Source organism: Corticium candelabrum, chromosome 6 (assembly GCF_963422355.1).
Source record: "Corticium candelabrum chromosome 6, ooCorCand1.1, whole genome shotgun sequence".
Taxonomy (NCBI): Eukaryota; Metazoa; Porifera; class Homoscleromorpha; order Homosclerophorida; family Plakinidae; genus Corticium; species Corticium candelabrum.
The window spans coordinates 2,185,165-2,255,553 of record NC_085090.1 but is presented as its reverse complement, the minus strand read 5'-3'; the positions used below and the strand labels follow the sequence as shown (position 1 = coordinate 2,255,553).

Genomic DNA, 70,389 nt, shown 5'->3' with positions numbered 1-70,389 from the left:
ATAACTTTCTATCTATCTAGCAAGTGGTGCTTAGAATAATGCTAATTCCATCGTTAGCTTGGTGTTTTTTTAAAAATCATCGTCTATCTATTTTTGTCAATCTATATACTTAATACTTACCATAGTAGTAGCTATAGTCACTTTAACTACCCGAGCATTAGGCGTGTTCATTGCACTTGTGTATAATGATAAAATGTACGTATAATCAAAACATATTATATCGTTTGTCACGTGACAAAGTGGTCCACATCAAACTTACGAATACAGAACAACAGTGTCAAAGTTCAAACTTTGAAACATACTTGTTCTACAATTTCTGACCAATGAGATACAAAATGTAATGTGATGCCTCAAAGCTAAGGATACTGCTATTGCTAAGCGAATACCATTATAACAACATAGAAATGGGTCAAGTAGCAAACCTATGGTTCAATGTCAACTTCACGAAACAGGATGAACAAGAGTGACATCAGCTATTCCATCCATCTTGCCTTTTACCATTCGTTTAGGAGAACATCTTTTGTACTCGTCTGTCAAACAAATACGACTAATGATATGACGGGCGTGTGCTGCTGTTGGTCGTGTGCTGCTGTTGGTCGTGTGGCAGGATCATCTCTCATCAAGTGTTTACATAAGAAGCGGACATTTATCTCACAGATAAGTAAGACTTGATCCATCCTTTGTTTACAATCTGGAAGAACAGCAGTGAAGAGCTTACATATGGTCACTCCTATGCTGTACATGTCTGTTTTCTTGCTTTTTGGTAAAGCTGGAACATCAAATCTCTCAGGAGGTGTGTATTGTGGACTGAGCAGACCAACTGAAAGTGAAGCATCTTGAAAACGAGCAGCTCCTAGATCACCCAGTTTCGCTCTCATCGTTGCTGTTACTAAGATGTTCCTTGGACAGATGTCACCGTGCAGAATCTCTTTAGGTTGCTATGATGACACAACAAAGTAATGCAAAACAACAATTAAACAAAAAAGAACTTAGTGATGATTCGTAGTTCTGTTTATACGAGTAATGACGATGGCATGTCTGTGTAATTTCTTTCGTCTATTGATCTATTCCTATTTTCTAAATGCATTCCTATCTTTTATTAACAAAATGATTAGCACCAACAGATGTCTCTTTCTTCCTACTTATCTAACAGTCTGTCTCTAAGGCCACCTAGCCTGCATGGTTGTATGTATGTGCGTACATATGTTTACAGCATGTATGTATGTATGTATTGGTATGTACTTTGTTGCTTCGGCCTTCTCTCTTTGACGGTGCTGCTCTTTTCTTTCAAATGCTTGAAACAAGATAAATACTTGCGTGTGTACAAATGTGTGTGTGTGTGTGTGTGCGTGTGTGTGTGTGTGTGTGTGTGTGTGTGTGTGTGTGTGTGTGTGAGCGCCTGTTATTCAATACATATACAGTCATTAAATACCGTTACAATTATCAATGCTGAAATATAATGTTGAAACTCCACAACAGTCTATCCGTTTCTTTGTCTGTCGTGTGTCTATCAGTATGTTGATGTTTAGCTTTGTTTGACCACCACAAATTTTTCTTTTTGATGAAATTAACATCTGTAAAATATCATGTAAGCTCATGCTCTTCTTATTTATGGTTCTCACCATCGAGTGAATGTAATCGAGTCCACACAAAGAATCATGTGTCATGTCAACTTTTTATCGTAAAGTGAGAGGTGCAACACCTTGACATGCATCAATCACAGCAGACATGGAGCCGCTCTGTAATTCCATGATAATCCATGCCTTCTTCTCTTCTAACTCCAGAGTGACACCACAAACAGCAGCAATGTTTGAATGATGTATCTTCCATGCTAGAGATGCTTCTTGTTGCACAAGTTGAATGTTGCGTTGAACAGCAGCCAGATGATCATACAACAGCTTCACAGCAACAGGACAGCCGCGCCAATATCCAACACACACAGCTAAATCACACTAAGCTTTAAAAAATTACCCTACCAGATAAATAGGGCAGTAAAGGAATGTCAGTATTGTGCATCTCACCTCCATATGATCCACGTCCAAGTTCTGTGTTAGTCAATTGAATGTCATGTGAAGGAACATTGAGAACTTCGTTTTGTTGTCTTTGTTTGTATCGTTCAATTGCTGCAGCTGCAGCTGCCAGCAGCTCTTTAATGTTGGCCTTTTCTATTTGCTTTTCATTTAATAGTTGCTGAAGATTTGCTCTCTCTTATCTTAGTTGCTCAATTTGTGTTCGAGCTTCATCGAGATCTTTCTGAACTTTGTGTTTGTCTTCTTGTTCTTGTTATAACCTTTGCAAGATTTCTCCTTTCTCTCTTCTCTTTTTAGCAATAGCATGCTCTTTTTGCAGTTGCTCATCTCTAAATGATCGTCGTAGATCTGAGTTTTGTTGTGTCACTTTAGCAATTTTCTGATCTTGTTCTTGTGCTCTTCTCTGTAATTCTTCTTTTTCTCTTCTCTCTTCTCTAACTGCGTTTTCTTTTTGCTGTCTCTCGTCTCTCAATGCCGTCTGTAGGTTTGCATTTTGTTGTCTCACTTCAGAAATCTCTCTATCATTTGCTGAACCTTCTTTTCTCAGTTCTATCTGTTGAATAAGCTTCTCTACTAACCGTTCATCTTCTTTTCCAGCCAGTTGCCTTCGAGGTTGTTGTGTAGGTGTAGTGGTCTGTGTAAAACAACAGAAATTATTACAATTTAATGTATACAGCAAACTATGTTCTTTTAGGCAGTTACACTGTAAGAAATCACACAAAATGACACCCACGCAACAATAGAAAATCAACCAAACACCAATGCTAGTCAGCTGACCCTCATTCTTTGTGTCACTGTTGTTGAGAGACGAACGTTTGCTGCTGTTGCTGTAGAATTTGTACGACCTGCAAACGAAAAAGCAAAATGTCAAATTATTTACACTTTGATTTTTTTCAATTAAATTTCTGTTTATTGCTACAAATTACCAAATGTACTAATAGTACAATAAATATGAAATTAACGTTTTACCATAGATAACCTGTCATAGAACTTAAATAACATGAATACGTGCAAGGTACACACTAACACACAGGCACAAATTTGTTAATTGTGAAATGTAAAATCAATATTTTTATTAGAACAATTGCCAAGGGATATTTCAAAACACTGCTTTTCAGTACGGTTATAAAACTTAATAATTATTCACAATTAGTAACTTCACTGATATTTGCTGATCATCAATGCCAAGTGACATGTTGTTACTAGCTACACCAGGCTACACAAAGTCTAGAGATGAGCACTCAAATCAAATTGTACTCTTCTTCAGAAACTGAAGACACGTAAGAGAATGCATTTAGTGCATGATTATGCAGAGCAACTGCTAAAAACTCTCACCAGTACAGATTTATACAAGTTGATATATGTTTGTTGCGGAGAAAAATAACACATGCGACAGTATTTGTAGCATTGTGTTTGCTGCAAAGATTAATGAACTGTTGATGCAGACTTCTTGTGCGGTACACGTATATTTTAGATCTCTATTACTGTTAGCCTATCTTCTCAACGTTTACTGCGACGATAATCTACGTACAACACACATTAGATGTATTCAGGTACTTAGACGGCTTGTATACAAATGTTTGCATACGTGAATCAAACATATTACATTCAAATAATTGCATGTGCAGGAACACTACTGTACTATGCCTTACAATCAAGTTGCAGGCATCGTTGACACACTTTGCTTACGACAGCTGTCATTATTCATATTAAATCAAACAATGTTCCCTTTCACTTTTAGAGGCCTTCTATACACATCCATTCTTTAACAGAATACGAACAACTTTGGAGTGATTGTTGTAAGCAGCACGATGCAATGCTGTCCTTCCAGACTACAAACAGATAATTATGACAAGAAACATAACATCTATCAGAACAAGCACAATATCGATCTTATAATGAGGCATATAAGGAATACGCCAAAACCGAAAAGAGAAAACAAACAACAAATAAGCAAACGAACAAATCAATTAATAGATAAACAGACCGACAGACAAACAGTTGTTTTGAACTATCAAATGGTCATAAATATTGTTAAGTGAATTTGCAATTTAATAAATTAAAAGACAAGCAGGCACACAGAAAGACCAACAGACAAACAAGGTTGCAGAGAGATAGGCAAACAAGCGGACAAGTTTCGGGTAAGTGGGCAAGCTGGTAGCTAGGCGGAAAGTCAGATTCATGGGCAAGCAGACAAACAAGCAGGTGGGCAGGCAGGTGGGCGGGCAAGCAAGCAGACACACAACAAGTCTGGCAGGGAGGCAGATAAATAGACTGAGAGACAGCCAAACAGATACACAGACAGACAAAACAAACAGACAGACACACAAATCGACAAACACAAACAAATGACAAACATATAAATGGACAGACAGACAGACAGATCCTGAAGGATATCATCTGATTACTTGTAAGACAGGTGGGGGACCAGTTTGGTCTCATAATTCAATAGTCTCTGCTTGGTCCGAGTGTTTGAAACGCGTGTCTCTTCCCCATACCGTTGAGCCAAGAGACTGTTACAGCAGCTCTCAGTCCAGACCCGATATTGCTGTTTATAATGCAACCGACTTTAACGTTGAGCTCGACATTTCCTTAGCCCACCCATGGAGCACCGACATAATTTCAGTCGCAGCTACAACTGATGGATCTGCTGCTTCAAAAAGGGAGGGAAAGAAGAGAGAGAAGTACAGCAGAGAGACTCACACTAGTGGGGGTTCTCCATGCCTAATTCCACTGGTGTTTGAGCATTATGGCCGCTGGGGAAATGCAGGAGAAAAGTTTCTCCATCAAATCTCTCTGCGATCACGAGATGATGACGGCAAGGTGAACTCCAGTGAGTTCAAGACTTATTGGAGACGATTAATGTCCATTACTTTACAGCGGTGTAACAGTATGGTTTTGGCGAAGAAGATTGACAGAATAGTGTGTAGAAATGACTCCGTAGCTGGTTTTTACAGTTACCAGAGTGTACGTTAAGCTTTCATTTCATGACCCTTTGGGTCATTTTTCTTGGACTCATAGATAGTGATTTAGCGTTGACTGTAATAGCGTTGATGTTTACCAATAGATGTTTTTTGACAGACAGACAGACAGACAGACAGACAGACAGACAAAAACACAGAAAAAGAGGCAGACAGGCAGAAAGACAGTCAGACAAGCAAACCAAGCCACAAACAGATAGACATATGGACAAACTAAGAGACACATACACCAACATTGCAAACAGACATACACACAAACAGATTGACAAGGCAGAAATACGCAGACAGGCAAGCACACAAACCGACAAACAGTGCTAGGCGAGTCAATTTCTAAATACAGAAAGACAAACACAAACAGACACAGTACAACAAACAGATAGACAGACAAAGAGGCAAACAGTCATGCAGACAAAGTTAAAACAAACAAACAAGCAAAAAGAGACAAATGACAAACAAACAGAGTGAGACAGACATGACGTTGGGGCAAAAGAAAACTAATACTTACATCACCTCTCTCTCTCTCTAAGGTCTACAGACGAATGTACAAATGGCAACAGCTCACAGTTTAAAACATACTGGAGACACCGTCTGCCTGATCGACTAGAGAAATGCAACTCGATATCGAATGATGAAAGTAGCTTGGACATTACTGAACAATTGTAGATGTTTGCAGTAGCTATCATGTGCTCTAAATTGTGATTTATCAAATATATGACAAACAGAGAGGAAGAGAGACAGGGAGACAGAGACAGAGACAGAGACAAAGACAGTCAGACAGAGGGAGAGACAGATAGACAGACAGGCTGACATATAAATATAATACTTTGTTCAAAGCAACCAAAATATATAACATTCCTACAAATTATTTGTACCATACCATTTTAACATTAATACATATATTATTAGAACATAAAATTTTCTACATCATATCAACACATACAACAGCAAATACAAAAACTCACCACATCCTTCAGATTAACGTCAGTGTTAGCTGATAGCATAACAATTAGTGACTCATCTCCACGACCTGCTGCATACATTAAAGCTGTCCCACCCTGCAACAACACAATTGTGTATAATCATCTGTATTTAATGTAATATCTGTTCTATCACTAATCTCATCAACTCATTGAAATACCATTCTATTTATTCATGTCTGTGTTCGTTTGTTCATTCATTTCCTCTCAACACTTACACTACGAGTACATTTGTTCACGTGTGATCCTTTTTCTAGTAATATGTGTGCAATACTATCAAAGCCTTTATAACAAGCTACCACCAGTACAGGACGTCCCTACGATAGAGAGAGTTGTTATCAACAAGAATAAAGCGAGTCACTCAGTCAATAACATACGAAAACATCACAAGCATCAAATGAGACTCCTGACTCCAGGAGTTTTGAAACCTCATCAACATTGTTGCTCTCCACAGCTAGTGACAATCTCCTATCCATGTCTGCCGTGTCATTCTGACATCACATCAACACATTAGTCAGAACTAATCTTTACAACTTCACTCCCAAACAAGAAACCGGTCAGCACGACAATTCACACAAGAAACTTAGGGTAAAGTCGCCTAACCGTGGGCACCGCCTAAAGGTGGACAGCTGAAGTTTCACTTCTTACCACGGAACAGATTGGTCATCAACTGCGACGCGGTTTGTTTTAGTAGCAAGCACTGCGTCGTACCTTTTCGGGACAGGACGCTCTTCCAGTTGACGCCGCGTTTTCTCACTTTTTCCCGTATGTTTAGACAGTAGCCTCGACTATCCTGCCAATGCAAAATCATAACAATCGTGCAGTGTTACATATTCAACGCAAGCAATCACCGTTGTACGTTGTTTGCACAGCCTATGCCTTACTCTACTGTACCATGCAGATTTCTTTATTCACCTCCACGAGCAACGGCTAGAATCGAGCAACTTGTAATCAAAAGTGGGCGGGTCTGGGAAGGTGCACTCTAAACCTCGACATACATCCATACAGAGAAAGATACGCCACTTTTTGCACATCTCTTTGCAGCACAGGACTCAGATCCAACACAAGGACAGAACATAAGAGACAGACGATTGCTGCCATCTCATGCAGGTGAAATTCTCACTGCAGATGGATTTATAGAAAAAGGGAAAGTTAAAAACGTACAGAAAATGGCAAGAAAGGAAAGCTACAACGTTAAGAAACTCGCCTCCTATCAGGGAAGTCCAAGACAACGTTTGCAATGGGAGTGGCTGGTTCAAGAAGCGACGAGAATGACTCCTTTTGTAGCAGTTACGGTCAATCGTACTACCAAGACTTAAAGAAAGATAAAGAAGGATGGATAGGCAGCGGCAATCCCGGCTGTAGCCATTGCTTCCACTTCGGGTGCGCCATGCTCGATGAGATGCCAGAACCTAGCAAATTCTGGAGCTGTCCAGACTGCATAGGCGTCTAGGAGACGCGAAAAGCTTGTTGCAAGCGTAGCTTCCAGTTCCGGTCCTGTTTACCGTAATAGATCGTTGGCTTAGTGCGAAAACGTCGCTGTCCACCATTAACGATAGTAGCGTTAATATCAACCTCTTTAGGACGTCACGTTCTAGTTGAATAATATCTCAACGAATAGCTAGAGACTGGAGAGTGAGCCTGCGTGATCACCAAGGGCCAAGGGTAATTTCGTTTCTAAATGAGGTTGTCGTAAGACTTCTGATCGGAGCTATTCTAATTAGTTCGAAGGGTGTCCACGGTTTGGCGACTTTACCCTACACTTCATCACCATAACTATTACATTAGTACTCCATTTCACTTACCAATAAATGCTCTACTGCGAGCGATAGCTGTCTGAGCTCAAACTCGTAGATCGGTAATGCAGTAGTGTTTCGTCTTACGTGTGGAGTAGTTTACATGACCAGAAACGAGTAACCCTTTCTTTCCGGTTATGTAAACCTGCGTAGAGAAGATGACCTACTAGTGTCGAGGCTTGTAAATCGGGGAACAGCGTGTTTTTGTGCGTACGGTTACTTTTAGTTTCTAGTTTGAGTCACGTGAGTTAGGTAAGTCACGTGCACAGCTCAATTCGATATTTTCGATTTGTCGGGTACACAACGCCTATTCTTCTTCGTAAAGGGCTCACTGAAATTATTGTCATAAACAGCAGACAACTGATGATCGTCTTTTCATGATGATGAAACTCATCGTGTTAGTAATTGAGATCAGATGATCAAACTCTGACGGTGACAAGCCGCCTACACCTATATTGCGTACCGCGATCTAAAGAATTTGGTAATTTTGATGCATTCCTGATAGCTAAACATGTAATGCAGTAGCGATTACATCACGTGAGATCGTAACTCCGCCCACCGATATGTTACCCTTTTCTCAAACTCGATAAACACACCTCAAACGAAAGCACGCTTTCCAATGAAGTTATGGCCATGTTTCTAAGTGACAATCTTCTCTAGAGCATAATTAATTAAGCATTGTAGAAAATATGCTGAACTCATCTGACATATGATATTCATTTACATTGAAATACACTAGATGTAAATAAAGATATTCTTGATATGAAAACAAATTAATGTTAACCAAGAGCGTGTAAATAACTGATGTCACGTGAAAAGTGTACAAGCCAATACTACAAATGCAGTAGGAACCGGGGGTGCAGCCTCCTCGCTCTCTGTTTAGAAATTGACATTTGCTGTGTTACTGACTCTTGCAAATCTCTTTACAGTTTGGCATGCGAGCCAGTTTTGCTTACTCATGATGACATCCTACGGTACAGCCACACACACACACACTCCCCGCTCGTGAACATCTTCCTACGCCACTGGCAGAATAACAATATCAGAGTTCCTACTGTTCACAGATGTCTCTGCAATAAGAGAGCAAAATGCAAATGCATTTATGCCTGTTGGTATTAGTATCGCTAAGTAAATATATTTAATATATATTTCTTTCCAAGGTATTTTAGTGCTTCTAATCCAGGTCTCACAACAGAAATGTGCGTGGTCCTATAATAACATTTTAATTATAGCACCCAAATAAGGTACAATTCCAATTAGGGGCAGACATAAACTACACACACGCACAAACTACATACATACCACTATCATCCATTCGCTACAGTACATACAAAGAATAAAAGAAAGACAATTACATATTATCACTAAGTATACCCATTTCTATGTATTATACACAACTTCTTTAATTAACTAATTAACTTTATTAAACCGTTTATATGATAAATACAATAGCGTCAGAATTTCAACGTCTTCTTTCACTAACTTCCACAATTGCGATGACTTCCTAGTACCCAATTTCACATCTACAACTAAGTCCGTATTTGCTGTAAACAGCTTTATGGATAAAAAATATTGTTGCCTCATCATCAACTTAATAGCTTGGTCAAATCAATAACCAACTGTACCTCTTACAGACTCGGTATATCCTATTCCCGGCCCTTTTCTAATCACCCGTCTCCAAGAAGAATCCACTAACTTGCAAATTTTTTTGAATTTTAAGTTCCACAAATGACTTGATCCCCATAACTATGAACAGGCAGTAGTTGGCTCATCATCACATGTCTCCAGATTTCTTCCTCTCTACTCAAGGCGCCTATTCTTCCTATAGCTGCATTCGCAGCACCGCAGAATTTCCAATAGGCGCTATGACAGACGTAGTAACATTCTTCTGTCTTCACTAAATAGACATCCCAAATGTATGATTGGTAAGTCACAGGTACACTAATATTACACAACTGCAGATGAGGGTCAGTAGTAATCAATTCGGGTAATCGTTGAGACAGAACACTTATGAACATTGAACATACGACCAAAATAGCCTGTAATCCATTCACAGTATGACTGAGTTATAAATGATGACTGAGCTATAAATACAGTTATCCGTAAGATTGTCTAGTTGATGTTCTAGTAATTTTGCTGCACATGGAGGCACTAAAATTAAAAAACATTAGACTGTCAAGTGGTTACACAAAAAGGGAAGAAAACATGGAAACTAAAGAAAGATCAAACGTAGGTGCGGTGCCGTGCTGAGATGTCGGAACTGGGACGAGTGAGCGTACTTGGTAGCACAGTTGACGGAGATCTAAACTGGTGTCAGAGACTGTGTCAGCAAAGCCGGGGATAAAGTCTCCAGGCACTGTAAGAGCGGAGCCATACACCATTTCCGCTGACGAACATCCCAAGTCTTCTTTAGGCGCTGTTCTAATTCCCAGAAGTACCCAAGGTAGCTCCTGCACCCAGTTGGGGCCAGTGAGGCGTGCTTGCACGGCAGACTTCAAGTGGCGATGAAAACTTTCTACCAGGCAGTTCGAATGAGGGTGGTAGGCTGTTGTATGGTGAGGTTGTGTACCTAGCAACCGAGAAATAGATGTCCAAAGTTGTGAGGTGAACTGTGGCCCTCTGTCAGATGATATGTCAAGTGGTACGCCAAAACGAGCAATCCAGTGGGAGACTACAGTTTGAGCGCAATTGGCGGAGTTGGTATTATTCAGAGGAATAGCTTCAGACCAACGAGAGAAACTATCGATACCAGTAAGGAGGTGAATAAAACCATTGGAAGGTGGAAGTGGTCCTACGAGGTCCACATGGATGTGGTCGAACAGACGATGTAGGACACTGAACTTCTCCAGAGGGGTCCTTATGTGTGCTTGGACCTTGGAAGAATGGCAAGCAATGCACTGCTTGGCCCAGGTTCCTATCTGCTTTTGCAAGCCATTCCACACAAGTTTGTTGGATAAAGAGTCTTCTCGTAGTGCGCACAGAAGGGTGTGACAGACCGTGGATCAGGTCAAAAACTTGGCGTCTCCAACTGGCAGATACAATCGGTCTAGGACGGCCGGTTGACATATCACACAGCAGTGTAACACCCTGGGTTCCAAAAGAAATATCCTCTACTTGTAGACTCGACAACGTTGCTGTGCGATAGGCTTGCACTTCAGCATCTTGTTGTTGGGCTGTTGCCATGGCACTGTTCTCAATTCCCAGTTGTACGTCCGCAATTGTGGCTCTCGACAACGTGTATGCTACAAGATTGTCTTTCCCTTGCACTTTCCCTTGCACAAGTCGGATGTCAGTCGTGAATTTGGAAATATATGAAAGTAGACGTTGCTGGCGGTTTGACCATGGGTCTGACACTTTTGACATACAGAAAGTGAGAGGTTTGTGATCGGTGTAGACAATAAATTGTCGACTCTCTAGGAAGTAGCGGAAATGCCGTATTTCCAATTATAGAGCGAGCAGTTCACGATCAAAAGCGCTGTACTTCTTTTCAGGTGGTCTTAGTTTCTTGCTGAAGAAAGCTGGGGGTATCCAGGCACCATCCACAAACTGTTGCAGAACAGCCCCTACCGCCAGGTCTGAAGCGTCCGCAGGGCGACAGCCGACGAGACGAAGTATTTCTACGTCTTTACGGCCCTAGACCAGGAGACAGCAACGAGGTTTCTAGATCTCATTCGCCGCCCCTCCCAATGAGGACAAATACAAAGCACCGAAGAACCGACTAATTGACACATTCGGCTTAAGCAAACACGAGAGGGTTTCTGGTTTGCTCCACTTTCGCCTACTAGGCGACTCAAAACCCTCTGCGCTAATGGACGAGATGCTAGCGCTCCTCAGCGACCACACTCCGTGTCTACTCTTTGAGCAACTTTTCCTAAAGCGGCTGCCCGATGACATTCGCATCCAGCTGGTGGATGGAAAGATTGAAGACTACCGAGCACTAGCAAGACGGGTCGATGACCTCTGGTCAAGCCGCGATATGGAACCACTTACAGTAAGCGCCGTACAGCGTAGACCACTTGCCACAAGACAGCAGACAATTTCCGGGACTTCCCGTTTCGACACCCCGGATTCTAACCGTTTGTGTTATTACCATCTCACCTTCGGCGAGGCAGCTCGACAATGCAAGCAACCATGCAACTGGTCGGGAAACGGCAAGGCCGTCGCTAGTGGCCGAGGCGGCCGGCCATAATCGTGGCCTCCTCTTCCTGCGTGACTCAGTTTCCAAGAGGCAGTTTCTTATCGACACTGGAGCAGAAGTCAGTGTTCTTCCTGCTACTGGATTGAACACGCGTACGAGGCAACCAGGATCACCGCTACTGGCAGCCAACGATAGCTCAATGAGGACGTATGAAACGTGCAAACCCTCTTTTCATTTTGCTTCAAGCAAATATCAGTGGTCCTTTATAGTCGCTGATGTGACTCGTCCTCTGCTAGGAGCTGATTTCTTGCGCTCCAACTCTCTACTAGTTGATATGAATGGAAAACGTCTTGTGGATGCAGCAACTTTCCACTCTGCTCCACTTATGCAGACCTCGACCCAAACTCCTGCGCCTCACCTTGATGCAATTTCAACTTCTACCGACCAGTATGACATATTGCTGGCGGACTTTCCAGCCATCACGTCAAGATCACCAATGTAGCAGCAGGCTAACTCCTTGACACAACGAGTCATGAGGTTCGCAACACACTATTTAATTAGTGAGGTGTAGAAACTATACGGCTTCCGTCCGCTACAATACTTTCAGACCAAATCGAAACTTGATCAAATACACCACTGTTGACTCTTTAGCATTGAGACCATTTCTTCCTGTTCTAGTACAGTGATCGAAGTCGTGGACTCTCCTCACTCACCATGTCACTCATTTCAAAGTTCTCTTTTATCCTCGATCACCTTCACTCTTACCATTGCCTAGCCTGCAACAAGATAATGAAGATGCTGGAAACCTCCAAAGACCTCCAAATCAGGCAACAATCAAAGAGTACCTGTATCAACACCGTATACCCATTTTGTCAACGCAGTGTCCTTTGCAGGATGATAAAATAGCAATTGATCTGCAGCAGGTGATCCACCTCGTACTTTTTGGTTTTATCATGTGCATTTGTCAATAGCATTGCATTGAATCAGAGCAATTAATTGTGTTCTTATCTGTCATATGCCTAAAATAGCTATTGTGAACCCAGCCTTCATCTTGTTCTTTGCTTGCTATCTTGTGTTTGTGTTCATTGCTATGTTTTTATCCTGTTGGTCAATTAAGATAGTGAGATGAATATATCATATTTCAGCCAATGTCTAGTTCAGATCACACTAGCGAAGGGCGTGTGGGTGCTGCTCAAGAGAGAAGACTAAACGAGGTATTTTAGTACTGCTATCCCATTCAACAGAGTGTATATTATATATTACATTAAATTAACTTGACAGACAAGGAGGATACGAATGGAGCAAGACAGAGAATTTGAACAATGCTTGCTTGCTGATCAGGAGAAGGTACCTGGACAATAGCTTCTTTCTGATATACTGCTACACAGCTAAATACGTGTTGAAAGTCTTACTTTACTTTAAGGAAAGAGCAGCACAACAAGAGGAACTAGAAAGAATTGTACGTGGTTGCCAGTAACTGCTGTGAGCTGCTGCAATTATTAATTGTAAGATTTCTAATTACAGCGACTACAACACGTGCGCCAAGCCCTAAGAGAAATGATCCCTGCTGAACCCACTGAATCGTATAGTGGCATAGATGTGAACCTGTTATTTCCTGACTCTTCAAGGGCTCAAAGGAGATTTTACACAGCGATGCTCCTCTTCAGGTAAAATATATAAGATAATGATAGGTATTAGTGGTAATTGCAGTTAGATTGATACACTCATTACAACCAAGCCCATATATCTCTTGCATATAGGATATTCTCATATGGGCTTGCTGCAACAATGCATTGGAAGATCCCACGAAAGTTGTTCTGCGAGATCGTTCTCATCGACCGCCAAGAGAAACTAACCTACAGAATCTTGCCCTGGATCTTGCCACAGTCTTTTCTGGCAGAGGAGATGTAAATCTTATTGTATCAAATTCAGTAAGTGATGTTCTGTAGACCGTTACATCTAAGTATTTATTTGTGCTGTTATAAAATTGTAAACCAAACTTAGGAAATTGATATATACTCGTGTATGTATGTATGTATTTTAACCAGCATCCAACCATTCATTCTGTACAGAATCAGGCATCCACTTGCTTGCCAGTCAATACAAATGAAACTGTCAGGGAAGAACCAGGTAAAAATCATATTCAATTAATGTGTTTCGTCCCCTCTACCAGGGGCGTAGGAACGGGTCGGGCCGGTCGGGCCATGGACCGACCACTTTTGGAAATATGGACTTCAGCAAGCGAACGATTGCCGTAAACTTCCGGTTTAGGTATAGGCGATTAAATATATTATTTATTGATATATGTACTTCTAACAGGACCATTTATTGATAACATGTACTTCTATCTCCGTATATGCTCCTGACTCTATTGTATCCATGTTGCCTCGATGTCCAGAGTCGTCTGTCACGAGACATCTACTGAGCATGCCCAGGTAGCAAAATGGCAAGGCAGACGTCCGCGTCCGGCTTTGATAACAACGACTTTGTCATTGCAACACATCCGCATCAGCCGTCTGCAGCAACGTTCAGGTTTCCAAAGCGATCGTACGGAACGAAACTGAGAAGCTTCCAACCTTCTTGGTTTGAGAAATGGCCATTTCTCCACTACAATGAAACGAATGACGCCGTCTATTGTCACACCTGCTTGTCAGCCCATTTCATGAAGAAGGTCAACATTCCAACGGCTGACGACTCATTTGTAAGTTGTGTACATGTACAAGTTGTTTTCCAGTAGTCTCATACCAGACTCCCTCGCGATCAGATTTGCATGAAGTCATGCTTCGCTTAACCAGGTTGTTAGTGATAGGGTATGAGATTATATGCTACATTTCAGTAATTTTTGCAAATTTTTGTACCTTTTTTGGTGACGTAAACTCTGACAGTCTACACATCACATACACACAATTATTGTTGCCACATATCATGAGTTTACGCTTGGACATCCATTGTTTTCACTAGTTTTTCTACTGCAGATTAGGAGAGGATTTACAAATTGGAAAAATGCTACAGTATCTTTCAAGAATCATGAGAAATCAGCTTGTCATCGGGCTGCCACCGAAATTATAATTACCCTTCCTAGTACGACCAAGGATATTGGTAATCTGCTCTCTAAGGAGCATGCTACCTCTAAGAGGAGAAATAGAGCTGCCTTCTATCATATATTGTCTTCAATACGATATTTGGCTAGACAAGGATTAGCAATACGAGGCCATGGAGACGACAGTGATGGAAACTTTATCCAGTTGCTTAGAATGAAAGCAAAAGACGATGACAATTTGTCTTCATGGATGACAAGGAAAGACAATTCTTATACGAGCCCCGACATTCAAAATGAAATAGTAGAGTTGATGTCGTCACATGTGTTGAGGGTTATTGCAAATGATCTTCGCAAATCTCCATTTCTCAGTATAATGATTGACGAAACAAGAGATTGTGCCAACACAGAACGAGTTACTGTAGTTGTGAGAATGGTTACCTATGAGTTTGATATTCATGAGCAATTTCTGAGAATGTATGGTGTACCATCCGTAGATGCTCAGACTTTGACAACTGCAATAAAGGATGTTTTTGAGAAATTTAATTTCAGTTTTAATAAATTACGCGGGCAATGCTACGATGGAGCCAGTGCGATGAGTGGAGCAAAAAGTGGGGTAGCCAGGAGAATACTTGAAATTGAGCCAAGGGCACTGTTTACACACTGCTATGGGCATTCATTGAACTTAGCTGCCTGCGATACAATGAAGCAGATTAAACTCCTGAAAGATGCATTAGGTGAATCTTTTGAAATAACAAAGTTGTTGAAGTATTCACCTCGTCGTGAGGGGATTTTTCTAAGATTGAAAGAAAACTTGCCAGGAAGTACAGTCACCGGAATTAGAGTCCTTTGTCCTACAAGATGGACAGTTAGAGCTGACTCACTTGCAAGCATTTTGGAGAACTTTCAAGCCTTGCAAGAAACCTGGCAGGAATCAATTAAAGTTGCACATGACACTGAAACCAAAGCAAGAATTGGTGGAGTGGAAGCGCAAATGAACACATTTGATTATCTATTTGGCACCATGCTAGGTCACATGGTTTTGAGACATACCGACAATCTCAGCAGAGCATTGCAGGATAAAGGTTTGTCTGCTGCAGAAGGACAGCAAGTTGCTAGAATGAGTCTAGAGACATTGAAGTCTTTGCGTACAGATCAGTCGTATGAGTTGTTTTGGCTGAATGTCAACAAGAAGGCGGAGGAATTGGAAATTGGAAAACCCATGTTGCCTCGTCGGAGAAAGAGGCCTAGAAGATTTGAGGAAGGCGAAGATGGGTACCATCATGAAACAGTCCGTTCTTACTACTTGCAATACTACAATGAGACTCTCGATGTCGTAATCAACTGCATCCAGGAACGATTCGATCAACCTGGCTATGGAATGTATAGCTCTTTAGAGTCGCTCTTAATCACTGCTGCATTGCAGTACAAACACGCAGATGATGATACTGAAGCACTTGCGAGGTACCAGTTTGAAATGGAGGAACAACTGGAGCGAGTATGTGCCTTCTACGGCGATGATTTTGACAAGGAAGAGTTGAGAGGGCAGCTGGTAACATTTAGTCTGCATTTCCAGAAGAACACAGAGAAACTTGAGAAGGTTACAATATTTGATTTAAGGCGCTACTTTTCTAGCTTGTCATCTGGTCAGAGGTCCTTATTGAGTCAAGTATGCCGCCTCATGCAGCTGATTTTGGTTATGCCAGCTACCAACGCCACCTCGGAGAGATCCTTCAGTGCACTGAGACGTGTTAAGAACTACTTAAGAACTACCATGTCTCAGAAAAGATTCAATAATCTAATGGTGCTTCATGTGCATAAAGACTATGTCGATAGTGATTTGGATCTGGATGTCATTCATGACCAGTTTGTAGCAAAGTCAGAAAATAGGCTTCGACTATTTGGGAAGGCCAATGAGGTTCAGTAATCACAGTAGTAACAATAATAATTTGTGTAAACTCCATGCTGTTTTCAATTTTAGCGCACGCTAAATAGGATAAATCACGTGACTTTACCACACCTCTTAGCGCGCGTTAGGCCCGACCAGTCCTAGAATGCTTCCTACGCCCCTGTCTACTACTGTTGTTGTTCAGGGCAAATGAGAAACAATAACACCAACAGCAACAGCAATGACGGTTACAGAATCAATTGTAAAAGGTAGTTATAGTGTTGTATCCTTCTTATGTAAAGATGGAGACCAAATCGCACCAAACTTGCAAGAGATACTCTCAGAGTTGCAACATGGTCTGCCCAATGAGTCCCAGAATATGTGTTCGCAGAGAACTGGTTCTATCCGATTGCCTTGAAGCTATGAAAAGAAGATCTTTTGACGTCAGAAAAAACTCAAGGTATGGTAGTTTAGTTGCAATGGTTGTCATGGTCATAGGCAACAATATTTCTTCCTAAATCATGTGCAGGTTGAATTTGTGGGTGAAGATGGTGGTGTCTTAGTGAGAGAGCTATGGAGGCTACTACATAAAGAACTGCACTCTGGCAGAGGATTTTTCCATGGCTGCAGAGAAGCTGAAGTACCTCTTCATAATACTGCAGCACTTGAGGTACAATTGAAGCCTTCATGCTCAAATAGGGTAGTGTCAAATTTAGTGAGGACATTAGAAAACGATGCAGATCCACAGTACCTTTATCAGTCTCTGCAAAGCTTCTAATGTGCTTTATCTTTTGCTACAGAGTGGCCAATTCAAAATGATAGGACAGCGTATGGCTTTGCCCTTCTGCAAGGGGAACTGGGTTTCCTTTCCTGGCACCGTGCACCTATGATTTCATTTGTGAAGTGCCAATTAGCAATATTAATCCTGTCATAAACCACATTCCAGATCCTGAAGTGAGAGACATAGCCCTCAAGGTACGTGGCCTTGTGGCAATAAACCTCACTGTCTAAATCATGTCTACGTAAGAAGATCAGTGAAGCAGACATGGAATTATTGCCCCAGTTGCTAATCCAGCCGCAAGTGACAGAAGTCATATATGCTTCTGGATTTACACAAGAAGTCAAACCAGAACGAAGATCTCAAATCCTGGGAGCAATTCTTCTGAAGCAATGCATTTCCTCTGTACATACAGAGATCAGCAAAACATAAGAAGGGATTGCATCCGTTGGTCTGTTACAAAAAATTGGCGAGCATCCTAACTTGTTTAGGATATATTTTGTACCAAGACTGACTCCAGCACTGACTGTCGGTGAAGTGATTAATTATCCAAAAGTTAGCCTTGACACGATGTTACTAGCAATGTCTTCTGTGTTCGGCAGATTTCATTACAGACTTTTACCATCACATAACATTCTCTCCACATGGTTCAAATGAATGGCGTCGTGAAAAGAATGCCTACATGAAGTTTCTGTCATTCTTGGATGACTGTCAAGGTATCCACGTTCCTGGTATAAAACATTAACTGTGTGTGACTGATACGACTGCATAGATCTCAACTGTGATGTTACACTGTCTGACATATTGTCATTTTTGACTGGATCAGCGAATGTACCTGCCCTTGGATTTCCTCATGAAGGTACAGTAGAGTTGACAACTGTGGGAAGGTACCCAACCGTGTCAACATGCACACTGACGATTACTCTACCTGCAAGACACGAAAAATACGAAGATTTTAAGGAAGACTTCACCGAAGCTGTCAGAGCACATGATGGTTTTGGGCGATTGTAATTGCTATTGTCTAAGATACTTAACAAGCATTTGTTAGTCTAAGAGACTTAACAGGCACTTGTTGGCCTAAGAGACTTAATAGGCATTTGTTGGTATGCAGAAAAGTTAATTAAGTCTATTTTTAAGCAGAGTTTGGCATTGTATATAGTAGCTTCATAAAATTGAATTGATCGAATTTGCACAAAACATGTATGGTACAAGACGAAATGCATGTATACCTGTGTTACACAAAGTTAATAGACAGCTAGTTCAGAAACTGAACACACCAGAAATCTATGAAACCAAACTGGGTTTGACTGGCTCAAGTCATTTGCTGTCTTTTTTAAATGCACAATTGTCATAACCATACAGCAATCAAATGGCATCTGTTTGAGATAAATGTTTCGCAATTGCATGCCTAAAGGCTTTCCTACAGATTAGGTTACAGAATTGAGCAAAAAGGCAGTTGCAATTTCCTTTTGATGACTGTTAAATGTTGCCCTGTATCTTTAGCATTCCTTTTCCATAGTAAGAGATGACTCTGTAGCACACAGTACTACACTTTGGATGTGCCAAATTTCATTCAGCTGAGCTGATAATCTGTCAAACCAGCAGATCAAACTGCTTTGTATCACTGTTTCTTGCAAAAAACCTGTAGTAGCAATAATGACTTCTACCAAATTAAACACAGCAGTGGCCACGTTCTGGCATTGCATGAGAACTAGCTCCATGATGGTCAGAAATAGAGTAAAGCATGACAGATATGATCTCATCTGATATTCACTATATAATATATTATAGCTCTACCACAGTTTCACATCTACACAAATAAATAAATACATACGTTTCTGTGATTCTGACAAGATTTGATAATTGCTCATACATACAGAGAGTGTGCGAGCGGTGGCATAACCATAGTAACCGTTGCTATGCCGCCATCTTGAAGGCAAACAGTGCCGCAAACAGCTGCGGAGGACGACGACACGTACAGTCTACACAAGACTGGTGTGGGCGTGTATTCGAATAAACTGGATGGTGTAACGTATATATATATATATATATAGTAGTATAGAAGATCTACTCCAAGTGCACAAAAAAAAGAAATTAAGGTATGTGTGTACCCTCTAACTGAAACGTACTTGGCCAAGAATGTACAACTTCAGGGATGTCGTTGCTATGGAGATGGGGCCACATGTGGCCCCAGCCAACAAAAATGTGGCCCCAGGAGCAAAGCAACTGCTAATAATTAATATTTCTAATTATACAGTACTTTGAATTTTGTAAGTTATTAAACCATAGTTTTGTGCAGTACAGTACCCCTTCCACGTGCTTCAAGTAGCGTGCGTTATTACATTGCGTAACACGGAAATGGCCTCCAGGGAATCCTGGGATCTCCGCTTTTTCTTCCGTTCTACGGCTCCTGCACCTTCCGAAGTTTCGCCTACCCACCATCCTGAAGTTCCCCAACCTTCTTCTCTCTCCGAGTGTCCCGGAGACGCCCCTGAGACGCCGGACGTCACTGGAACGGCAGAGAGTGCCGTTGAACATCGTACAGGTAATTTGTCGTTTCTATTATAGTATCCCACAAACTACAGTACAAACATCTTGTTATTCAGATATCGATTTCAGTGACGGTGGCCCTGGAGAACATGATGATATGGCCACGTCTTCAGCAGAAATATCTGAAATTGAATTTGGCAAAACGACAGCAGGTACCAGAAACAGTAGCAGCCTTGGGAAGATTAGAAAATTGAAACGTGCATTACGAACATTTCACAAAGAGGAGTGGGAAGATAAATACCTGGTGACGGTAGAGCACTCAGAGAGTGCAGGCCGTGAAACTCCAATCTGCATTCTGTGCGAACAAACATTTCAGGATATGAAGGTGTACTCCTTTCAGCGTCACCTTGACAGGAAGCATAAAACGCAAATGGCTGCAATGCGGAAGTGGTCTGCTGAGCAGAGAAAACGCATTGTCGAGAATTTCCACCAGAAACGGGAATTTCAAAGAAAAAGAATGGAAAAAGCAACAACTCCCGAGAAGCTTCAGCGTCTTGCTCCACTGAAACTTGCTTACACTCTTGCGAAACACAACATTCCTTTGTCAAAGTCCTCATGCATTGTCGAGTTTTCCCGAGCTGCCGATCCAACATCAAAGGTGCTTGAAAAAATGGCTGCAGGAAGAACAACAATTACTAACGGGGTAATCGATATACGCGAGAAAGTACTGATTTCAGAAACAAAAAGTACGATCTGTGCTTCTCCTTTCTGGTCAGTAGTTATTGACGAGTCACTTGACGTTACAACTAAGGAACAGATGATAGTGTATGCTCGATGCATTGACCTTCAAACATGCGAAGTGGCTACCAATTTCTTGTGCCTTCATCGTCTGTCTGGCCACCCGGATGCCGAAAATATCGCTTCGTCGCTTCTTGATGAGCTAGGCGAATCAGGATTCAATTTGCCTCTTGATCGTCTTGTCTGTCTATCAACGGATGGGGCCTCAGTTTTACGATCCCCGATTAACGGCGTTATTGCCAAGCTAAGAGAACGTCTAGACAATCCGTTGCTGCTTTCACAGCACTGTTGCACTCATCGACTTGTACTCTGTGCTAAAGATGCTAGAAAAGAACTGCCAAAGTTTGTTGAAAAAACAATTGAATCAATCATGAACTACTTTCAAGGAAGTGCCGTACGAAGAGACAAGTTTGGAGAGCATCGAGTCAAATCATTGGAAGATTTGACTGATCCCGAGGGAGCGTACATGACGCTAGTTACGTACCATAAGGTTCGCTGGTTGTCATTAAGCGACTGCGTGCAACGACTTTGGGATTTGCTTCAGCCACTTGTAACTTTCTTCGAAGAAGAAACAGGCGACCAGCGAAATCAACCCAAAGTCAGAAAGTTAGCTGCGGATCTTCACGAGCAAATTTCAAAGCCGGAGTTCCATCTATATTTGAGCTTTCTGGAGAAACCTCTTCGCGATTTGGCTGCTGTGAATCGCCATCTTCAAACACGAAATCAAACACTTTACACAACGTGCTGTGGAATTCTCGCTCTACAACGTACATTGAGCTACTACGTGAAGTCCAACGATGCTGACGGCCAAGAGAAAGAGAGGTCTGTGAGAGAAGCAGTGTCACTTGCTGGAGGAGAAGGTTTCCGCAAACTGCTGAAGGAAACAGAAGACAACGCATTGCTAAATACGCGTGAAATTCAGGCAGCTTTAAAGTCTATGCACAATTTTCTTCTGCAGACAGTGGAAAGCATCTCAAGGCGCTTTTCAGAACTGGATTTCTTTGTACAAAAATGTCAGATGCTGGATCCGGTAAATAGACGACGAGTTCAGGCGAAAGATCTTCAGGCAATTGCAGTAAAATTCAAGCATTCTGCGATCGACGAAGAGCTAGTGTCACGTCAGGCAGTGACCTATTCATTTGACGAAAGTTTGGACTTACTCTATACAGAACAGTGTGGGATGTCAGCAGTGAAGTTTTTCATCAGTCTTCTTCACAACGAGAACTACTGTGAAATAGGCAAGTTGGCCCTTCTCCTGTATTCCTTAGCGCCGGATAGCGTTGAAGCTGAACGTGGATTTAGCTTGATGAATATAACAAAGAATTGTTCTCGCAATAGGCTTGGTCAACGTACGATAAACGCGATTATGGCGATAGCTTCAGACAGTAGAGGAATGGACACATTTCCTTTTGATAAGGTGCTGAATAATAATGTCCTTTAGTGATGCTTATTGTTGAAATAGAAAACTGATTACATTGCCATTGATATTAATTTGAATTGTCTTTAATATTGATATTAACAGTGGCACCGAAAACGCTATTGGGGCCACATTTTTGGCACCGGGCAAAAATTGGACCGGCATCCCTGAACTTTACTGCAGGCTTGGAAAGGAATGCTAAACTCCAAGTACTTCGTGAAGGCTGGATGGGTTCAAAGCTTGCATGCACCAGTTTCCTGGCTATCAAGGTTCAAAGTTCCTTGTAAATGGGAAATGTTAGTCGTTAGAACACAACGACTAATTTATGCGATTGATTTGGTTTGCCATCTAGATTAGGCACTCACAAAGAACGACTGCCACCCCTTTGCTACCTTAGGTAATTGTAGATAACAAGATGTTTGAGCACCTCACTGCAACTGCATGGCTGGGTAGTTCTTACATCAATTGTAGATTAATAGATGTAATGAGCATATAACTCTGTAAATTCTTTAGTAAGGCCGCGGTCACACTACATTCACATTACCCTTACATTAGAGGTTACATTTCCATTTGATCGGTCACACCATCCTAGTCATAATGTAAATGACAATGTGGTGCTAATGTTGATAAGAATGCCAATGGGGGGGTGGAAGTCCAAATTATCATTTACATTTACATTGTTTCCACATTACCACCCATGTGGAAGGAAGATATTCTAGCACTGCAGCAAAGCCATATCGCTGATTCGCTTCTTGGATTGCATCTTTGCGACAACTATGACAGATCACGGCGAGAGAAAGCGAAAGCAGAAGGTTCAGTGGCCTGAGGAAGGCTTATGTATCTGTGGGCATCTGACATTCCAGTGACCTGAGTGAGATACCATCTAGATGATGGGGAATGCAGCACCATCACAGCAGTAGATGCATACAATCTGATTAGAGATATATGCACTGGAAAACTGCTACCATCACCAGTTCTTCTTGGTGGTCCGGAATAGTTGTTCAAATTGATGAAAGTCTAATAAGACACAACCGCAAGGTATGGCTACAGATGCATAAATAATACTTATTTGTTACTATCTAGCCTCTAATTCATTGTAGACAACAGAGGGAGAGGTCCTCTTGACCACGTCTGGGTCTTTGGGATGCTAGACACTTAGTAGTCCCCTGGAGTGGGTACATGGAAGTCATCGACAAGCGCGACGCTGCAACTTTACTGCCGATTATACAACAGCACACACGACCGGGAACAATCATACATTCAGATCACTGGGCTGCGTATCGAGACCTTGCGCTAGACTTCCTACAGTTGCTTGTCACAGAGCAGTCAATCACAGCAGGCATTTCGTTGATCCGCAGACGAGGGCAAACACACACAGGCAGTAGAAGCTACTGAAATTCGGTCAAATCCAAGCTGAAGAGCATAAGAGGCACAACAGATGATACGCTGCCTGGCCACCTCGATGAATACATGTGGCGGGAAAGATGGGAACGCGGAGCGAATGGTCGGATGAACGCGCAAACCGCATACGACAGCCTTGTCAGACATATTGCAGAATTGTGCAATGCGCATGCGCCGTAAATTATTTTATGTTGCAGTTTACGTTTGAGAGTAGCTACAGTCTGCTAAAAGTAGCAACCACTTTATATAGTTGAAAACGAAATTTGTTATGAAATGGTCGTGTACTTGGTGCAGTTGTACGAGTAGACAACGACTAGAGCTGTACGTTCAAGATGATGGGACCGAGTGAAAACTATGTAGAAAATAGAATTCAAAAACGCGGTGCTCGTTCAAGATGACGGACCGATGCCTAGTAGAGACCGTTTCTAGTGTATTCAATAAAGCGGTGCTTGTTCAAGATGACGGAACCGATGCCTAGTAGAAGCCGTTTGTAGAATCAAGAGCGCGGTGCTCGCACTCAACTAACATGCAAGAAGACGAGCTCACGAGGTTCAAAAATACGGAACTCATGATAAGAGTATACGGGGTCGCGTGTTCAACTACGTGGAACCAGTTCAAGTACACGGGCCGAAGGCAAACGGTGGACCCGTGTTTCGGGTTAAGGTCCCGTGTTCTTGAATTTTCCCAATTTCTCAGCATCTGATTTCAATGATTCTCAGTAATGCAAGCTGTGGCATAGATGTCCTTCATGCCGTGGCCGAGAAGGGTCATGCAAGGTCGGTTTTTTGCAAGGTCGGGTTTTTGCAAGGTTGGGTTTTTGCAAGGTCGGTTTTTTGCAAGGTCGGGTTTTTGCAAGGTTGGGTTTTTGCAAGGTCGGTTTTTTGCAAGGTCGGGTTTTGCAGTGACAAGCTACTGCCGTGATAATGTGGCTGTTTTTATTTACGTTGCTATTCTGAAAAGAACTGCTCTAGCTGTTGTAGGGTGCCAATACGGTCTCGCCCACGCATTTCTCACGCCTACTCCCCGCAATGTTTTCTTTCTGACGACACTCACGCAGTGATTGTTCAAAGGGAACGGTCTGAGACGTGAAAATGGCTCGCTAGATTTGATACTGTAGCGCGCGTTATAAGTGTATGTAATTAGATTATAGTCACGTGTTACATAGGTATATAGTTAAGGTACGCAATATACTTTTGTCTCTTTCCTCATCCCCGTTGTGTAAGCCAGTACAGACTGCGCGTTCGTTACATTTTGGTGGAGAACCGTCTGGCAATGCCGCGCAAAGGAAGGAGATCACAGCCTCAGTCGTACGAAGACTCTGTCATTGCTGAAGAGAATTCTGGTCGCTCTTCGTCTTATGATCAGCCCAGTGACGGTTCGAGTTCCCGCCGACGCTATTTGGTTCCCGTCCAACTCGACAAATTTTGGGGCGATGAAGGCGAAGACCTAGACGGATGGCTGTTCCATGTAGACAGCGTGGGTCAAATGGAGCAGTGGACGTCGGAAGAGAAGATGCGTCGCGCGGTCGTCGCTCTGGCTGGCCGAGCTCGTACAGAGTACCGCAGCCACATGTCCACTTATGATACCTCCGATTTACTCACTTGGGACACGTTTCGTACGTTCTTAAAAGAACAATTTGGTCCGAAGAACCCAGCTCTGCATTGGAATAAGAAGCTGATGTCGATCAGAGAAGGAGCAGCAGAAACGGTCACCGCCTACTGTTCGAGATTCCGAAGAACTCTGCTACAACTGCAAGAAGCTTCAGGTAATCCGCTGCCTGACTTAACGGTAGTTGCATGGTTTCAAGAGGGCTTGAGACCTGACTTACAGACAGAACTAGAAAGGTACTTGCCTACAAAACTGACCGACGCGTTTCGCAGTGCGGAGAAAGCAGAGCGTATTTGGAAGCGTCAACAATGTCAGCGTGAGTGGGATGTTTCTTGTTTTGCGGTCGACCAGATGTCTTCCACAGTACCATCTGCAGCTGTTCATCGGTCGCGTATATCGTCTAACCTACCACCAGATGGCGGATCGTACGTTGTATCACCGGCTGTTCCGTCTGCGGTTCCGTCTAGTAGTCAGTTGCTTCAGCAACTTGTGTCACAACAGTCGCAAATTATTGCTCAACAGGGTGCGGTTCTAAAACTTTTGCAATCACACTCCCAATCATCTCAACCTCAATCTGGGTTTCGCCAAAGCACGAACCCGCAGTTGTCTGCTTCTGCTTCCGGGCACCAAACCGCCTCTAGAGCATTTCGTGGTCAATGTCATTATTGTAAAAAGTTTGGACACCGTATTGCAGAATGTAGGAAACGACTTGCTAAAGACGATGCTTCCAGTCGTCCGGTGTCTACTCCAGTCGTCCCCGCTTCAGTCGCTCATGATAATGACTCTAGTGGTCAGATAGTTAACTCCGTTCAGTGTGATCATGCCGCCTTAGGTCATACATCTTCCAACGCCATTCCTACTTGCAATCTAGTTGTAGAAGGCACTCAGCCAGTCAGTTGCGTTCTCGATTCGGGAGCTGTTGCTTCAATCGTTTCTGACCACTTTGTCGACAGTCTTGACAACGACGTTCAGGAACGGGTCGTGTCTGCTGACCGGAAGACGTTGGTTGCTGCTAACGGTGGTAAACTTACAGTAGTTGGTACTGTAGTTCTTTCCTTAACTATTGGCGACGTACGGGTATCACATCCGTTTACTGTTGTTCGCGACTTTGCCTTTCCAGTCCTTCTTGGGTCAGATTTCTTACGAGACGTTAATGCGGTACTCGATTACCAAGATGGAACGGTTACGCTATGGGTTTCTCCGTCGAGCAAAGTAAAGTTATCAATCGTTGGTGTCGTCGCTGAGAAGAGAGGACTGACTCTTTCTGGGTTTAACGAGGCCACAGGCAGGATATGCGCGTTCACATCTCAAGATCGACCTGCTGTCGTTTTAGATACTACGGATAAACACTTCATGGGAGACGTACATTCGTTAGGCTCCGTCGTAGACTCCGTTCGTGAGTCTCAGAATGTCCGCTTACAAACCACTTTCGGCTTTAAACCTAGCACGTCTGTCGTTGCCAATACAACTCTGGATGTCGATCAAATGGCGAGGTTGTCAGCTTTGATTGATAAGTATTCTTCGGTTTTCGCGCACAATTCTGATGATATGGGAAGAACAACTATTGCTCACCACAAAATTGATACTGGTGATTATGCGCCTGTCAACCAGATGCCGTATCGATTGTCTCCATCGGACAGAGAGAACGTACAAAGTCAGATAGAAACTATGCTGAAGCAAGGAATTGTCAGAGACTCTAGATCTCCGTGGGCCAGTCCCGTAATCCTCGTTGACAAAAAAGACGGTTCAAAGAGGTTCTGCGTTGATTACCGTAAAGTCAACGAATTGACAAAGAAAGACAGATATCCGATCCCACGTGTGGATGATAGTCTAGATCTGCTCGCAGGCAATCAATATTTTACGTGCCTCGATCTTCAGTCAGGCTACTGGCAGCTTCCTGTAGCGCCAGAAGACATTGAAAAGACCGCATTCATCACTCCGGTTGGTCTATTTGAATTCACCGTAATGCCTTTCGGGTTGTGCAACGCCCCTAGTACGTTTCAAAGAGCGATGGATACCGTGCTTGCTGGTCTTAAATGGCAGACTTGCATTGTTTATCTCGATGACGTCCTGATCTTCTCTCCTGATTTCGCGACACACTTGACACATCTCGAATCTGTCTTCCAACGATTTCAAAAATACAATCTTAAATTAAAGACAGAGAAATGTAATTTCGCTCAGCAACAGCTTCGGTATCTAGGATATCTCGTGACTCCGGACGGTCTCCTACCAGATCCTGAAAAGATTCGTGCTGTTCGTGACCTGGCCGTTCCAACGACCAAGTCACAACTCGGGTCATTTCTTGGCTTGACAGCGTATAACCGCCGATTCGTTCGCTCGTATGCTTTAGTCGCTTCTCCTCTGACTCGGCTACTTCGTGATGACACGCCATTTCACTGGGACGAAAGACATCAACAAGCGTTCGAGCATTTGAAAGCATGTTTGACGTCTCCCCCTTTACTGGTTCACCCTGATTGGGACAAGCCATTCAGGTTACAAACAGATGCTTCGGATTATGCAATAGCGGCAATTCTGGCTCAAGTTTCTGACGACGCATCTACCGAAAAAGTAGTATGTTATGCTAGCCGCCACCTGACTGACGCGGAAAGAAAGTTCGACACGAGGTAAAAGGAGTTGCTTGCCATCGTCTGGGGATGCGAAAAATTTCGAAAGTACTTGTCTGGTCAGCGCTTTACAGTAGAAACCGACCACGCTAACTTGCGGTGGTTGATGTCAGGGAAGCACCAGACGGGTCGCCTCGCACGCTGGGTCTTACGTTTACAAGGATTTGATTTTGTTATAACTCACAAACCGGGAAAATCTAATGGAAATGCTGACGCGTTGTCACGACTGCCTACTGTTGCGTCGAATTCTTCTACGGTCCCACTCTTAGCTGTCACTGAGAACCTAATTGAATTACCTGATAAAGATCAGCTACGTGAGCAACAGGAGTCCGACCCTCTCCTCAGTGAGGTCATAGGTTACTTGAAGTCTCGAGAACAGCGTGCACAACAAGACATATGCCCCGAAGCTAGGGAAACTTTAAGAGACACAGGCACAATTTCCGTTGATGAAATCACTGGATTGCTGATGCACAAATCGGTACTCAACGGTCGGAGACATTACGTTCCTATCCTCCCTTCCGCTAGTCGCTCAGCAGTCATGAAAGCGCTCCACGATCTACCCATGTCTGGGCATCTTGGACGCAAGAAGACATATCATCGAGTGCGGTCTCAATATTACTGGAAGGGTCTCGGACAGGACGTGAAAGATTTTGTACGTTCCTGTATGGAATGCCAGTCCAAGAAGAAGACTCCCAAACCGTCCCGATCTGGAAAATTGCAATTGTTCAGCGCTACTCGCCCATTCGAAGTAGTCGGAGTCGACATTTTTGGACCGCTACCACGTACTGTCACTGGCAATCGTTACATCGTCGTGATGGTCGACCGATTTTCCAGATGGGTCGAGCTTGCACCTGTGCCAGACATTACCGCTCGTACTGTCGCTGATGCCGTTGTGGACCGCATTGTTCTTCGCCACGGATGTCCCACAACGCTTTTGTCGGATAGAGGGTCGCAATTTATGTCCACCTTATTTAAACGTATGGCTGAACGCTTGGGCATCAAGAAGGTATTTTCCAGCGCGTATCACCCTCAAACCAACGGACAAGTTGAACGGCTAAACCGATATATCGCTTCTGCCTTATCAGCCTACGTTAACGATCATCAAGATGATTGGGACGACTATGTTGAAGCTATCGCGTTTGCCTATCGCACGAGCTTCGTGGACGCAATCGGTAACACTCCGTTTTATCTCGTTCACGGAAGAGATCCTCAGCTTCCTACTGACCTTTTAGTCAGTCCCCCACAGAGTTTCGTTGAGGACGTACACCAGTATGGTCTAGCCCTTACGAAGAACATCACGGACGCACTTGATACCGCCAGGTGTCACCAAGAAGAGGCAGATTCCACACGAAAGCGCTTTTACGATCTCAAGCATGATTCAGTCAATTTTGAACTGGGATCATTGGTCTTATTACACTCTCCGTTACGAAAATCAGGTTTGTCGCCCAAGCTCAGCAAATCGTATGACGGACCGTATCGTGTCCTGCGCCGCTTGTCTGATGTTCATTATGATTTGGCACACATCATTACAGGTAAACGCACTACGGCCCACGTCCAGCGCATCATACCTTTCTCTTCACGGTACGAGGGAGATAATGCAGCAGACGAGCAACATCCGCAAGCTACTGCCATTTTCACTCAGTCTGGAAAAGAGGAAGAGAACGAGGATTCTGAGGAAGAGAACGAGGATTCCGAGGGAAAGAACGAGGATTCCGACGAAGAGAAAAAGGACGAGCAAAGTTTACGTCAACCTCATAGACGTCAACGTGCCACAGCAGGGAAGACTCCTTCAAGATTTGCGGACTACGAGTTTTGAACACCACCGAGTTCGTTTTACTTTTTTTCTTTTAATTAAGTGTTTTGGTGATTTGTTAGAAGTGTAGTCTGATAATGAGGACATTAACACTAGGAAGGACGGTTATGTAGCGCGCGTTATAAGTGTATGTAATTAGATTATAGTCACGTGTTACATAGGTATATAGTTAAGGTACGAAATATACTTTTGTCTCTTTCCTCATCCCCGTTGTGTAAGCCAGTACAGACTGCGCGTTCGTTACAATACTTTTATGGAGATGTAGTATCTTGCTGAGTTTCGTGGCTGTTTACGAGCAATTTGTGTAGAACTCTGCAAGAACATTTCGTGTAACACGCACGTTTCCTGGCAACCATTTGCCACCCAAGTCTGATATCCAACACCTGGCTGCTCTGCAATTCAATCTAGCTAAGTCAGCCAACACCCTCAACACACAGTCACTGCACATGTTTCTGCACAGTCGACCTGGCAAGTGCGTTATTTGCGTAGGCGAGGTCAAATTTATTTTCTAATATCCGGGGATTATGCGCTTGCTGCAGCGGAGACGCCTGATCGTTTTAGCAAAAACGAGGACCGTTACAACCAGCAACGTGTGCTGAAACTATGGATATTGTTAAATATCTATCATTTCTACGAGTTGGACTGGAATCAGCTGCGTTTCAGATGGGAAGGAGCGCGAACACCTCCGGGGGGGTAGGTGACTTCTTTGTCTGTGCACTTTTGTCTCTTCGGCTATTTCTGTTTGAAATCGCATGTAACAAGTAGAAGACACGAATTAACGTTACTGGTGATTTTATGATGTTGTTTGCACTGGCGTTTTTCACCAATTCAGGTGTAGCGAAGCGCCCCACCTAGCGACCGTCGTCACGCACGGAGAAGTGTGTAGAGAAAACATTTCTGCGCCTGAGCAGTAGTTGGCGGGCTTCTCGATTTGCAATCGATTAGAGCTGATTATCTTGTGTCTGTTCAGCGACTTTCTTGATCTGGGTCGCGTTTCTAGTTGTGTAGTTGTATTTACCAATAGTTCTTGGATTTTATTTACTGCAACAGCCAGAGGTAGGTGACAACTATGCCTACCCTTATTGCCGTTTTCTAACTTTGACAATAAAATTTGTATTGCAAGAATAGTCCTAGATTTTCCAGTGTTTTTCAACACTAAAATGAGCAGGTGGAAGAGAGGAGAGGGTGTTCACCCAGGGAGAAATTGTGTGTCATGTAGTGTTTGTGGAGGCAGATTTCGTCATCCAGACAACTGGAATGAAGAATTCAAGGAGTGGATCATGACGTCATCTCAGCTTGATATGCAGTCTTGCTTGTTTCCAAAGAGCAGCAGATAGTTGAGAAGGAAGTGGGAAATTTTTTGCATATGTGTGCAAATGGATGCAGATGTGCCAAGAGAATTTGAGGAAGAAGAGCCCTCATCATCTGATTCTTTGTCGCCAAGTATCTATTGACTGTTGTGGCTTTCATGCTATCATTGTACTCATGTGTTCATCATTTGTGCGACCAGAAGAAAGTCCATTTTACTCCTTCAAAAATCCAAATTTATCAGAGAGAGTCATTTCCTAGAGGCTGTTGAAATAAGTTTTAATTTATTTATTCTAAATAAATGTTTTGTAATGAGTTGTAGACTATCTTAACAACAACAGCAATAATAATAATTATTATTATTATCCCAGGTAAAAATAATAATGAAAATAATTAATAATGACAATAATAATGAGAAATTATAATAATAAATAATGTATATGCACACAAACAAGTTCTGTGTACTATGTCTTCATGAGATGTTGTGTCATTTCAAGGTTACTGAGATGTCGCAGAGCTCATTTGACAGCAAAGACCTGGAAAGATCTACTCCAACTAACGTGAAATCACTTGATAGAATTGAGACACGGAGTACTTCAAATTATTGTCTTTGCTTGGTTCATAAGCTTGCGTGTGCAATGTTTGTGTTATGGAGTTTTATGAATGTTAGAGCGGTGACCATACACTGAACAGAATCTAGGTATAGCTGACAACTACATCACACTATAGTTCTTACAAGTTAGAGAAAACAAAGAAAAAACATTTCTGGTGCACTGAAAGTACGTTTGATGTGACTAATTTCCGAAGGAACGAAACGTCTTGCATTAGCTGTGTCATACCTCCAAACTGCCCGTAGTCGTTCGCGAAAAAGATCTGTGCAAAACCGTCTGTTGAGGGGTTCGAATTCGACAATACCGTTGCAGTACAGGCAAATAGTGTCCCCACCATCTTGGAAAGTGCCGTAGTGTGTGTCACGCTCGTTCTCTTGAAGTAGTCGATTCTTTCAGAATGTCCATCCCACGCGACGACTAGGCACGCGAATTGGAAGAGAGCTTCTACGTCGATGCGATAATCCAAAAAAGATGTCTGTGTGGCTCTAGAGTACCCGTACACTGCAGTCTCGGATATCGAGTATCTGACTGTCCGAGGACGTACATATGATTATTTATTTATTACTTCCTTCCTCGAGTGCCCAACCATCCACGTGTACTCTTTTGCGGGGGCGCGGATGCCCTCGCTAGAAAATGTAGAGAGCGCCGTAGCGCACTTGGCGGATCGACTGTACTGTACATGTTTCAGTTTTTAATTTCTTCTAGAGAATAGAAGGTCTTTGGTCCCACTTGCGAGCACAGATGAGTGACCAGTGGATTTCAAAATTTCAAGAGCTAATCGATGGTGGATGGATATGTCCCAACGATGAACTGAAAATGTGCACTATTATTCCGTTTTGGTTACAGCGTTCTAAATGCGTTTATGTACAGGTGTTGTTTTTGGTATGCATTCACTGGCGTTCTAGAAGCAGAACTGGACGCATTTCGTCAGTGGTGGAACACCCACAGAATGAGGAAGACGAAAACTGGTCAATGTCCCGGCGGCATTCCAGAGGATATCTTTGCTTTGCCTCAGCTAACCGGTGCGCGCATGATGAATTGTTTGTAATTGCTAATGGACATATATATATATATATATATATATATATATATATATATATATAAAGCATGTACCTGTTATAATTGTGCGTGTGTGTGTGTGTGTGTGTGTGTGTGTGTGTGTGTGTGTGTGTGTGTCATTAGTTTAGACCGTCTTTGTGGCCAGAGGCTACAAGACGGAGGGTATCATCATCAACGATGCCCTACTTGTGTGCGTGTGTGTTGTAATTACAGGAACGCAGGACTACTTGTGCCCTATTGATTCTGAGGTGTTTGGCGAGGCTTATGAGCAACTGGCCTCTGTTGAGCCTAGCTTCTATAGTCAAAAGTTTGAAGACGCCGCTCAGAGTTGTCTTAGTGTGATGGGAATCAGAGCTGCAGACATAGCTTCAGAAAGCTGTGTGATGGTTTATAAATTTTTAATAGCGTTTATTGAATATATGCACATTAATTAGTTCTGGCAACAAAGTATAGCAATTCTCTTTTTTGTCAATTGTGGGCGTGGTCAGAAAGTTATTTAACTAAGAAGGGGAGCCAAGCTGCATCCTATGCAAGAATAAATGACACACGCAAACACGCGAACGCACATGTAATGTGTATGTACCGTAAGTGTAGTCACAATCACTGAATGCAAGATCGAACAACGAGATCACACCGCTTCTGATTTTGAAAGATGACTTTGGCATACTAATTAATACGCACAAATCAACGTCGTACGCAGAGATTGTCAGTGTAAAGAGAATCAAAAAGCCTTTACAATATTGAAACTGGTACATTCATACATAAATTCTTACATAGTATGACACTGCGTCTAGAGACATAGAGACTAAGGGTGCGTTTGAATACTAGTTCTAGAACTGGAATTGTAGGGGGGAGTATAGCGTTCGATTGGTAGTTCTGACAGTTCTAGAACTGTCAGAACAGTTCTAGCAGTTCTGCCTAGCGAGCTGCAATTGTTGGAACTGTCACGCCCTAAATGCAAAATTCCCGGAGGTTGAAGAAGTGAAATGACGGGTACAGATGCTGAGGCCGTTGTGGACCTTCTTGTTTGTTATAATGAACACTTGTGGCGACCATTGGCTTGCAGAACACCAGAAGAACGACATTTGGGACTGATTACAGCGACCTTCTTGGCGCGAGCAGTTCCAAAAAACAGAAAGCGAAAGCACTGCTGATGTTCGAACAGACTACAACAAATGGAGTCGAAACGTCATGCTACTTCGAATTGACGCTAACCGGAAGTATGAGCCTTTGCGCATGCTCAACTTGCTGACAGTTCTAAGCGTTCGATTGCTAGCAAGAGTTCGAACAGTTCTGGCAGTTCCAGTTCTAGAACTGGAACTAGTATTCGAACGCACCCTTAGTCTGCCCGAAAGGTGGCACGCGCCCCTCGCGCCCATGCCTGGATCCGCCCCTGGAAACATGTAGAAACATGCAGTGTGTTGAGGTTGTTGGCTGACTTAGCTAGATAGAATTGCAGAGCAGTCAGGTGTTGGATATCAGACTTGGGTGGCAAATGGTTGCCAGGAAACGTGCGTGTTCCACGAAATGTTCTTGCAGAGTTCTACACAAATTGCTCGTAAACAGCCACGAAACTCAGCAAGAAACTACATCTCCATAAAAGTATCAAATCTAGCGAGCCATTTTCACGTCTCAGACCGTTCCCTTTGAACAATCACTGCGTGAGTGTCGTCAGAAAGAAAACATTGCGGGGAGGAGGCGTGAGAAATGCGTGGGCGAGACCGTATTGGCACCCTACAACAGCTAGAGCAGTTCTTTTCAGACTAGCAACGTAAATACAAACAGCCACAGTATCACGGCAGTAGCTTGTCACTGCAAAAACCCGACCTTGCAAAAATCCAACCTTGCAAAAAACCGACCTTGCAAAAAAAGACCTTGCAAAAAACCGACCTTGCAAAAAACCGACCTTGCAAAAAAAGACCTTGCAAAAAACCGACCTTGCAAAAAACCGACCTTGCATAAAACCGACCTTGCATGACCCTTCTCGGCCACGGCACCTTCAACCTTACTGGATCAGCTCGAAGACTCTTGTTATCATCCTGTAATTGCTCCAGGTGTCTATGCAGCTGCTGCCCTTTCACATCAGTCTGACATGCAACAATGCAGTTCAGGCCTTCAGCTGTCTCAACAGATTCAGAGCAGACAGCAGAATCATCATCTGCAGCCTCTGATGATTGATCAATCGTGGCCACTACGTTGGCTGCTTGACAACCTGTCAGACAAATCTTAGCTACTGTAGGCGTGCTGTAAGTCCATCATAACAGTCTACACTATGAGCTCTCTTTACTCCGTATCCAAATGTTTCCAAATGATGGAACAAGCCAAATGTTACAAGTCGGAGAGCCTCGACGCTAGGCCGGCTGGCAATCTTCGCCTTACGTGATGAAGTAACGGGCGTGATCGTTGTTCTGTTTGTTGGTGGGAAACCTAGGTTACAAATGGAGACCAAACAAGCAGCTCACCACCGATTTTCCAGCTCACAAGAATGTAAAAGTCTCGTTCTTTGTGCAGCTTCTCTAGGCATCTTGTTGTTTTGCGGCTTCTCTAGCTAGACGTCGCCTACTGTTGTAATAAGGTGACCCCAGAGCCAAAACAAAACATCAATGCGGGAAAACATGGACGTGCACATGTAGATTAGATAGGCGTCTGTTCGCTCTGACTTTGGATACCGTAAAACAGAAATGAACAGAGACGCACTAGCGCACTTACAGGTCGGCCGAGCTGCTTTGTCCCACAAACAGACGCTGTCATGGACAATGCATGATCTCCTTCGCAAATTCCCGTCAAACGCTAAATTTCTGTTGAAGACGACACTAATGATCCTAGCAACAACACCACGGCCGCTCAGCCACGCACACCCAAATTCAAGCTGGCAGACTGCAGAACCACTATGCAGAAACACTGTGGAACAAACAAAATGTTACAAGTCAGGTACAGCTACACACCTCGCCCTGGTTGTTGTTGGGGAAACATACACGTACAATGTATGTGCTAAACCCCTATGGCAAAGGACTAAACACTGTAGTATATTAGAGTATTGTAGTACTATATACGGGTACTATATACGGGTTAGTTAGAGTGTTGAGTTGTGTTGAGTGTGCAGAACAATAAATCAACCAGAACACAACTGGCGACGAGGATAGGCCAGATTGGAGAAGGATCGACCGGCATCCTGAAAGGTACGTTTGATACCACTGCCCGTGCGCTGTTTGGAGCGTAAGGTACACAAGGACCCCCAAAGAGGTGACCACGTGCGCGTTGATATCCCCTACGGAGCTCTGTAACAGTCCCAAATAGGCGAATGGAGATACCTCCAGTGGAGCGATTTCAATTTCCTGACGAATCGACGTCTGACCTAGGCGCAAACTGGGGAAAATGGAAGCGTAGTTTTCAGTACTACCTTGACGGACGAGGCATCAACCAGGACGCTCGGAAGAGAGCACTCCTGCTGCATTCCGCTGGACCGCGAGTCCAAACGATCTTTGAGACTCTAGATGACACGGGGAATACCTATGCATCTGCCATCCAGTCACTCGATACCTATTTCCAACCGCTAGTCAACAAATACTATGAACGTTACCGATTTAGACAAATACGGCAACAACAGGGAGAGGCGATTGATCGATTTGTGAGTCGTCTCCGACAGCAGGCCGCCAAGTGCAGCTTTGCAGATTCGGATGAGAACATTCTGGATCAACTGATAGAGAAGTGTGATGGTTCAAGAGTCCGCTCAAAACTGCTTGAGGAAGGTAATGACCTGACTCTGGAAAAGGCAATATCCCTAGCACGTACGCTAGAATCAGTAGCCGCGCAAGAGAGAGACATTTCGAGTCAACAAGATGCAGGACCCTCCACTGAGAGAACCCTTCGAGTAGAATCTACATGGAAGGACAGGCAAGCCAAAAGTAAGGGCAAACCACAAGCGAAAAAGCCACAACACGCGAAGCAGTGCTCACGATGTGGACTAGAAGGCCACGGCCCAACAGACGCAAAATGTCCAGCAAAGAAAGTAGAATGCAACAAGTGTCATAAGCAAGGACATTATGCTCGTATGTGCAAGACGAAGAGCAACGGCTCGAAGACTGGTAAAGTCCTCATGACAGAAGAGAGTCAATGTAAACAAGGGGAATGCTTGAGTAAGTCTGATTCAGAGTATGTGTTCGCTGTAAATCACGAACATGCTACAGCTGTTATTCGAATTGGTGGAGTTGATACACAAGTTGTCATAGACAGTGGAGCCTGTAGTAATATTATGTCACAACAAGAGTTCACACGGTTGAAACACAAAGGGATGAAATACAAATCATGCAAAGTGAAGAAAACCCTCTACACGTATGGTTCAACCAGACCCTTGTCTGTAGTTGGGGGATTTGACACAGAAGTAGCGTCAGAAGGCAAACAAATGACAACCCAATTTATTGTTGTACGCTGTTCAGGACCAACATTGCTGGGACGTCAGACTGCACCAGAGCTGCATCTCCTAACGTTAGGATCTGTTCGAGAAGACAACACGCTTGGTCGAAAAGAACTAATAGAGGAGTACAGTGATTGTTTCTCAGGATTAGGGAAGTTGAAAGACTTCCAATTGAAGATACATATTGACGAGTCTGTGACCCCCGTAGCTCAGCAACCTAGACGGATCCCATTTGGCTTGAGAGACAAGGTTGAAGCAGAGTTAAATCATCTTCTGGAAGCAGACGTCATCGAGGAAGTTCAAGGACCGACATCTTGGATCAGTCCCGTCGTGGTGATACCCAAGAAGGGAGGCCAAGTTCGAATTTGCGTAGATATGAGACGAGCCAATGAAGCCGTCATCCGGGAGAGACACCCAATACCCACAGTCGATGAAGTAGTGGAAGAGCTCAGGCACAGCAAACACTTCAGTCGACTAGATCTTAAGAAGGGGTTTCATCAGGTCGAACTGGATGAAACATCACGACCAATAACTACCTTCGTCACCCACAAAGGATTATTTCGATACAAGAGATTGATGTTCGGAGTATCATCCGCCACAGAGGCATACCAACGTATCATCCAGCAGACACTGTCAGGCTGTGAGGGAACCACAAATATCTCCGATGATATCTTGGTCCATGGAGTTAGCAAAGCCGAACATGACCTGAGACTACGAGCTGTCCTAGATCGGATCAGGGACAGAGGATTGACGCTCAATGCCGAAAAGTGTGACTTTGATATGGATAAACTCAAGTTTATGGGACATGTGATATCCAAAGAGGGTATATCACCGGCAGACGATAAAGTAGCATCTATCATGGCAACCCGAGACCCTAAGACAGCAACGGAAGTACGATCTTTCCTCGGCATAGTAAATTTTTGTGCCAAGTTCATACCAGACTTAGCAACAATTGCAGACCCTCTTCGGAAGTGTGCGAGAGCCAACCAGTCTTTCGTGTGGACAAAGACTGAAGCAGAAGCATTCGCAACTATTAAGAATAGATTACGCGATGCCACCGCTCTTGCTGTGTTTGACAGAACAGCACACACCAGTGTCGTAGCTGATGCAAGTCCTGTAGGACTAGGAGCTGTTCTCTGGCAGGAACAAGATGGAATGAAGAAGCCTATCAGTTATGCGAGTAGAAGTCTGACTGATGTAGAGCGCAGATACTCTCAAACAGAGAAGGAAGCGCTAGGCCTAGTCTGGGCATGTGAAAGATTTAATCTGTATCTGGCAGGTCGGAAATTTGATCTCATTACAGATCACAGACCACTTCAAACTATTTATGGACCTCGAAGCAAACCTTCGGCGAGGATCGAACGTTGGGTTCTTAGACTCCAACCCTACGATTTCAACGTGATCTACACGCCAGGAAAGTACAATATTGCTGACCCCTTGTCACGATTGTCATTGCGTGATCAAGGTGGAGAGAATGACGAATACATCAAGTTTGTGACAAGAGAAGCCGCACCTTCGTCGATCTCACCGAGACAAATTGAAGAAGCGTCCAAAGAAGACAGTGAGTTACAGTCACTACGAAGGAGTATCCGAGAAGGAAACCAAGCAAATGTACCGGCAAATTACAAGCATGTATTTGGCGAATTGACCATTGTTGGTTATATCGTTCTTCGAAACTGTAGAATAGTGATTCCAACTAAACTTCGGAACCAAGTGTTACAATTAGCACATGAGGGGCACCAAGGGATTACAAAGTGCAAAGATCGACTACGAACCAAAGTATGGTGGCCAGGCGTCGACCGCGAAATGGAACGCATGTGCAGAACATGCCACGCCTGTCAAATTACCCAATTGCCATCCCACCCACCTCCCATGAAAAGGACACAGCTCCCAACAGGTCCATGGATAACGATTGCTGCTGACATACTTGGTCCCTTACCGACTGGTGAATATCTTTTAGTAGTAGTGGATTACTACAGCCGATATTTCGAAGTAGATCTGTTGAAGCGAATTAGAGCTTCAGACATTATCTCCAGGCTAAAGACCACGTTCTCTAGATATGGTGCTCCGTACACCATGATAACGGACAACGGTTCACAGTTCACGGACCATTCCTTCGAACGTTTTCTCAAAGACTATGGAGTGGAGCACAGCACCAGCCCCCCATTATGGCCCAGAGCCAATGGAGAAGTCGAAAGACAGAACCGCACTTTGCTGCACGCTATGCAGACAGCACAAATCGAAGGTCAAGATTGGCGACAAGAACTTTACATCTTCCTCATGGCATACCGCACCACACCACATTCCACAACTGGAATCAGCCCAGCTGACGCATTCTTTCAAAGGAAAGTACGATGCAAACTGCCAACTTTAGGGTTACAAGATACCCCAGTTTTCGACGGACAGATGCGAGATGAAGATTTGCGAAAGAAGGAGGAAGGGAAAAGACATGGAGATATCGCAGTAAAAGCACAAACCGACGATATAAAAGTAGGAGACAAAGTACTGTTACGCCAGCAGAAGACCAATAAATTGACTACCACTTATGAATGGCAACCTTATAACGTGATCAGCAGAGCCGGAGAAGAAGTAGTTATATCCAACGGGAATAAGACACTCCGACGACACATCTCTCACACGAGACCATACGAGGAAGGACAAACACCCTCTGTACAAGAGAAAGAGTCGACTAACGACCTTGACGAACATTTCCCTACTCAACAGGCAAAACAGACAACTAAAGAAGGAAGACCAAGAAGAGAGAGACAGCCACCTGTCCGCCTGAAAGACTACAGCTTATCGTAGGCTTGACTGACAGACAGTTACTTTGAGTTAGTAATAGAGTAGTGAGAAAAAGGAGGGGTTGTAGTATATTAGAGTATTGTAGTACTATATACGGGTACTATATACGGGTTAGTTAGAGTGTTGAGTTGTGTTGAGTGTGCAGAACAATAAATCAACCAGAACACTACAAACACCATGTACAGGACGGACGTCTGATGGCCGAATTCTCGCTAGCAGCTACCAAACAAAGCGAGGTGGAGCCTCATGATGACATCACGTTCGTCTATTGGTCAGTAATGACACCACTTCTCGTCTATTGGTCGGAATAGCTTCATTTGCATCTCCGCTAACCAACTATATATACGGTCGATGGGTCGTTGGGACGTACGGTCGTCGAACGACTACTATACCCTCCACCCGAAAATCCGGGCCTCGGGTAAATATGGCAGCTGCCTTCTGGTCACATGACATATGACGTCACACACACGCCCTCTTAAAAAGTGCACCATTCAGTGTACACAGCCATAATGAACATACAAAAGATCTACATGTATCACTGTGCATGTAGCAATGTACTTTATCTAATACTAGATGTATGACCTGTCCTTCGTACGGGCAGAGTACTGTAGTGTTATGACGGAAGACTCAGTCTGAGTATGTGTAGACACGTCAGTCTGAGCATGTGACACGTCACGTGCAATTTTTTTTGGGTAGAAATTGACTCACTCTCCATGTGGATTCGGTGCAAATGACTAGTGTTGGTATGCGTTCGAATGAACTGGTATGTGCTAATTAGTTCTCTTTCTGTGGGAACAGGTTCAGTTTCATCATACTCAGAGTCAGAGCTGAAGGTATCGCCTGGTCTTATCTCAATGATCTTTTGTTCTATAATATTGTCCAGAAGACCGTCCGTTTCCCAGTAGTGCTTCTCTACTTTTTCCACGGGTGCCGGACATTTAGCCGCCGGGCATTTAGTCGCGGAAGTTTAGCCACCAGTATACTTAGTCGCCGTACAATTAGTCGCCACAGGAGCATGGTCGCCAGGTGCTTATTACGTTGAGTGACGGTTTTATTCGCATTGACTTTTACGTTGCAGAAGTCGATAATTACATTTACATGGACAACCAGAAGGCAGCACGAAAACACTGGGATTAGTTAATTAATTAGTTAAGACGTGAAACACTTGTCATCACATCAAGGAACACCAATAATATGGCTGCAACTAAATTTAGGCGTGACATATGTCATCACATCAAGGAACACCAATAAGATGAGGGTATCAATCACTCAAGGGTACAAATGCCTACGTAGCTGTTGCTCCGGTCATTGTTCCGCGTGTTTTCTATGACAATGGCGGCAATTTCGGAAAGCGCACTAAGCTCAAAAGAACAGACATAGTTTTGCCATAGTGGTTGCACCTGACGGGTATTCTAATCTTCTTCAATCGCCAAAGCAAGGTACTGCAGTGTGTGAACGCAAGTTCGAGGTTGTTGCTCAAAGTCTGTAGCAAAGCGAGCTGCAGACAGTTTGCTGGGTGGAGCGCATGATTGTGTTGATAGTGAAACTTGCTGAGCTCCCAAACAATTTCCCTTGCATAAGTCATTTGCTTTTGTACATGCTCGAGGAAAGTAGAACTCCCTACATCACTGTGCATGCTGTGCAGCTGTTTACTTGCGGAAGTTTTACGACTGCGCATGCTAGTGATTGCAAGCGTGCATGTTCTGTTGGCTGCATCCATGCATGCACATTGATGTGCAGAGTGTAGCCTTTTGGGGGACCCTACTTCATGCGCGCGCGCTGTACAGCTACAGCTAGAGGTATCTCAGGAAGAAAACCAACATGTTCTGGTTGGACTTTCACTTGGAAGATCCGGTGCGATAACGCATGTAAAGTCGTTTGGATTCGGTGCGGTAACGCACACTAAGGTGGTTGCAAACATTTGATTATGTTGATTGCTTAGGTTGCTGCATTAGCAAACAATCTGGCTGTTGCCATTGACGTTATTCTAAGCTTTGTTTATAATTTAAAAAATTGATAATTATGAAATTGTATTATTGGTAATCTTATTGTACGTTAATTGTGTAGACTTTGACAAGTTCTCGTCGGACGGTCGTCTAAAATTCTGGCGATGTGAACGCAGCCGGACGAGCAACGACCAGTGCAGGGGCCGTCTTCACACAATTCTGGGTACAAACGCGGTAGTGGCCCAGATCGGACAACACAATCATGCGGGAGACGCATCGAGAAAGGAAGTGCTGGGCGCTCTGGAAGCAATCAGAGAACGAGCCGTTTCAACTCAGATAAAATTCAGAGATTTCAAATCTAGCAATTAACCGAGATCTTAATTAGTCAAACGGTTATAGGTTGTTCGGCATGGCATTGCCAGACTGTCTGCAGCGGCTGCGGAAATCCAATCTAAAAAACAAAGGTACAGTGTACCCAAGCATAACTGGCCAATCCTGCTGCGTGGAATAGACGGCGTACCGTACAGGTCGCATGTGACTGTAACTGATAACATCATGATCGCACGAATGTAAGCTACACGCCTCCGTAATTTATGCGCATGTACACCTAAGTGCAACAGAGATAGAATTTGCGGCTTCTGATTGGGTAAAATAGTGGGAGGTGCTGTACTGTGATTGATCACGCTAACGTCATGCTCACGTGCACGTGGCTGAGTAAGCCTATCACTTTCGTACGTGGACTGATTGCTGAGGAAAGAAGAGTTACGATGTCTTCTAATGCTTGAAGGAAGCGCCGTTCACTCAAGAATAAAGTAACATTTGCGCGATACAAACGCAGGATTGTCGTTGAGGCAGCATAAGAGAGACCACCCGCAGAAGACCCTGACAACACAAGTAAAGATTCACCCACTCTTCTCGCACAATCTGACGAAGCGCTCTCCAAAGGCTCTAGATTTTAGATGAAGATGGTCTAGATGAAGACATTGATGGCGAAGCGTTGCAACTAATGACTGAAGAGTCCAGACTTCTAGACATTGCTGTTAAAAAGATGGGGTTAAGACTAAGATTTATGGAAAGAATTGAAGCACTAAAGAAAAAAATTACGGGTAGGCATATCAGTGGCAGCAGTCTGTCTAGACTTTTGGTCCACAAATTGCTTCTTCTTGCATGTAGAAGTACAGGAGACAAGCGAATCAAAACCTATGGACGTCGATTGCGTGTCAAATGCATATGGCAAGCTAACAAAGAAACGGCAAGCGTTTCTGAAAGCCAACCGTCTTTGGCTGTACAACCAGTACATGCACAGTAAGTCTTAATGCACGGTCAAAAATACAACCTCCGTAGTCTTTAATTCAAACGATTCATCAGAAGCGAAGTGCGCAAACACTTTCCCATCGCCACCACATTTGGGTCGGCGAGAGAGCAAAAGAGAAGCTGGAAGCGCTGGTCAAGGACCTTGAAAACAAGTGCTCTGTGCCAGAAATCGGGTTTGGGCTAGGTACGAAGTCTCTGAAACATACTCGTAATCACAGTATAAGTACTATAGTAATTATTTTAGTGTACTCACCTCATTGATTTGTAGTTGGAATCCGCTGTTATGCCATTCACACAACCAGAGAAGCTAGAAGACGTCAGCAAGAAAAGGTGGAAAGACTGAATGTAAGGTAATTTACACTATACCTCTTTCCACAAACATGCTTTTACAACAACTTGAATAGGCTGCTGAAGAAACGACCAGAAGCTCCCTCGACGACAGGTTGGCTCACAAGACTGCTGACAGCTCACAACGCGGACGAGCACGAGTCTAGTCATGAACCTGAGGAGGATGGAGAAACAGCTGCAGTCGACTATTTTCCATGTTCTGGCGAAACCAGACATGGCAGAAAACGACCAGCAGATGCAGCACTGGAAGAGCCGCCGCCGAAATTTGTTCCTTGTAATTCATCGATGGGAAGAGGTCGCCGTGGCGAAAGACAATCCCTACAGAGTCTAGGGATCGCTCCGACGGACACAAGCGACCTCAAGCCAACGAATGACAACCATCCTGGTTTACATGCACATCTTGGAGCATGCGCAAATCCACTAGTCTAATATTTTATACTGCTAGGAGATGAACTGTCGCAGCGGGACAGCAACATCGTCGTGGCTGAAGTATTGAATCTGCTAAACATCAAGGATGCAGTCATGGGCAACCTTCGGCCTCTAGCCAAGCAGCTAGGAGTACCACTTTATTCTTCCAAAGACAAGAATTGGCTAGTTCTAGAGCTAGCCAGGCTCTTGGTTCAACACAGTTGGGTAAAGATCCTTGGGAACAAGGACGTTCTTTAAACTGAAAACATTTCTGTTGCATGCTATTTGACTAGTATAGTTACTGCGCATGTGTCAATTTTTGTTATTATGTGCATGTAGTCTAGGCGATTAGCTAATTACAGTGTTTGATTGAAAATATATAGACACTATTCAACTGTTTCACTGTCCATGCAGTCAGCGCTCCCATACTAGGGTTATATGGGCTGTTGGGGTTCCAGGGGTTCTATGGGTTGTTGGGTTCTATGGGTTGTTGGGTTCTATGGGTTGGGTTCTATGGGTTGTTGGATTCTATGGGTTGTTGGGGTTCTACGGAAGTGATAGATGCACGCATGTGTTATCATGAGTAATGCGCGAATTTTGGGTTATTCAAAACCCAGTTTTAATAACCAATGTGGGTTTTGAGTGGCTTTTGTCGGGTTTTGTAAGCATTTTACGAAACCCAGCTAGGGTTAATGGGTCATTAACGCAACCGGGTTTCGCTACTTTCCCAAGCAAAACCCTACCTAAAGCCATGAAAAACAATGTGGGTTTCGTGGCATATTCCATGTGCAGCAGCGTCGCTAGACCATCACCTTTGACAACTGGTCGAGCGGTAGTCTCGCCAGTGGAGCGGTTAGACTAGCTAGCGGTCTGCCGAAGAAACAAAGATTCGTCGTTTCATGCCGTTCACCAAGATATCGCCGTAAACACGGCAGACGTCTCTTCTTTGTTCGTACGATTTCATGGCATTTACAAATGATATGTTGATTTAGGTAAAACAATCCTACGCTGTTAGACTACCATTTAGCATCGCTTATGGTAAATACTTCCGAAATCATTTTAGTATCGTTTTCGTCCAGACAAGAGTTCGCGCGCTCTCTGGTCTGGAAATACGAGGCTACTAGGCGTAGTGTTTCGTCTTACGTGTGGAGTAACGCGCGTGCTTAAAAGTAGAGTTCACATGACCGAACACGAGTGGCCAGATCGTTCCCGGTCATGTAAAACCTGCGTATAGAATTGGCCTACTAGCGAGGCTTGTAACCCGGGGACAGCGTGTCTTGCGCATGCGGTTACTTCTTTACTAGTTTTCTAGTCTAAGTACGTGGGTTAGGTAAGTCCCGTGCACAGCTCAATTCGATATCTTCAATTTGTCGGATACACTACCCTATTCGTCTTCGTAAAGGGTGCACTAAAATAATTTTTTTAAACAGTAGACAACTGATGATCGTCTTTTCATGATGATGAAACTCATCGTATTATTAAATTAGATCAGATGATCGATTTCTGACGGTGACAAGCCGCCAACACGTATATTGTCAGTATATCGCGCCAGTATATCTAGATATGCATGTACTGTCTCTCCAACAAACTTACGTAAAACTACTGCAAGTAATATCGGCTAATTGTCAGATTACATTAATTAACAGATGTAATTATAGGATAGTACGCTACAATGTTTTCAGAAGCTGTCAGATGATATTTATAATTATTGTAGAATACGTTTTCAACTTCTCCTAAACTGTAATAGATAATATAGTTACTACTGAATGTATACACTACTATAGTTGTCCTATGCTGTCACCAAATGCTTCTATTTCTAAGCACAGAAATGTTCACAGTTCAAAGAACTAGAAAAGCCAGGGATCACCACTAGGGAAGCCGGTGAAGATTCAAGTCAAACGGTTTTTGTAGGAGATCCCCATTTACAAATCAAAGCAGAAAAGCTAGCACTAGCAACCGCGACACTAAAATCAGGAAGACGAAACCAGTTAGCGCTCAGCTTAATGGACATTATATTTACAACGGATGTCTTGGCAAATTCAACTGCGAATCGATCCAAAGATGAAAATTGGCTCTAGACAGCACAGCTATTGAAGCCATGCGAAGATAATTAAGAACTGCTACAGTTTAAATGAGCATAGTAAAGCTTCTGTCTATAGGTCACTGTCTGTTCAAATTTCCGCTCAAAAAAGATGAGTCTCCCAAAGAAGTGTGGCAAAAAATGTCAAAATCTATCACAGACAAGTGTTTATCGATTAGCAAAAACATAAATCTGTGTAGTATGACTGATTACTATAGAAATCTAGATGGCTGATAGACATGCATAGATGGTATGAAAGTAAACAGAGTTGTGTTGTACTTGTTACGTTGATTCCGTTACGTTGCTGTATTTTATCTGCCTCGTATAGGTTAGAGTATGCAGCAAATGCGTTGTTTGCTGTTGGAAAAACCATTTTCAATTACACTTTGCAGATTGCTTCCTACACGAAAAAGTCACCTATAGTAATCGTTGTAAATTCGTTGTGAATCAGTCGCGGATCGTCTCGAAAACGTTGCGAATTAGTCGCGTAACCACTGTGAATTAGGCGCATATCCGCTGTGAATTCGTTACCAAAATCAGAAGAGGATCCGCGGTGAGTCGCGACAGGTCTCGCTTCGAATTCGCGTATTCGTCGCGAATCTGAAGCGGAATTTGCTCTTGGGTGAGGCGGTGTCTGATTGCCCACGCATGCGTGGGTGCACTGTAGCCCATCGCTCTGGCGTCACTTCTTCCATCCCTCTTCAGCAAAGTTGTAACGTATTGTCTATTGCAAAGCCACCAATCGTAATGTAATTTCTGCTTGAGTATTCCTTGACTTAGGTCCATGCAAGTTCAATTGGGTTCAATTCACAAAGGACCACAGAGAGACGCAAACAGGTGTATCCACTTTCTTGGGCAAGAATGTCTGTCTTCTATAGAAAAACAGGATTTGTTGATTTGATCAAGGTATACCGTTCTGCTTTTTACTGGACTTGCTACGAATTTTTTCAACAACTGAGTTATGGTATTTTGCACTGTCCATCACAATCACATATCCAGGTGGCCAATTTGGAAGCAACTTTCCCCAAACCATTCCATGAAATGTGACGTGTTCATCTCATGATAATTACTGGTGTCGTTTTTTCCAACAAAAATGAGTTCAGCCCCAGGAATTCATCATTGGTCGCAGCCTGCATGTAGGATTATCAGCCGTTTTCCTTTGCCACTTAGAATATTCAGACCACCTTTTCCATCATAGTCTGTCCAACAGTTTGTGCCGGTGTGGTGTTGGTTCAAGCAAGTTTCGTCAAAATAGACAATAGGTCGATTTACCGATCTAAATTTTCTTATTTCTTTCAGGTATTGAATCCGTGCATTTAAAATCCGGTTCTGTTCATACAGAAATTTCTTTGTATTCATAGTTTTATAGCAAAACTCCATTCTAGAAATGGTTCGATATAAAATTGTCTTTGAAAATGGATATTCATCTTCTTCTACAAGAGCTGCTGCTGGAGAAGACTCCGAGAAGATTGCACGGTATAAAGATGAAGATAATGCAGCTGGATGTGACTTCTATCCTTTAGTTGTAGAGACACTGGGAGTTTCCGAGAAGATTGCACGGTATGAAGATGAAGATAACGCAGCTGGATGTGACTTCTATCCTCTAGTTGTAGAGACACTGGGAGTTTGGTCTCCTAGTTCTTTAGAGACTTTAAAAATTATAGCAAGAAGAACTGTTTTAACTACAGAGACAACGGTCTCTAAAGGTTTTCAGCATTTACTGCAACAACTTTCTTTTAGTCTTTGGCGGTATAACGCTAAACTGATTTTGGACAGACTAGCCATCTGTAATGTTGACAATGTTATGTGGGAGTATGTGTGATTTGTTTACCCACTGTTAATGGGTAAAAAATATAATATAATATAATAATAAAAATAGAGTCAAAGATAATGCATTAATATTGACAACCTTGTAAAATCATTGCATCTATACTTTTGGTGGTGTCTCAAGCGCAAGTTGTAGGCAGAGGTCAGTTTCAGGGTTCTAATCTCTTCCTCGGTCATCAGAGTACATCCAGAGTATCTAAACTCTTCCTCAATTTCCACATAAATATGGTAAGATCTGAGTAACCTCTCTCCAGTTGTATTAAATTTCTGAGATATATACATTCTGTGTATGGCTGAACTTGATGGAAAAAGGCTTGGAAGTCTAACTTCTTGTACCCTCTACATATCGATTGATCTACAGACAGTTTCAGCAGAATCAGCCAGTCACATGTACACGGAAACGCGGTGACGTCCCAAAGAAAACAAGCAGTGGTAAGCGAATGGTTACAAAATATTGGTCAATGCATATTACAAACATGTCCTACATGTACCTTGGTGCATATACTCAAACAAGTTCTTGCAACCATAAGCAAAAACGACCTGGACACCTGCTAGATCAAAAGTAAACGTTCTGCACTTAGCTCTGTTTGTTTACTTGCAGTGTATTCATACAAGTGGTAATAAGACACCTAAATTGATTATACAACAATATCGCATCTGGTACATTATAAAGCGCAAAATATCTTTAGCCACTCCCGAAAACCGATACTGACTTTATTCTGGAAAGGACTTTACTTATACCCTTTCCAAACTTGATAAAACACACCTCAAATGAAAGCAGAATTTCCAATGAAGTTATGGTCATGTTTCTAAGTGTCAATCTTCTCTAGAGAATTATAAAACATGGGGGGTGGAGCAGATGGTAGAGCGTTGGTGATGACATCCGGGATCTCGTATTCCGTGATGAGAGTTGAAGGTTCGATCCTGGTGGAGGCGACACTGTCGGAGTTTCCTTGAGCAAGAAACTCCCCCACACTTGCTTCTCTCGACTCAGGAGTATAAATGAGTACCTGGTCATTGACTGGGGTGGACAAGACCGCTGGCTTGGCAGCAACATCATGCAGCAGACGGGTACGTGTGGGCCTTGGTGTCCAGTCCCACAGCTGCGCCATTGTCAGTGCCCCTGAAGGACTCTGGCCAAGCTCCAGATGGATTGTAGCGCTGGCCCCAAGACTCCACGTAGCGCATGGAGGCCCTGTCTCTAGAAGCAGAGGAGCTATCTCCGCAACTGACCTCAAGGTCGACGTCGAAAAACGTGAAGGGCTTAACATTTGTCCATTTTTTGTCCATTGTCCATTATAAAACATTGTAAAAATATGCTAAAATGCATCTGATATGCACATTTACACTGACATGTAGATACACCAAGTGCAAATAGATATAGATGTGAAAACAAATTTTATGTCAACCAAGAGCGTGCAAATAGCTCCCCTTCATAACTTAATTAATGATTTCACGTGAAAAATTTACACACTAACACTACAAATGCAGAATAGCAATAACAAAGTTGCTACTGTTCACAGATGTCTGTGCATTACAACAGAGCAAAATGCAAATCATGCAGTTATGCCTTTAGGTAGTAGGTCGCACTACAAATTGCTAACATGTTAATAATTGAGATAGCAATTTTAATACATTTGCGCACAAGGTCGACAGTTCTTCTCGTGCTATTCATCTACGCCATTTTAGTACTTACTCTTCTGTTACTTCTATATTTATAGCTGCTACGTTTATGATGTAGCTCTAGACCGTTTAGCATCTTGCTACTTTCAGATGACCAACTTTGAAGGTGTAGAGCGGTTGTTTAGGAAAGAGACTGACTGGAAAAGACAACGTGGAGCAGATTGTGCAAGAATTTCAACTGCTACATGCTTTCGGATTGCCTGTTCTATTTCATTTGTCACATATTTAATGTAAGACAACAACTTGCTGCATTCTTATTACAATAAACTAGCTTTTAAAATGTCAGTTTTACATCGTTACCTTTCCTAAAATAAAGTCCGTCCACGAACTGAAGAAATCGTAAAAACTTTCTAGATCCCAAGTAGAGAAACTATGTGACTAGACGTGGTTGATTCGCATATCATTCGAAAGCAAGTGATTCAGAGAGGCCAGGTCTCTAAACAGATCAAGGCCATCTATCTAAATAGACGAATACAATAAACTGATAGAAGAGTATCTAAAAGAACGCACGGTCTCAAGGACACAGGAACATAAACAAGTGGCGACGAGTATGGGATATTTGTTTGACCATGTCTGAGGAGGTACGATTCCGTAGGCCAAATTGAAGAGTTTGACAACAAAAAGGATTGCTTGATCGAATATTCTTAAGGAGCAGCTCGATCAATACTCTTAAAGCAATGGCCTTGACAAAAAGAACCAAAAAAAGAGAAAGTAGCGGTAGTTCTCACTATCATCGAAGGTTCAGCGTATAAGCTGTTGCGAAGCCTAATGAAGTCAAACTTGCCAGCTAGAAAGTCATATCAGGAGTTGACGGAAGCCCTGGCCAAGCAATTAGCGCCGAAGCTACTGGCAATCGCAGAGCGATTCAATTTACGTCAACGGAATCAAACGAAAGTGAGCTCAGTAGAACACAAGTCGGTGAATCTTACTCAACTTACGGCTCTACCAATTACTAACAAGGAATTAGCCAAAGAAACCAAGAAGGACCAATTGTTGTCCAAGGCTTCCAGGTATACGATGAAAGGCTAGCCGCCAACAGTAGGATATCACTTACTTACTGTACTACCGTTATTCTGGAAACGAGCAGAGATCCATAGAATATGGCTGTCTCAGCTACCAGGAATGGTGCCCCAGCGTACTCTATCTTCACATACCAACTACAATAACGGGCAGACACGGTATTGTCATACTTTGAAAAAGCTGTTTGCGCCTATGGATTGCCTTCACGAGGACGCTCTGATTGCGGCATCGAAAACGATAAAGTTGCGAAATTCATGCTTACTACGCAAAGAACTAAGAGACAGTTTTACAGCAGGTAAGTCAGTTCCCGGATTATCCAGCGCCGTTGCTGGTTTGAATCTCGCTCGCTTTCAGTTACGTTTCTAGTTGTTTCTGCGGCGGCAGCTCATTTCGCCATTCGTTTCAGTTTCTTCTACAAGTCTTCTGCGAGTATTCTCCAAGTCACTTCGTCAACGGCCGGGTTGTCTCACAGCAAGCTCAGTTCGCCTCTGTTATAACTTGCGATGGCCTCATCACAAGTGTCACGTAGCGAAAGATGCCCCGTCGAAGGTTGCTCGATGTTGGGATCGGTTCGTTGGCTATTTGATCACATTCGACACATTCATAGTCCTGAGGATTGGTCACGTGATCATATCACTCGCTACAACTTGGTCCAATGTCCGATGTGTTCTCACTGGTTTATTAGACTAAACCAGCATTTACCCAAATGTAAGTCTCGCTCGACGACCGTCTCCAGTTCTAGCCAGGGTTCATTACATCAATCTACTTCGAGTTCGGTGTCTCATATCAGCGAACATCCGGGCACTCTGACAGGTCACCGTGACGTCACTCCTGTACCTACCATCCCGGATGTTCCTACTTCTTGCGGTCCAAACACATCCAGTCAACCTTGTCGCCCTATGGATCGTGAATCTATCGGCTGGAGCTTCATCCAATCAATATCTACGGAGGAATTGTTGAAGAGCCTACCACCTAGAACAGTCCAAAGCATCCCATCCAAGCTGAAGTCTCTTTTTCAAGACTGCTGTTCTATCCCACTTAGTCAACTTGCCTTAGATTCATCAGATGTCAAAGCTTGGAAATTGTTACTTCTTATTCCCAAGATGATTCTTACTCCACTTGGCAGATCTGGTAAATCCCATACAAGTGGTATCAAAGCAAGGTACAAACTTTTTCTGGAATATCGATGGGAAGAATTACTCCAGATTTGGCAACTATCGTCTGAGACAGTTAATGTTAATGTTAAGCAGGTAAACAATCAACGTCATGCCCGGCAATCAGCCATTCGTCTTGTGAAAAGTGGCGAGTTGTCAAGAGCTGCTCGAATATTAACCAGCAAAGGCCTGGCACCTGCTAGTGATGAAACAGTGGCCAAACTATCTCTCAAACACCCTACACGAGATCCCAACACCCCTGTTCCACACTCTGATACCTGCAATTCAATGGCTTTGCCAGCTTCAGTCATTATCAACGTCATTAAAAAGTCCCCTCGAGGTTCTGGAGCAGGCCCTTCGGGCTGGAAGTTTGAACACCTCCGAAATCTTCTAGATAACGGTGTGACCCAGGACGCCTTAGTCAGAGTTCTCTCATCCATTGCTGAAGGAAATCTTCCAAGCCTTGTCACTACCTGGCTGTCTGCTTCCCGATTGATTGCCTTGCCCAAAAGCAGTGGTGATGTTCGACCTATAGCCATTGGCGAGGTTCTCCGCCGAGTCTCAGCTAAGGCTATCTGTCATCACTTGAAATCTGAGTTCTCTGCCTACTTTGCTCCCTTGCAGCATGGGGTTTCAACTCCTGGTGGCTCTGAGTTGGTAACACACCATATTCAATTACTTCTGGAAAGCAGACCGGATTGGGTGCTCGTTAAAACTGACATAAAGAATGCCTTTAACACCATCAAGAGGTCTTCTTTGCACAAGGAAGTTTTATCAAAATTTCCAGCCATCTTGGCCCATTTTGAGCAAATGTATGGAAATTCCAGCCCTCTCGTGTATGTCAAGGGAAAGGAAACGGTGATCATATCTTCTGAAGAAGGTGTGCACCAAGGTGACCCCCTGGGGCCTGTCCTATTTGCCTTAGGAATTCACCCTACAATCACCAAAATTCAAGCTGACTACCCGGAAATAGTAGTCTTAGCCTACCTGGATGACATCTTTTTGCTCGGCAATGAGGGGCCTGTACTTGATTCCTTTGCTAATCTGAAGCTTTCATTGGCTGAAGAATCTGGTTTACTGATTGCTGATCAAAAGTGTCAAATCTACTCTCCAGGGTCCACTGAAATTTTGGCTCCTTTTCCCAGAGCCGTGGAAGGATCTGTGTTACTGGGGACACCCATTGGGAGATTCGACTTTGTTGCATCACAGTGCATCGAGTTCGCCAAGTCAGGCAGCTTGCTTTGCCAAGAGATTGTGTCGCTGGATGACCCTCAGAGCTCCATGCTCCTTTTGAGGCACTGCCACACAACTCGCATGAATCATTTGACAAGAACAGTTCCTCCTTCCTTACTCAAGCCTGCGGCAACCATCCATGATAGCATAACGCATGCGTCCTTTAGTCACATCATAGGTGTCACCAATACATCTGAGGCTCAATGGTCGCAAGCCATCCTGCCCATAAGAAAAGGGGGATTCGGAATGACTTCAGTCGAAAAAATTTCACCTGCATCTTTCCTAGCAGGTTGGGTACACTCATCAGCAATACTGCCGAAAAGATTCTCATATATCTGGGAAAGCTCACAGTCAATATTAGACAATCTGGGCGCAACTGGACAGAATCTAAAAGAAGCTAAGCAGCATATCGATTCTCTCTTGGCGGGCACGCCAAGCACCCTTGGAGGGGTTTGCTTCACTGACTTAACCGATCAGCCCATCAAGCTACAACATCGCATCACGGACGAGTTATCTACAACTAGTCTTCAACACCTTCTGGATCAATCTCAGGATCAACATCAGGCTGCTCGTCTAAGGTCGATTCAAGGTCCTGGATGTGGCTCATGGCTAGAGGCAGCACCTTCCTCAGATAGGCTTGCATTTAAGCCTTCCGAATTTCGGTTAGCGGCTCTTCTGAGGCTGGGATGCCCAATGCCCTTCAAGTCCCTGGCACCTATTTGTGAGTGTGGGAAAGAAGCAGATGATTATGGATACCATTTCTTGACCTGCAAACACGGGGGTGGACCTGTATGGCAACATGACAGTGTCGTAGCAGGCTGGTGCGAGTGCCTCAAGGAGGTGGGTCTTCACCACAGAAAAGAAGTGCGAGACAGGTACACAAACAATAGTAATCGACCGGACATTGTGGTTTTCGATGCTGGAGATGGTTCTAACATTGACCTTGATATTTCACTCTCCCACCCTTGGAGCTGCGAAGCTTTTCCCAGGTCGAGTAGTGAAAGTGGATGTGCTGCATCCAGAAGAGAAGAAAAGAAGAAGGCCAAATACTTAAAAGATCTTTTACCTGGAGGTTCCACCCCTAACTTTGCGCCGTTAGTCTTTGAACATTTCGGTCACTGGGGGAATACTGCGACAGACTACCTGAACACTTTGTCATTGCGATCAAGGGACAGCGACGGAAAATGCAACAAGGCTGAATTCCGTTCCTACTGGAGAAAAAAATTGAGTGTAATCCTACAGAGATGCAATGCTAAAGTCTTGCTGAAGAAGATTGACAGACTTCATTTACAAAGTTCTAGTGCTGATATAGCTTTAGACTGCGAACTTCAAAGTAGCATTCATTAGTGGGTTTTAGATTTCAGTAGCGACTATTATGTTTCGACTTTCTATGATGTACGTAGTGCCTTGTATGTTCAATAAATGAGGTCTGTACACAATCAATGAATAGAGAGATAATAGAGATCCGTTCGAGTCGTCGTAACTGAAATTACAAAGATTTATATTTAAAGCCTAAAGGAGCAAGGCCTTTCAAACCCTGACAATGCAACAGAATTGTTTTGTTTGCAATACGTTTTTATACCACTGATTCAAAACACACTTGGCGGTTTTATCTTGCCTGTTGCAGACACCGTCTATCGACAAAACGCAGACAGTCGCCAATGCAGGTTAGAATTGCTTATATTGTAACATCTATTAACAAATTCAGGCAATAGAACTTGTACATATTGTGCGCAGTTGTGGATAGCCGTTGTAATGAGACTGTAAGGTACGGAATACTCTGCTGTACACTCGATTCTCCTCCTATTAGTCAACATAGCCTAGACAAACGCTACACGACTATCCAGTCCCAAGTTCCTAGTAAGAACTTTGGTATCAACTTGTATACCGTGCCATATCTAATTTTATTGCATAAATGTTCTTGTGGGATTATACATGGTCCTATTTCAAGCCGGGCGCATATTTGAAACTAAAGATGATTCCGAAGCTAACAATTACCTCCAACCACAACAATCAAAATCATTTACACAATTAAGAAACCAGAAGTAAAACTAGAAATCGAGCCAAGCCAGTTTTCTTAACACTGCGACGTAGCCAACGTACCGTTTGTGCTGCGTATGACGAGGGACAACTTTCGTGATTCATCTTTCATACTTTCGACAGCACACTGTCATTCCATTACTCAAACTTCAGTTACTACTGGTAACAATGTTTGCTATAATTAGGTTGCAGAATGACTTAATGACTTGGCCCTGTTAAAAATTGGTTATCTCCGACGTATTCAAAGCTGGGAAGTTGCAAGCATAGCTCTATGAACTTCGCCCATAAAAATCAAACGACGCTGTATAAATTCGGAAATCAAAAGACTCCCGCGTTGAACTTGCCTTCGACAACCACTCAGACTTTAATATTATGCCTGACTCGTTATTTGCCAGACACAGCAGAAGTAAAGGTAAGAATCCGTCATACAAGCAGCTAAAATCATTGCCAGCGACATTACTGTATTTCAGAGCAAAATCAAAACCTTTACAGAGACATCGACAACAAGAAGAAACTTCAGCACGACGAAGGCGAACGAAAGTTACTAGGTTGTTTGCTTGGTATTGTCGAGATTGTTATGTTGAGAATTTTAACAACCTGTCAAGTGAAAGTCTTAGATATTCTGATCCAAGACAGCTATCAGATACTAAAGTTGGTAGCAGATAATAATGTCTTTATCAACATCGCTGAGAACTGTAAAAAAACTATGCTTTTATGAAATAGCCTTCACAACTGACCTCAAAACAATTTTCATTCACAAAATGGAACTCATGGTGGATATCACTTCAGTGGTGGTTCTGAAAAACAGATGTATACACCGTCCATTCACGTGGCAGTGTGTTTGTCAAACAGAGAATTGGTGAAAGCCACCTGAGCGTGGAAGATGGTTAATCAAGGTGAGACTTCATTTGCATCTCGACTAATGAGAGTTAGTAGTTCTTTGTATGGAACTAGACAGTGCTGGTCTACTCAAAGACTAAACCTAGCGGCCATGCAAGAGGCAATAGGCATGCCAACTATATTCTTTACACTTGGTGCTGCTGATAATCAATGGCCAAAAATTCAGCATTTAATGCGTAGCTATCGGTCAAACGCTAGCCAAGACAATGCCAGTGAGAGAATAGGGGCAGCTACTAAAATCCTTATTTGGGATATTGGTTCTTTTTGCACAGAGCAGAAACATTTTGAGATACTTTTTGCAAACTAGTCTTGGTGTTTTAGATTTCTGGGCACTCACTGAGTGTCAGCAGAGAGGGATATCTCATTTGCATGATGTGGCATGGCTGGCTGTTGCTCCACATTCTGATAAGATAAATTCAGAGTGGGTATGCATGCAGAAAGCATCCGAGTTGAGCGAAGCCGAAGCCACTAGCGAACAAAAAGAAGGGCAGATGACATTGCACAGGAGATGTATGACTCTACTGATGCTCTGCTAACTACATGAAATCACACGTTGAATGAAACGGGACAGGGTCACATGCCTCAAGCAGAAATGCACCGCTGTCACAAACGACATAGAGATGTGACCGACGAAGAGCAGGATTATGCTGAACTAATAGCCAATGTGCAGAGGCATACAAAATGCTCAACGGCTTATTATCTTCGACAAGCTAAACGTAAGAGGCCTTGTGCCATAGCAGGAAGAATGACCATAAACGGGCGACTGCGTCGTTTTTAAATTTCCCAAGAACACATTTTGAACTACAAGACAAGCAGCCAGAGCTTATTACGCGGGGAAATGATTTCCGCAATTACCGCATTGCCGGGCATAACAGGGCTCAATAGAGAGGCTGGTGGCATAATGTTGAATATGAAGGTGTTTGTCAACGCAGAAATAGTGTCTAAATTTGACCAAATATGCCAGCAAGAGTGACGGCATCTCTGAACCTCTACAATAGACTTTTGAAGTTATAGTAGAGGACTTGAAAGACGATGATAATCCAAAAAAGTCGTCCAAAAGCTAATCCAAGGTCCTGGAATCGGTTCTTATGGAACGCTTGAGCAGTGTTGTTAGAACAACTGATCAGCAATTTGGGTTTAAACGTAACCACAGTTGCGCTGACTGCTCTTTTGTATTAAAGAACACAATAGACTACTATTTGGATAGAGTAAACTCGAGAATGTATGTCTGCGCTTTGAACCTGTCAAACGCTTATGACAGAGTTCCTTACTACAGATTATTCTGCAGGCTGTTAGACTGTAGCGTTGTAAAGTTGCCTCCACTGGTAACGTCACGTCCATGGAACTGGCCAAGCAAACCATTCCAGCGTATTCACGTGGATTTTGCTGGGCCATTCATGGGTCACGTTATTGCTGATTATTTCTGCCTATTCGAAATAGCTGGAAGTTTAAAGAATGTCCAGCACAACCACAGAAAGGACAATCGAAGTGTTTCAAGAAACTTTTGATCGAGATAGCATTCGTTAGACGCTTGTTTGGACAATGGTCTTTCTCAGTTTGAGAAGAAATGGCAAGATTCCTTCTACCACCTCACCTTTCTGACAACTCTACACCAATCAAAATTCTCTCTTCATTTTGACGAGAACATCCTCCAGAAAATGGCGGTCTGGACAAACAGCAAGACACCACCCCCAGAAGCTCAGAGCCTATTATGGCCTTGTGTTGGGCATGGAATTAGTCCGTCTGCCCCAGATCTTCCACTAATACTGGTCCCAAAGTAATTTTGGGGGCCAACCCATCTTTACGAACATCTTGTCGGAACAGCGGTTTAGTGCCATGTCTCGTTCATTGAAAGTTAGTAGATAAAAAAAATTGTGAAAAATGAAAAGTGTTACAGGATGTTTCTTGTTTAAATGAATGAGGTAATCATTCCCAAAAAACCCTTGTCCCAGCAGGTCGGGGCAGAAGACACAGCACGCCTCACACAGCCAGTCCCTGACCCCAGCACTGAGGGCCAGGTGGCACACAATCCCAGTCTTGGGGATAAGGGTGCCACTACAACAACAACAGACCGGCTCTTTAAGATGCGACCTGTACTTCAGCAGGTCCGACTTGCCAGCTTGTAGTGCGAACAATCAGTGTATAATATGTATGTCATTACAGATGAGGCGTGCTTGCCGCATGTATTGTCAACCAGGACAGAAACTTGTAATCGATGAGAGAATGCTTCGTTTCAAAGGTCAATGGATTTAATGTACATTAATATGTCTGATTGCATTTGCAGTTCTATTTTTAGGTAGGTATGGCATACGGAAATACATGCCCAAGAAACCCATCAAGTGAAACTTTAAGCCATGGGTCTTTACTTTCCCGGTGGAGACGGTTACGTCGTCGACTTTGACGTTTAACTAGACTCCGACGCGTTCCGAAAGGGAGCCTCACTCAACGGGTAGTGTTAGAGCTCCTGGAGCCTCCTGCCAGCAGCAACCTTCTATTGCCTATCCTTAGGCTAGGCTATCATTTGTATGTCAATAACTACTACACTTCCGGTGTGATTTCTATTTGTAGTGCATTGCTGTAGTAGGCATTATGTTTCCTCGTAGGTAACTTATTTCGCCAGCTCCAAGAAAAGGAAGTATATGCCGCCTAAATATACGGCATCTATTGTAAAATGTTATGAAGATGCCGTCATGTTTTATCCACAATGCACGTATGGTCGGTTAATTAAGCTACCGTGCTAGTCTAGAATATATTTCTAATTTTGCCTTAAAGACAAACAAGTTAGTCGAAACCAACTCATTTCCAGCTAGATACAAAAACAACTCAAACGAGATGACATAACGGCGAACAAGTTAGTTTGCAATCTAAGCCCTAAACAATTTGTAATTTTGTGTGTGTAATATGTATACGTGTCTAGATCAAGCGGCAGCATGAAGTGGTGGCCAGAAGAAATGTATTTTCACTACTTCAATTAAATTACTTTGAGGCTTCATTAGTGTTATATCCGAGAAATCTGTCGGTAGGTGATGATAGCTTAAACTGTGCATTTGCAAGTTTCTAGCATTCGCATGCACTTTCAAGTTTTGTGCTTATTTTACAAATGTTAAATAGGAACCGGTCACAATACGTATGACTTCACGTTAGCGTTTCAGGTCACGTTGTGTAAACGGGCTCTCCATTCTTACAACGCCATTTAATTAATCTACCATTCGAATTATGAGCGCAATAGCATTTGAAAAAGAATACAGATAGCTCCGTATCGCTGTACCATGGCTATAATAGCAATAAATAAATTGACACCAGCGCAGGCATGACGTTTCTGTGAACACGTATCTCCAACGCGGTACCAAAAATTGTGCAAGGTGCAAATTTGAAACGAAGATATCAGACAAAAAATGCAGTTCATACGCTATCAACCGAAACACCGATAATTGGACTTTGCTTGCGGCTAATATCAGCATCTATACGGCAGACAGAAAGTAGGCAGCATGGTTAGTAGGCGCCAGCACGATCATGTGACATTCTATGGAACTTACGGATTAAGAACATACTTTGAGATCTTCATGATAATAACCTTTTGCCCTTTTCGATTGTCTTGAGAACATAGTTCTTGAAACGTATTGGGTTCAGAAAATGTTTAGCCATTAATCATTAATCGTCATTCATTGAAAGAAGCTTGGGGTGCCTTAGTTGGTGTCGGAGTAAATTGCCGTGACTTTCCCGTTTAGTCTTACAAAGTATGTATAACTCAATCCCAGACATCGCGAATCAGTGTATCGTTGCTTCACTTCATGACTTCTCATCAAGCAAAAAGGATACGCATTCTGCTAGTCTCTGTTACCTAACTAATTAAAACCATCAAAAGCTAATTGCTTCTTAATTGCTCGAATTTCCTAACAGCTCGGACAGCAATGAAAGTTAGAACCAAGGGCACTTCGTTCCCTCTTAGCTCTCTTGTATTGAAAATACGCTAGTCCCAACTCTTTCCTGCGCTTTCTTTCATTCCGCTTTCCTAATGGCTCATTACGAATACGTTACCGACATTTTGCGCTTTGCTGATCATCTGTTTTAGAACGTTCGTCCTCTTAAAGGGTCCGGTCCCTTCAGTAGACCGTACAAGGGAAGCGTTAAAAATTCAAGTTGATCATTGTCAGACGTAAACAGAAAGATACGTAGAAAGTGCAGATAGAGCAATATAAAAACCAGAGACCTCATCAACATTGAATTGTTGCCTATGACAACATAAACATTTACAAAAACAGGTGATACATGAAAGCTTTGCAAAACACGCACAAGCCTGAAAATTCACAAGTCGTTTAGCCTTCAAAGTTTCCAAACTAAACGACTCGAATATTACAGCAATGCAGGCATGCCTACGGTATGGATGGCCTCTAGCTGAGTTACCGTTGAAATGCGAAGATGGTCTTAATTTTACCGTTTACCTTACAATGATTTGCAAAAAAGGGTTTTTTCTATTCTTAGACACAAAGAGGTTAGAAACATCGATGTTGATCTTCCCAAAATAATTTGTAACAATGTAACAATCGAACCTTTACTTCGAACAATGAATGGAGAACATTCCACATCAGACAGCAAACAACAGTGACGTGCAAGAGTACACATTTCTGCAAGAAAAGTGTGGAAGCATAGAAAAAACGCAAAGTCTTATCGAAAACACTCTTGTCTTATCGTTCTACGCACTGCACGAAATGAGAAAAACAAGAATACGGAGAAAGGGTGCAGAAGTAGAACACGGTTCCTTCCCGCCGTTTGCGTTTACGTCAACTGGTAGCACTGGCCCGAAGGCAACAACATTCTATAATACATCGGCTCGTTTGTTAACCGATATGACGAATGAACAATAGTATAGTAATGTTATGCCTTACTCCGATTTTTTGTAGTCGTGATTTAATTCCCATATACAATTTTATGTGTTCATAGTACAAGATCGTCTGCCTACCAACCGATCAAGTTGGATTCTCTAAGTCTGATAACCAGTAAGGCAATCCTCACTGAGTAAACATCACAAATCAAAATTTGTTTATGCACTATATATTGCAAGTATTCCACACTGCAAGAGTGGATCTATCCGTCGACGATATCTACTCAATGATGAAGACGACAGAGAAATCCATAATTTAGCAGCAGACGAATGAAACAATGCTCACAAACGTATTTAAATGCTTCAATCACCTTACAGCAACATCATTCTACTCCAACCAAAGAAAAAATGCTACGAACTCTGTCATTCATTCAATTTCAGTATTGATGTTCATGAGAGTTGGTTCCCGAAACCGTGGTAAACTCTAAAGATCGGACAAAGTTGTGCCATAGCGGTTTCATGTATGATTTCGACAAGTTCTCGTCTGACCGCCGCTTCTGATTGATCATGTGATATACACGTAATTTGACACTAATCACACTCTATCGTGTATTTGGTGACATAAATTTGACAGGTATGTATGTATAGACACGCTCTGGCGACTATAGTACGGCGACTAAGTGTACTGGTAACTAAGTGTACCGGCAACTAAAGTTCCGCGACTACATGTCCCGCGAATAAATTTCGGCGACTAACTGTCCTGCACACATGAGAGTTATATAGACAACACCGTCACCATACTTAAACAATTCCAGAAAATTTAGGCAATAGACGATACAATTCAGCAATTTGTCGTTGGCTGATGAAGACAATAAAGACGCTGACCAAACGCATAACTTCCATCGGTCATTCTTACAAAGGCGTTTCTGTATGATGACTTCAAAGATGCCATCAAATATGGAGATGGTCCACAGATCATGAAACATTGGAGGACGTGGCTACTGTATTTTCTAGCACTAAAAGAACCAACACAGCAACGAAGCTGCTAATCTCTTGGCAAATTTAAAGCCTGATTTTTCAAAGTGGCTGCCTTACATAGTCACTCACAACAAGACAGTCAATTGGACAAGTAGGCCAGGTCAAGGAAAGGCAATTGACATAGCTTTCATCACAATCTCGTGATCAAAACAGCTCTAATGTCATCTAGTGGTAAGCTAACCATCTCAGATGCTACATGATACAGCAATGTTGTCTAACAAAGGATCACGACATCAGAGTTCAAAGACTGAGCAAGGCCTTCAACTGATATCGTGATTGATTGAATCCCGAGCAACCTCTCCAAGAACATTACAATCATTCAAATGCTTCAGAACACCAGAGCGTAAAAGATAAGAAACTGCGTTGTCCGAAACAATAAGTGGCCAATTTCCTAAAGAAAAATGAACTACATCTTGATGAGGAGAAATTGATGTTACAGAAGACAATAATAAAAGATTACAATGCGATACACAGTAACATTAACTACACTGCCCTCTAAATAAATACATTTGTGCTATCACATGTACGTCTGAAATTTAAAGCAATCAGGTTAGTGTTAGGAGTATGACCATCCATTAATTGAAATACAGATGCACTGAACTCTTGTACCACGTCTAGTGGTACCGAGTCAACTTCTTAACAAATCTTATTGCACCGATTACTATTTTGTCAATCACTGCTGTAGTACTCCACCTAGACCTCTCCGTCTAAATGGTGTGCCCTTGCAGTTTCCCTTAACTTTAGCAACAATTGTTTTTACTGCAACTCTGCCCTGCATAAACTCAACGCGATCTCAAAGCTCCAGATCTACAAGGAATTGCAGTACATTCGTCTCTACACTGTAGTTCCTTCATAAACACGCGTAGACATTCAATTAAAAAAAGCAGAAGAGCAACATAAGTCACTAGCAAATAATGGGTCTTCAAACTGCAAAATTTTCGCGAATTACCATTTCGCAAAAAAATGCCCATTTTTTGGGAACAAAGCTTCACGATGTAAAGCCCACTTCAGGTCCCAGGCATCTGAGACAAATCTAACAAGACACAATCTCCTGGAGTCTCTTGACCCATACATACTCTCGTTGCATTTGGTGGAGAACCGTTCTATTCGTTGCCTGGGGTTTACATTTCAAGTTCTAAGCTATGCGGAAGTCGAGAAGCCGCCAAGCTCATGCTCGTTTTCCGTCTGTTCGTCGTTCGTTAGTCTCCGTTCAGTTAGATAATTCTGGGAAAACGACGACAAAAACCTCGACAGTTGGCTGTTCCATGTTCTGGCTGTCTCATATGTAGAACGTTAGACACCAGTCCACCGTTTACAACACGCCACTTTCGAGGTTGCTATACGCACTGTGATGAGTATCGCGCATTTTAGGCTCCTGCAACAGCGGAAGGAGCTACATGAGACAGATTCTAGAGCTTTCTGCGCAATCAGCTTGGTCCAAGAAACTCTGCACGTCTTTTTTACGCGCAAGCTGATGTCTGTTCGACAAGGTACTCAAGAACCTGTTTCTACGTTTTGCTCTCGATTTCGTCGCACCCTTCTTCAAATCAACGGAGCTCAAGATGGCATCTTACCAGAGATGACTATGGTAACGTCGTATCACGAAGGTCTCCGTCCAGAGTTTAACATGAGCTGGAACGAGACCAACCGACTACCTTGACTAAAGCAGTGCGTAGTGGAGAAAAAGCCGAAAGGATCTGGAAGAGAGATCGCGAACAAAGCATGGCTAGGCTAGTGACCACAACGATGTTTTGTTCTTCGCCATTCGCAGTCACAATGTGCCCAGCCACAACCTTCTTTTGCCAATGGATCTACTGCCACAAAGCCACAAGCATCGCCCACGTCCAGTGATCAGTCAGACCAGCTTCTAGAACAGATGATGATGCAGCAAACACTACTTCTTAACAAACAAGGAGAAGTTCTGATGTTTAGCAATCTGACGCTATTCGGTCACCGTCTGGCTTTTCGAACACAGTTTCGTCTTCTAGTGTACCTCAAGTTCCGGGTTACAAAGCCCCACCTTCCGTGGCACCTGTCAATACTGTCATAAGTACGGTCATAGAACAAGCAATTGCCGTAACGTCTCGCCAGAGAAACCAAGACGCATCAGTCTTGTTAGTCAGCACTTGCCAATTCCGCGTTAGCACCAAACTATAACACGGTTTCTGTTCAACAGACACACAATACACGTGTTGTCAGCCTACGCCAACAACCATCCTCTGGTCGCAATCCTGTGTACGCCCTTCACAACGACTTTGTCTGGCTTCACAGCCTTCTTCTTCCGTTCCTGTCTGCACACTTACTGTTGAAGGAACTGCACATGCGACGTGTGTCATGGACGAAACATAACAGATACAAGAACAAAACCATTCTTCAAGAAAAGTTTAAGTAACCCCATGTTAACGGCAGTTTGAATATGCTGACTTTCTGCTTTCAACATAAACAATTACTCGGCCGTTTGCGAGAGTCTTACGTCTGATAGACCACACGCGTTCAACCTTGCTTTCATACCGGAAGCGTCGAGGTCATCTGATGCGAATCCCACTTTTGCGGCATCAATTCCGACTCTTTCACAGCCCTCCGTCTAAAATGAGGCATCGGGTGATTAAGATCTTGCTGTACGTGCACTATGTAATCTACGTAGACGTCGACTGAATCTGTTCCACTTCCTCAAAGTTTGCCCAAAGTCTTCATGGCGACAGCAAAAATTATGGTGATGCTGACAAACTGTGGGGCGTGCTTCAGTAAACCGACATTCGACCGTACATTGAAGTTGCACATCAAACACGACAGACTATAGAGTTATGATTGAAATATTACATTATATAAGAACGCACTCTAATCTGTATCCTAGCCGTCTACGTGCGAATTCAATAGTTTTTAATGTGAATTCGGCGTTTCGAGAATCCGTGTGAACAGATGACCAATCTTTGGGGAAAGACAGTGGAATCAGGCTAATTTCGTCTCGTATTGTCAACATTCCGCGTGAATTTTTCCCGTATTGCCGCCGACTTCAACACGAATTCACCACAACCTCACGCTAAAATCCGTCAACAGCAAATTCACGAGACTACTTACCAGTGGGTAACCTCTCAACCATGCTACAGCCACTGTCTAGTCCGTTGCAAAAAGAACACATTGTAGAACTGGGGTGCAAGACAAGTGAACGCTTTCCAGCAAGCCAAACAGAAATTGGTGAAATCGGATTTCTTCACGCATTATGACTTAAAGAAACCTGTACGTCTTGCTTGCGACATTTCACCGTATGGAGTGGGAGCCTGTTTAACACATGTAACGTGAGACGGTAGTGAGCAACCAATTGAATGGCAGCTAGACTGCAGCGTTGGAATAATTTTCAGTGCTTATCAATATAACCTGGAATACACATCAGGAGTAAGCAACAAAGAAGGTGATCTACTTTATCGAGACTACCCATTCCAGTTTAGATAGTGGATCCCAATGAGCAAATCTATGCTATTAATCATTGTGAACAGTTACCGGTTAAAGCAGCGGATATTACTATGGAACCGCAGCGAGATCCATCCTACGACAAGGTTACAAGTACACACTGCGAGGATGGAAGCTTAATGTAAGTACAAAGTTACTGTGCCGTGTTTACAACGAGCGGATGAACTTACAACAATTGAAGAAGGATGCCTACTGTGGGGAAATCGGGTAATTATTCCACCCATGCTGCGAGACACAGTGCTACAAGAGCTACATAAAGGTCGTATTGGACTTTGTCGAATGAAATTTCTAGCACGGAGTTTCGTGTGGTGGCCAAAGCCAGACCAACATTTGGAGAAAGTACTGAACGCTTGAACAGCGTGTCAAAATAGGTCTGCTTGTGTGATGTCGGTTGTAGCTCAACTAATTAGATTTTATGACCAATCCGTAGTAGGTACGGCTGGCTTGAAAGAAATACCAGCATGAGAGAAAGGACTCAATTTGATGTTAATCCTTCCATAGCTAAGCAATATTTGAGTGTACCTTGCCTACGTGATGCTTAAATTATAAGTCTTAACTCGTACTGATTGGGTGCGTATATACAATTGTACATTACAATAACGTGAAGACGTTCGTTCGTTGTCCCTGCTTGATGCCAAATTTGAAGGAACCGGATGATCTTGGTGCGAAACAGCCGTCAGTAGCTCATGCAGTAACAGAGTTTTGCAAAAAAAACATTAAAGACCAATTTCTTTTAGGCACTAGTGACACTTCTGGCATAGGCTAGGAAAAGGCGACGAATTGCTGATAGCCACCAATTTAATCATTGGTATAAATTTGAATTCATTCATCTTTTAAATACACGTACAAGGAGTGAGGAGACTAGATAACCACATCTTTGTCAACTTGTAATAACTCAATGGAATTAACTAGCAGCAGTGGCGTATCTACGGGGTGGCCTGGGGGGGGCACGTGCCCCCCCAAATATTTGACTTTTAGCTTTCTTTGATTTGTAACCCTATTGTCCAATGTTCAGAATCAGATGCTAAATGAGCTACTGACCTAGAAAAGAATTAGCGCGCTTTATGCTTACACCCGGTCAGTGGAATTAGCGCACGTTATGTACGAACACGTGGCTTATAATGACTGAAGCACATACGAAGAAGGCTTCCCGGAAACGGTCAGGAAACAGCAGAAATGAAACAATTCTGACTTTCTTTCAGCCCAAGAGGTTTGTGAAATTGTGACTGGTGTGCTCTTGCTGTCTGTACTAGCTAGCTAGTAACTGTAGGATGTCACCAGGTCGAGGGCAGATTCTCCCATTTCAGTTGGTACAGAAGGGCATGTGATTACGGATTCCGAATCGGCGTCTACGGTAGGCATTAGCGAGAATGCTGAGTCTGAGTTTGCTTCTGCCTCGGAGTCACTATGTCTATCTCCTTCGGCACATGTCCTTGCCGAGAGCAGTTACGAGAGCAGTTTCAGTAGTTCCGTAGCAACTGTAGATCTTTCCATGGCCAGCAGCGGGCCTGTGTCACCGAAAACTGCTGTAGCACCTGCACTCATATATGCAGATTCTGAGCTGGAAGTAGATCTAGATTGTGGATCACCGACAAATCCCGAGACGGACTGTGCCGAGGATGCACCAGGCGCCATGAAAGGTTTACAATCACCTGCAGGTACACGAAATATCTATTATCTTGTAACACAATTTCGTCGGTACAGTACTCTAACTAATTATTGCATGTATGTTCCGCTCACAGATCTGTCACGCCATATTGGAGATAGGCCTGCGCAGCCCCTCCTGTCAAAATTTCCAACAACTAAGTTCGGCTCGAAACATCGCTCCTTCTCTCCTGAATGGTACAAGGCATTCACGTGGGTAGAATATTCCATAGCGAAAGATGCAATATACTGCTACCCCTGCCGTCACCTCAAGGTAGGAGCAGTTAGTCGAGTTGATCCAGCATTCACTACAATTGGTTTTCGGGGATGGAAGAAGGCTAAGGGTAAAAGTGGAGCCCTGAAACAGCACGCGGAATCCGCGAACCACCGAGCGAACATGCAAGTATGGCAACAACGTCTTGTTGCAGAAAGAGAAAAGGTTCAATTCGGTGTGGACTACCAACTACGAGATGTGGAAGAAGAGGAGATTATGCTTAATCGGCACTACCTGAAGTCAGTTATGACAGTGATTCTCACCCTTGCGCGACAAAATATACCACTGCGAGGACACCACGAATCAGAGACGTCGGAGAACCCAGGAAATTTTAGAGCTATTTTAGACCTCCTAGTCAATCAAGACGCTCGCTTGCAGCAGAAGAAGAATAGCCTTCCTAGAAATGCCAGATACCTATCACCTAATGTCCAAAATACCATACTGGATATACTTGGAAAGATGGTGAAGGACAAGATTTGCTCCGAGTTAAAGGCAAGTGGAGCTTTCACGCTCATGGCAGACGAAACACGTGATGTCAGCAAAAGCGAACAGCTGTCCTTGGTTGTGAGATATGTTTTTGAAGGCAATGTGTGTGAACGGTTCCTAGGATTCGTTGCTTTAACCGATCTTTCTGCAGCGGGAATCGCCCACTCTATTACGAAATCACTGGGTGAGAGTAGCATTGATTTGTCAATGTGTGTTTCTCAGAGTTATGATGGAGCGAATGTAATGAGCGGCGAGCATGGAGGCGTCCAGGCGAAAATCAAGACTATGTGTCCTCAGGCTACTTACTGTCACTGTTATGCACACCGTCTGAATCTGGCTCTCGTAGACTGCTGCAAAACTATCCCAGTCGCTTACGAATATTTTTCACTTCTGAATTCCCTTTACGTTTTCGTATCTTCGTCGGCCGTTCACTGCGTACTTGAATGTGTTCAGGAGAATATGAAGGAAATCAATTCCTCGTATAAACCGGTTCATCTTAAACGGTTATCAGACACAAGGTGGACATGTAGGGTAGACAGTGTAAGAGCTGTACACGACGGGTACAAAGCAATCATAGAGACTCTTCGTCGAGTTTCTGAGGGGAACAACAAGGATCGTGCGGTGCAGTCCAAAGGATTACTAAGTCAGATTCAGTCTCTACAGTTCATTGCTTGTACCGTCATATTTAAGAAAGCTCTCCTACTGACAAAGGGGGTTTCAGATGTACTGCAGAGTAAGCAACTTGATCTAGCTGCAGCCGTAGATTTGGTAGAAACGGCAATAGACACTTTGCTTGAATGGAGAGAGGCGTCATTTGATTCATCATTGTGGAAGAATCTATGGAATGATATCGAAGAACTGGCCAGAAACAACGAAGTGGACCTTGGTGATCTTTCCCAGTCGAGGCGCCGCAATCGAGTCAGCCATCAGCCAACACGTCTAGATGAGTACGTAATAATGGAAACGACCGGCAGGCAACCAGTTATTTCAGAGGACGTCGAAACCTATGTTAGAGTTTCCGTCTACTACGAAGTGCTTGACTCAATCATAGGAGAAATGAAGCGCCGATTTTCCCATGAGACTCGTCCACTGATAAGGGCATGTAGCGCTTGCATGCCTGGATCATCTTTTCTCAATGCAACTACTATGCAGCCATTGATTGTCCACTACAAGCTAAATTTTGAGGACATTTCTGTGCAAGCCGAAGAATGCAAACGGTTTCTTGCAAGGAAGAAGGATGTAAACTCTTTATCTGACGTCTTACACCATCTCTTGCCAGTCAAAGAGGCGTTTGTAGAGTTGTATAAACTTCTGACCATAGTGTTGACTATGGGTGTGTCAACAGCATCTTGCGAACGCTCGTTTTCGTGTCTGAAGAGGCTAAAAAGCTATCTTCGGGCCGGTATGGGTCAAGATCGGTTAAACAGTATGGCTTTGCTTGCAATAGAGAGAGACCTCTCTGGAAAAATAGACATTGACGAAGCAATTGAGTTATTTGCTAGAATAGACAAGAACAGGAGAATTAAGTTACTAAAGTAGATTGCTGTCTATAGTGTAAAAACCGCACAGTGTGAGAGCTCTTCAGGAAGTACAATATCAACTCTACGAAATACTACTCGCCGTCTACAGTGCAAATGCCCGCGCTCGAGTGCCCCCCCCCCCCCAGTCTTACAAGGCTGGTTACGCCGCTGCTAGCAGACTACAAAAGAGATTTACACATGCAATGAAGATCTAAATGGCCCGATACATTGCTGATGAAATTGTCAAATGCACAATGCCTATGTGCGACTACGGTTGCTCGACATTACAAGCTTTTACAGAAACTGGGTAGCTGGTCTGATGGGATTAGCACTTTACTCGAGTCCAGAGGTCCTCGACCTTCAGTAATACAGTTGAAGTCTGATGAATGGGATGAGCTCATAAATGAAAAGCACAAATAATGGTAGGTAAACAGAAAACCAATGCGTGGTCAAAGAAAACTGCTAAAAGAACAGTACTCCGATGTTACTCCATTAAATGGAGCCACCATAGAGTTGTTGGTTGAGGCATGTTTCTCTCTAACTGACAACATGAAACAAGCCTTGGAAAGATTTGTGATGAAGTAGATGTAATAGCTAGTTAGTAGTAAACAGATATTGGTCTGATGAACTGAGTCATCAAAATTTGTTTGCTAGTGTTAGTTTAGGTATTTATGTACTCAACTTTAACAGTAAAATTTGTTGAAACGATTCTGATGCTTTATAGTACATATTGATTCCACATTAGTCACTAAAGCAACCGATTGTACACAAGACATGTATATTATCAGCTGTAATGTCCTATTTCGTTATTCCCAGTATCGCCACACAACTGCCTGTTGCAGCTGCAAAATCTCGCTCCTACAACTGTTGAGAAACAGCTCAATCAACACATGCATTGGGCCATAGTTCAAAATTGACTGCATAGATGTCATCTTGAGTGACTATCAAAATCACCAGTGAACATACACACACACAAACACATTAGATATGTGCAGTTTCTACATCTATACAAACATGGCAATGGTTCCCTCTAACCTTGATGTAAGCTTGTTTTTCATGAGAAGCTCTCCGCAATTATTGTTTTAAAACTCAACAACGTTAGAATTAGTTCATACCATACCATCCCTCCATAATGTAAACAGTTGTCCACAGTCTAGTCAAATGATTTCTTTACTTGCAGCTAGAGCACTTGACGGGTGCGAAGACCTGCAGAG

General features: G+C 43.2%; 9 protein-coding genes and 1 long non-coding RNA gene across 11 annotated transcripts; 9 read left to right on the top strand and 1 right to left on the bottom strand.

Moving 5' to 3' along the window:
* Positions 1 to 533: 533 nt before the first annotated feature.
* LOC134181582 (serine/threonine-protein kinase Nek3-like) lies at positions 534 to 1,667 on the bottom strand. Its single transcript, XM_062648852.1, has 2 exons — positions 1,623 to 1,667; positions 534 to 938 (listed from the first exon to the last, which is right to left on the bottom strand). Exons 1-2 carry the CDS (start codon positions 1,665 to 1,667, stop codon positions 534 to 536), a joined length of 450 nt encoding a protein of 149 aa, XP_062504836.1.
* A 12,698-nt stretch (positions 1,668 to 14,365) lies between these two features.
* On the top strand, positions 14,366 to 18,636 carry LOC134181577 (zinc finger MYM-type protein 1-like). Its single transcript, XM_062648846.1, has 6 exons — positions 14,366 to 14,623; positions 14,898 to 16,877; positions 17,377 to 17,517; positions 17,648 to 17,675; positions 18,228 to 18,341; positions 18,398 to 18,636. The coding sequence occupies exons 1-6, from the start codon at positions 14,366 to 14,368 to the stop codon at positions 18,634 to 18,636; spliced, it is 2,760 nt and encodes a 919-aa protein (XP_062504830.1).
* A 2,544-nt stretch (positions 18,637 to 21,180) lies between these two features.
* Positions 21,181 to 22,488, top strand: LOC134181255 (uncharacterized). The gene has a single exon (XM_062648498.1). It carries the CDS (start codon positions 21,284 to 21,286, stop codon positions 22,352 to 22,354), a length of 1,071 nt encoding a protein of 356 aa, XP_062504482.1. The 5' UTR covers positions 21,181 to 21,283; the 3' UTR covers positions 22,355 to 22,488.
* Positions 22,489 to 24,518: 2,030 nt separating this feature from the next.
* On the top strand, positions 24,519 to 31,669 carry LOC134181323 (uncharacterized). Of its 2 annotated transcripts, none has more exons than XR_009970125.1 (2): positions 24,519 to 24,603; positions 31,582 to 31,669. It is a non-coding gene; the product is annotated as an uncharacterized LOC134181323 (long non-coding RNA). The 2 variants fall into 2 exon arrangements; XR_009970124.1 differs by lacking the exon at positions 24,519 to 24,603 and adding an exon at positions 30,300 to 30,469.
* A 733-nt stretch (positions 31,670 to 32,402) lies between these two features.
* On the top strand, positions 32,403 to 35,974 carry LOC134181576 (uncharacterized). The gene is made up of 4 exons (XM_062648845.1): positions 32,403 to 32,513; positions 32,566 to 32,717; positions 32,968 to 33,140; positions 35,858 to 35,974. The coding sequence occupies exons 1-4, from the start codon at positions 32,437 to 32,439 to the stop codon at positions 35,972 to 35,974; spliced, it is 519 nt and encodes a 172-aa protein (XP_062504829.1). The 5' UTR covers positions 32,403 to 32,436.
* Positions 35,975 to 36,055: 81 nt separating this feature from the next.
* LOC134181575 (uncharacterized protein K02A2.6-like) lies at positions 36,056 to 40,129 on the top strand. Its single transcript, XM_062648844.1, has one exon. It carries the CDS (start codon positions 36,056 to 36,058, stop codon positions 39,971 to 39,973), a length of 3,918 nt encoding a protein of 1,305 aa, XP_062504828.1. The 3' UTR covers positions 39,974 to 40,129.
* A 10,771-nt stretch (positions 40,130 to 50,900) lies between these two features.
* Positions 50,901 to 52,463, top strand: LOC134181574 (uncharacterized). Its single transcript, XM_062648843.1, has 2 exons — positions 50,901 to 52,380; positions 52,443 to 52,463. Exons 1-2 carry the CDS (start codon positions 51,100 to 51,102, stop codon positions 52,461 to 52,463), a joined length of 1,302 nt encoding a protein of 433 aa, XP_062504827.1. The 5' UTR covers positions 50,901 to 51,099.
* LOC134181191 (uncharacterized) lies at positions 52,167 to 54,362 on the top strand. The gene has a single exon (XM_062648416.1). It carries the CDS (start codon positions 52,561 to 52,563, stop codon positions 54,328 to 54,330), a length of 1,770 nt encoding a protein of 589 aa, XP_062504400.1. The 5' UTR covers positions 52,167 to 52,560; the 3' UTR covers positions 54,331 to 54,362.
* Positions 54,363 to 66,522: 12,160 nt separating this feature from the next.
* On the top strand, positions 66,523 to 67,407 carry LOC134181573 (uncharacterized). The gene is made up of 2 exons (XM_062648842.1): positions 66,523 to 67,346; positions 67,378 to 67,407. The coding sequence occupies exons 1-2, from the start codon at positions 66,744 to 66,746 to the stop codon at positions 67,405 to 67,407; spliced, it is 633 nt and encodes a 210-aa protein (XP_062504826.1). The 5' UTR covers positions 66,523 to 66,743.
* A 2-nt stretch (positions 67,408 to 67,409) lies between these two features.
* LOC134181309 (zinc finger MYM-type protein 1-like) lies at positions 67,410 to 69,292 on the top strand. Its single transcript, XM_062648560.1, has one exon. It carries the CDS (start codon positions 67,416 to 67,418, stop codon positions 69,192 to 69,194), a length of 1,779 nt encoding a protein of 592 aa, XP_062504544.1. The 5' UTR covers positions 67,410 to 67,415; the 3' UTR covers positions 69,195 to 69,292.
* The last annotated feature ends 1,097 nt before the right edge of the window (positions 69,293 to 70,389 follow it).

Bases quoted from the DNA above. Each gene is read 5' to 3' on its own strand.
- LOC134181582 (XM_062648852.1), bottom strand. From the start codon at position 1,667: ATGACACATGATTCTTTGTGTGGACTCGATTACATTCACTCGATG. The intron at 939-1,622 runs GTGAGAACCATA...GTGTCATCATAG, and splicing joins TCGATTACATTCACTCGATG to CAACCTAAAGAGATTCTGCA.
- LOC134181577 (XM_062648846.1), top strand. From the start codon at position 14,366: ATGGCAAGGCAGACGTCCGCGTCCGGCTTTGATAACAACGACTTTGTC. The intron at 14,624-14,897 runs GTAAGTTGTGTA...TTTCTACTGCAG, and splicing joins CAACGGCTGACGACTCATTT to ATTAGGAGAGGATTTACAAA. The intron at 16,878-17,376 runs GTTCAGTAATCA...AATCATGTGCAG, and splicing joins TATTTGGGAAGGCCAATGAG to GTTGAATTTGTGGGTGAAGA.
- LOC134181255 (XM_062648498.1), top strand. From the start codon at position 21,284: ATGAACTACTTTCAAGGAAGTGCCGTACGAAGAGACAAGTTTGGAGAG.
- LOC134181576 (XM_062648845.1), top strand. From the start codon at position 32,437: ATGAGTGACCAGTGGATTTCAAAATTTCAAGAGCTAATCGATGGTGGA. The intron at 32,718-32,967 runs GTGCGCGCATGA...TTGTAATTACAG, and splicing joins TGCTTTGCCTCAGCTAACCG to GAACGCAGGACTACTTGTGC. The intron at 33,141-35,857 runs GTTTATAAATTT...TTGAGTGTGCAG, and splicing joins CTTCAGAAAGCTGTGTGATG to AACAATAAATCAACCAGAAC.
- LOC134181575 (XM_062648844.1), top strand. From the start codon at position 36,056: ATGGAGATACCTCCAGTGGAGCGATTTCAATTTCCTGACGAATCGACG.
- LOC134181574 (XM_062648843.1), top strand. From the start codon at position 51,100: ATGGCCTCATCACAAGTGTCACGTAGCGAAAGATGCCCCGTCGAAGGT. The intron at 52,381-52,442 runs GTTTCAACTCCT...TCTGGAAAGCAG, and splicing joins TTGCTCCCTTGCAGCATGGG to ACCGGATTGGGTGCTCGTTA.
- LOC134181191 (XM_062648416.1), top strand. From the start codon at position 52,561: ATGTATGGAAATTCCAGCCCTCTCGTGTATGTCAAGGGAAAGGAAACG.
- LOC134181573 (XM_062648842.1), top strand. From the start codon at position 66,744: ATGGCCAGCAGCGGGCCTGTGTCACCGAAAACTGCTGTAGCACCTGCA. The intron at 67,347-67,377 runs GTGGACTACCAA...ATGTGGAAGAAG, and splicing joins GAGAAAAGGTTCAATTCGGT to AGGAGATTATGCTTAATCGG.
- LOC134181309 (XM_062648560.1), top strand. From the start codon at position 67,416: ATGACAGTGATTCTCACCCTTGCGCGACAAAATATACCACTGCGAGGA.